Raw genomic sequence first — 72,089 nt, forward strand, 5'->3', positions numbered from 1 at the left:
GAAGACATAATGTTAGTACATACACATGCCTGGTCCAAACGGAGCAATGGTAATGAATGTCTGCCTTTTCTTGTAAAGGGCCTATATAATGTGGGGTCATCCCAGAAGACCGACACCCACGAGTCATACAGCCCACGAGTTCGACATTGAAAACAGGTCCATCAGTCATACAGCTCACGAGTCATACAGCCCATGAGTTCGACACTAGGCAAATAAAGCCCATGAGACCGACACTAAGTGAAAACAGCCCACGAGTTCGACAGATACAACACGGAGCGTAATGTGTCGGTCTCGTGGGCCTTGTTGGCTTAGTGTCGAACTGATGGGCTGTGTGACTCTTGGGCTGTATGACTCGTGGGTGTCGGTCTCGTGACGTGCACCCATATATGTACCTGCACAGGGCCATAACTTGCCACATGGTAGAACATGTTGATATCTAATCTTCATTCCTCTATCATTAATCTTCTCTCAACAGCTGTTGTAACACTATATTCTTAAGTTATTTAAAAACCATAGCAAGCGGTAGATGCCTTTCTACCACATACCGACTCTCAAGCAGGACGGGACTGAAGCATTCCAAACCGGAAAGTAAGTTGACCAACCAGGTAGTCCCACACACTGCAGTGTCGCGCTGCCATTGATAACATAACCTTCTACACAGGTGAGAATTAACCTGGACCCAAAGTTGGTTTCACTCGAGTCCCAATGACCATGATACACATGATCAGGATTATCACAAGACCCAAGTACACCTGTAAAACAAACAAAGATTGGGTATTTCGCTTATTAGTTGAAAGTGCTCATGTTAAGTCTGTTCAGGAGTTGTTTGCTTTTTCATAGAATCACACTAACTGTCATCATGTAAGAGTCACACATATTTATGTCAGGGTTTCAAGAAATTTGACTATAGAGGAAATAACACTAAAAAGGAATCTGCCCTGAATATAGGTCGTTTGTGTGAGGGATTTGCATACGACTGACTGCCGTAAAAGGGTTGACAATTACCGATTGTAACAGTCTCTAACCCAGTCACCAATCATATTTTCTAAACAAAAACTCATTGTAATTGCAGTTAACCGTTACATTATATATTGCTCGTCTAAAAACTAGGTCTTTGAAATGAGGGGATTTATTATGTATGAATATGACGTCTCAATAGATATAATCAAGTCTCTCGATGCACTCTCTATTCCTGAACATTAGCCTCATTATGTACATTAGTTCTACTCAAACTTCTAACAACTGGCTCAGCCTTTTCCTTTGTTTCTTTCTTTTGGTAAAGAACTGAAATACCACGAAATCGAAGTAACTATAAGAATCTAAAAAAAGAAATTGCAATGCAATAAGTGTATCAAATTGAAACAGCGAAATTGCAGTATTTCATTTTCTCCTACTAACATTAAAGGGCTCCTTTATCAATCTTTATGTATGTCACAATAGATGATATCATTTCTGAGCAACGACTGCACGGAAAAGAGCAACGTATTTTCCACATGTAAATATTTGTTTGTCTTCCGGGTTATTTGTTTTACTTTCAAATTAAGCAAAGTACAACTGGTGGCGTATGCTAAATATTGATTTTTTTTTTTATAGCCAAGTTGAGTCTTAGTAAAATCGATGTGGGTTTTTCAATGATAACCGGTATATCTATTTGACACCACGTGTAGAGGGGGGGGGGGGGGGAGTGGGAGCGTATATTCGGTACTGAAACTTTCATGCCTAGAAACTGCAAAACAAACATTTTTTTTTTTATAGATCAGTCAAATTATATGTTTGATCATTGCTCAGAAGGAGTTTGACATTCGATGTATGTTATATATATTATGTCTAGAACATGGGCGTATATCCCGGGGGATGGGGGGATGAATCCCCCCCCCCCCCCTCCCCCCCCCCAAAAAAAAAAAAAAAAAAAATGGAGGAGGGGCGATGACCTGTACAATCATCCCCCCCCCCCCCCGAAATTTGAGGGGGAAAAATTGGAGGAAGCGTAAATGTGATCGTATCAATTTTGGCATATTACATGACGTTCGTACGCCCGTCTCCAGACAGGTAAGAGAGCTGAACAGTATTATATCTTGTAGGATAATGTATACATAATTTTCTCAAGCGCTCGCTCACTTCGCTCGCTCGCGAAGACAGTAATACCGACATAAGGTATGGCCCAGACGTTGACAACGTGAAATAGTATAGGGCTAGAAAAATACATATAGAAAAAATACAATACCTACAGGAAGATAATACCGGTACGTTATTACATACACTCTTAGAAAAAAAGGTTCTTTTGAGCACCATTAAATGATTCTCATCACTGTCACAATAGCGACACCCTTTTTGGTGCTCGTGAGAACCTTTTTTAAATGGTGCTTGTCGGCACCTTTTGCAAAAGGTGCCCATTAGAACCTTTTTCCCGATGAAATGGTGCTCGTGGGTACCATTTGAAAGGTGCCCATGGGCACCTTTTTGACTAAAGATGGGCACCTTTTTGACTCTTTTCAAAAGGTGCTCATGAGAACCATTTCATTGGAAAAGGTTCTAATGGGCACCAATGTTAAAAGGTGCTGACAGGCACCATTTAAAAAGGTTCTCACAGGCTCCAAAAAAGGTGTCGCTATTGTGACAGTGCTGAGAACCATTTAATGGTGCTCAAAAGAACCTTTTTTTTTTTTCTTAGAATGTAGTATGTGAATTGATGTCTGTGTATTTTCTGTGTGTTTCACACGCAGTGCTGGTAAGTTGCTTCACTGGCACCATTCTTAAAGGTACATTTGTACATATCTGCATTGAAAATGTGCATCACAAACTCATTTGAAATGAAATGAATTGAACTGAATTTCATCTCATCAGTCAAACATTCGTACAAAACCTACATATTAGCAATACATAAGCATGTCATACATTATCGTTGACACTGGGGAAAAAAAAGCAAGGATAACACACCCATGCACACACAGTTTCACAAGCATGAATACAAACGTGTACATGAAGAGTTTGTTCGCAAAAACCGATAAGTCCATATTTGCCAAATGGAGATATTTGCGATCAAAGGTCAAGAAAAATAAAGAGAATAATAAGAAAATTTTTGCTTCTTTTGACCATAACTTCAAAAATGTACCTTTATATGCAGTGACCAATATATCATTTAAATGGTACATGTATTATTTTGTACTTTATGACAGAGACCGTTCTTCAAAATCTTCAAAAATGGACTTATCGGATTTGGCAAACAAACTTTCACATGTACAAGAAATTCACCAATATTTTTTCATGAAATATCACTCAATAACTGAAAACCATAGAAATTTGCTCTTTCACAAATTCACAGAAATAGTGTATTTATTCACCTTAATTTTTACAATCTAAAGGTGAGGTTTGTATACTCATGTTATAATCTGTCAAATATTCTTAACAAAATATTTTCATTTGTTCACTAATTTTTTTTTCCCACAATATGTGTCATTTGTGTACCAAGCAGTTCTTGAAACACCATCACACATCTCTGTACAGATGATATGAAATAGCAAGAGGTGCATCAGGCTTTTGAAATACATAACAAAATTTCTAATTCTCTGTGAAATAATTCCTGCATGGATGAGATACAGTAATTGTGTCAGTCTTAAGATAGGCAGAAGTCAAGTACGTTACTTAAGTAGTATGAGGAACTTTTTCCACATATTTGCGAGTTTGTTTGGTGTTGTTGTTGTTGGGTTTTTTTTTTTGTTTCTTTTAAAGCATATTTGTCCTAAAAGCAACTACAAAGGGCAGGAGAACAATTTCATTAAACAGGACCTTTGGTATTGTCACAGAAAACATACATTATATTGCTGGTATGATACGTGGGAGAGGATAAGCTTTACACTTCTCGACTTCACTTCACATTTATAACGTCGAGTACTTTAATTAACTTATCTTTGTTTGTATACGAGTGCCTTTTTTTTGTTCTGCAATTTGAAAGCACCATAGATACATCTATACGACTGCAAATACAAGAAGAGTATCAATTCGGGTTAATCATGACCTCTGACAATTTACAGCATGTCCTACGAAAAAAAAAAAACACACACACAGACACACACACAAAAGAACACATTGTTTTATAATGTGAAGGACAATAAGAATCCCAAGGGGAAAAGAGCTAGGATACCACACCCACATAGTTTCACAAGCATGAATGAACAAATTCCTCAACCATGATCTAAAATATATAACATTGGGAATCAATAGAAATTTACACTTTTTTAAAAGCAGAGCCATAAATTCATTAGAGTAAACTATATACAATGCAGGCCGAAAGCTGAGGTTTGAATTTGCTGTCCTATAACCTGCCTATGACAATAATATGTTGTTAGCAATTTGGCAATCAGTCTTTTAAACACCACCACCACGTACATGTACATGTACATTTTGTATTCCTGCAAAAACAATATAAACTGGTGACAAGAGGTGCATCAGTGCTTTGAAATAAATTACATAATATTCAATTCTCTACACAATACGTTATTCCTGCGTGGATATAAATGCAATAAGTTTTACCAGTCTAGGTACAAACTTTAAAAGTGTGCAGAAATCGACCACACAGTGACTGGAGAAGTATAAAGAGCATTTTCCATTTGTGCTTTTAAAGTTTAAAGCTATGAATGACTCCACTTTTCAGATTGGCATCCGGTCTGATTTCATTACGTCTACCCCCTCCCCTCCCCCCCCCCCCCCCCCAAATACAGTTGATTCAAAGTTGTTAAATGCGAATTATAGTGAAACATTATCACTGGTACATTGTAAGTTGCAAATACGGTATTGGGATCATAACAAAATATATATGTGACCCTCCATCACATAAACCAACAAAAAGTCGCCAGACATGAATTTTTGGTTGACGGCAGATTCTGAAAGAGCAGCTATAAAATACACTATAGAAGTCAATGCAAACGGACTTTCCTACCCTATCTACATATTTCTAAAAGGTTTTCTCTGGCAGCATCAGTGTTTTCTCTTTAACTCAGCTCATTCTTGGCTAGCGTAGGTTTCTGGTCGATGCTGTCAACGGGCTATCCGGGCTAAAATTGTCATTCTGATCGATGTATTCGTTTGGGCACCCAGCTCATTCTTGACTAGCCCAGGGTTCTGTCTGATGCTGTCGACGGGCTATCACGGGCTGTCATTCTGATCGATGTATTGTCTTAGCCACACAGCTCATTCTCGACTAGCCCACCGGTTCTGGCTGATGCTGTGGATGGGCTATCCCGGGCTCTTATTCTGATCGATGAATTCTTGTGGCCGCCCAGCTCATTCTTGGCTAGTGTTAAGCCTACGGTTCTGGCCGATGTCATGGATGTTGTCAACGGTCTGTCACGGGCTGTCTCTCTGATCAATGTAGAGTCTACCTTGTTCCCTAACCGCACCAGCGACCCAAACACGTCCGTACTGGTTATCGTCCCGGCCGGAGTTACTTGTTCCCTGGTTTCTGTGCATGTTGGTGTGTCCGTGCACTTCCCTGACACGTGAATTGAAAGATACAATAGACCTACACCGTGTTAATAAAACAAAGTCATTGCTATAATTCGATAAACAGAACACAGCATTACATGACGTGACTCCTTAAGAACAAGCCTGAAAACATACTGAAGAGATTTTGACCTAGGCCTACTGGGCTGTAGACAGACCTCTAGTATTGGCTCCGAACGTTAACACTAACAACAGTTATATAGAACAAATTTCCTTATTGCATGTACCGGTATAGGCCTTACCCCGGGCCGCTCGGCTCCTTATTATACACAGTTATATCTTTGCGTTCGGCGTTCGGGTTGTGTTTCGGAGTCGACTCTACTTTTAATAGGCATAAACGTTATACATGCAGGCCTAACTAAGTAACTTAGCCCGGCCCAGTCGCTATAAAAACGTACAGCCATGCTCCGCATAAACACGGCGTCTGTTCGGGCTGGCGGACTGTTCAGACCATTGCTATGCCAAATTTCTAATTGTAAAGTGTTAACGTTAGGCCTAACATGTTATTGTTAGATCTTCATCAACTGTACCTGGTAAACATTACACAAGATAACAGCTTCGATCAAATTAGATCTAACACTAGGATCTAACCGTTATCTCCACAGGTTAATCACTGAGCCTGACTGAAAACGAAAACTGAGTGATGAATCTAACTTGATTTTGTACCAACGAATGTCATCTAAAAATGAGATGAAACCACATTAAAACTAAAAAATCTTACCTATTCTCCTAAATTGTGATCACTGCCATGGCGAAAATGGAATTGACAGTGACACGTTTCCAGTCCACTTTGACAAAATAATGTCTAACGTTACCGGGTGCCGTTCGTTATGGGTGCCTGTGATGCATATATACTGTACGTATTATAATGTGTGTCCACTCTAGCCGTCTACTGCTGGTTGACTGCATGCATTGCATTGGCACTCTGCCCGCAGCGTGGTGGTAGGTTTGCATAGCTAGCTAGGCAGGCGCTAGGCAGGCAGCACAGGGCTACATAGCCGCGGCGCGCGATGGTTACAGATTCCCATGCGGTGGTGCAACAGTGCAGTACATGTACTAGTATGTGTGCGTTTACGCGTACGCATATCTGATCGAGCGCTAAATTGGATGGTGGCAGCTGTCAGTTGGCACGCAGCCAAGAGAAGTCATTAGTCTACGATAGAAACAATATGTACTTTTTATTATCACAGCAGTAGAAGCAAATACAATATTTTTGTACCAATACCACATTTTTGGTGATTCTTACATCTGGCATTCGAATATACAGCAAGGGGAAAAATGAAAGTGGACCTAAAGAAATTGTTTGACTTGCAGGAGTACCACAAATAACACTCGGGGACTGGGTCGCATACTAGCAAAATGGTGACGAACGGAACCATTTCGATTGGGAACCATTTATAGGTGCTCATCGGAACCATTTTGCGAGAACCATCTGATGAGAACCATTTTGGAGCCGACGAGAACCATTTGAGAACCTTTTTTTCTTAGAGTGTACAAAGCAATGGAGATCCATATTACCATTTACTGAATATATTTGGACATTCTTAAAGGAGGGGGGGGGGGAGGGTCAAAATCACCTGTCAGTCAAGAAGAAAGAAAATAAAAAGATAAGAGAAACAACAACAATAATTTTTCATTCTTTTAAGGTCTGATTTTCCGCCAAAAGTTGGCTGACAAGCAAAAAAAAAAAAAAACCCACAAAAACATAAACAAACAAACAAACAAAAACAAGAACAAAAAGTCTTCATATTTTTGCTGCCACTTCCCTCATACTTTATATTACATGCAAAATAGTGGTATATTTGATCCCTTTTAAGTGTGTGTGTGTGGGGGGGGGGCGCCATGCTTCTTCCCCCCCCCCCCCATCCGCTGGTTTAAAAAAAAAGAAAAGAAAACAAACAAACAAACAAACAAAATGGTAATTCAAGGGTGAGCAAACTGCTTTTGAAATCGACATGAAAGGGTGATCAAGAAATAAGATATTTTTCTAAGATTTCTTTTAACCATAATTAAAGAGGTATATAGTGTGAAACATTGTTCAAAAACCCCGGAGCCGACAAAATACTGTAATTCAGCGTGATTCCTGGTTGGCATTCTGAATATAAGCAGGATGTGCGCAGTGTACTCAAAACATCCGAACGGCAAAAAGAGTCGCTGCAATGTTGCGCAATGTGATGTAGAATGTACACCTTTGTACCCTAGGCTTCGTTATATCAAAATACATCATTAATGATTTTGCAGTGTTGCTCTACATACTAGTCTATATTAAAATGCCTTGCATTGCCAATGATAAGACTTGACCTGGGATATTTCCAAACTTTTTACTGTATAGTAAACACACAATGGCACACAAACACAAACAATGATATTAGGGAATGTTCTAATGTGCAGATTTTGGATATCCTTCCCCCATTTGGTCACTTCGACGCCCCCTCGCTGGTCATACCTCCCCAAATCATGAACATAAACCGACATCCTTGACTACCAGTGGCGGCTCCCCCCCCCCCCCCCTCTTAATATCTAAAGCGAAAAAATATAGCTACAACAGGCAGTTTTTGGACTGGGGAATGTCAAAATTTTCAAGCTCGCTCGCTCCGCTCAATCGCATTTAATCGCTATGCCATTCTCCTGATGTTGCTGCAAGTAATTGCCAGCAGTTGCGCCCGGTGCGCCCCCCTTATTCCAAAGTATAGCAACAAACGGCAGTTTTTAGACTGGAAAATGTCAAAATTTTCAACCTCGCTCGCTCCGCCCGCTCGCAAATCGTTATGCTATTATCCTGTCACTGCCAGTAATTGACAGCAGTTGCGCCCGGTGCACCCCCTCCCCTTAATTTCCAAAGACAAAAAAGTATAGCTACAAACGGCAGTTTTGGGACTTTAAAATGTCAAAATTTTCAATGTTAACTCGCTCGCTCGCATATAATAGTTATGTCATTCTCCTGATGTTGCTGCCAGTAATTGCCAGCAGTTGCCTCCGGTGCGCCCCACCCCCCCCCCCTTAAGCGAAAAAGAATATATATAGCTACACAAACGGCAGTTTTTGGACTGTAAATTGTCAAAATTTTCAAGCTCGCTCGCTTCGGCCCCTCGAATATAATCGTTATGCCATTCTCCTGAAAATAGTCTAGTGGGATTTGGGGAAAATATGACTGTTAGAGGCATTTTTTAGTAAAAGTTGGGAACCGGTCTATTTTTGCATAATTCAGGTAGGCCTACGCTGAATCCAAAATTCCGGTTCCCAAGCGGAATTTTGAGTCTAAGAGCATCTAATTTGCATAAACAAAATGGCGGCCAATTCATTGCTTTTTAAGGTGTTTCGATGATCTAATTTTCATAAAATCTCCCTACACATGCAGAAATAGTAATAATTTCAGAAATTAAGGTGCAAAGACAATAGCTAGGTCGTCAATTGTTCATAACTTTCACTTATATATGCAAATTAAGAAGTGAAATATGCAAATTAGGAGTGGCTGCTGATACAGCAATGCATTACCGCATATTATATGCACATGTATAGTACCAACGTGTTCACTTCTGTTTTTAATCATTTTAACAAGTTATCGGGCAAATAAAAAGTATTTGACGTCACCAGAGTCGAATCAAAATTAATCAGTTCAGTATCAAAGTATCAAAATAAAAATGCATCTCATTTACATAATAAAAAAATAAAAAAACAGCTATTAGAAATACCCTAATAATCTAATTTGCATAATGTATCATTATACAAACAGTTGTCCATTTCTATGGATATATTACCTAAAACAAAGTCTTGCTATCAAAATGTACCTTGGCGTACTGAAATACAGCTAAGTCATCGGGCAAACAAGTTGCACATTATGATGTCGTCAGAGTCCGAAGTAAGTCAAGTACTGGAATCAATCGACAAAGAAGAACTGAATGACACTAAAAGGAAATATGTTTGCAAATTGATATTCAAGAGGCCGTAGACCAGGCAGGTTTCGAGATTCTACAACGCACTGACGCAATATATGAATATGTTTCATAACAGTTATAACATCAAGACCTGTTAATGATTCCTGTTGTTATTCCTAATGTTATCTCATTTGCATAATCAATTATGCAAGTATTCACCCATTTTCTATGCATATTTACCACCAAAGCAAGGTCCTTTTGTTTATGCAAATTAGATGGTCAAGATTGGTGAATTTCGCTTGGGAACCGGATTTTCCGGATTCAGCATACTCAAATTAGGTAAAAGAGACCGGTTTCCAACTTTTACTAAAAAATGCCTCTAACACCATTTTTAGAGAGCCCTTATTCAGAAATCCCACTAGACTAAAATGCTGCCAGTAATTACCTGTAATATGCGCCCGGTGCGCCCCCCCCCCCCTAATTTTTCAAAGCTAAAAGATATAGCTACAATTGGCAGTTTTTGAACAGGAAAATGTCAAAATTTTCAAACTCGCTCGCATTTAATCGTTATGCCATTCTCCTGATGTTGCTGCCAGTAATTGCCAGCAGTTGCGCCCGGTGCGTCCCCCGCCCCCCCCCCCCTTCATTTCAAAAGCGAAAACAAATAAAGCTAAAACGGCAGTTTAGGGATTGTAAAATGTCAAAATTTTCAAGCTCGCTCGCTTCACTCGCTCGCATTTAATCGTTACTTCATTTGCTGATGTTTTTGCCAGTAATTGCCAGCAGTTGCGCCCGGTGCGCCCCCTTAATTTCCAAAGCGAAAAAATATAGCTACAAACGGCAATTTGGGGACTGTAAAATGTCCAAATTTTCAAGCTCGCTCGCCCAACTCGCTCGCATTTAATTGTTATGCAATTCTCCTGATGATGCTGCCAGTAATTTGTCGTTTCACATCGTCATTCCATAATCCATAAGGAAAACTTACAATAGGCGTTTTCACATCAGCCCGATGTTTCAAAATAGCGCGCTATTTTTCTGACTTGTGACATTAAAAAATATCTCGAGCTTGGATTTTTATCGGGCTGATGTGAAAACGCCTATTGTTGCTCAATGACTGCACTGTGGAATGCATCACATTCCGTTCTGTATTGCAGTCCCCATTAATTTGCAGACTGACAGCACACGCAGGTAAGCGCGCACACACATACACACGCACGCACGCACAAGTATACACACCTCAAAATTACTTTTCCACGAGGTGCCCCCCCCCCCCCCCCCCCAATGTCTTGACCAACGTTACGCCACTTGCTTCACCCGTCCGGTTATGGACTTGTAATCTTGGTGATGGTGACTATCGTCGATCATCCCACCACTCCTCAGCACGGATTTACGCCGTTGGTATAGAAGTATGTAAATGTGCCGAAAGTCGAAACTCTTTTGCTTTCACACAGTATACATTGTCTTTTGTTTGTTTGTGTGTGTGTTTTTTGTTTGTTTGTTTGTTTGTCTGTTTGAATATTTTCATCTACTTTAATCCGGGACAGCCATTAAATTTCAGATACAATTTTTCAAAGAATGTTTATTTCTGGTTGATGTCTTTGACATCATATCTACGGAAGTTAAGCAAGATAATACTATTACATTGGAACAATTACTCTCTGGCGAATGTGCAAATATCAAAACCAGGAAGACAAACAACTGAAAACTGTTGTAATTCATGACTTGGTTCACCTCGGCATTTCAGTCTGACAATCTGTTTCGATGGACACCTAGTCGTTGCAGGTGAACAGTCCATTACACGGTGAAACGAATTACCTGAAATGATATTTTGGGAACCATTCATTACGACCTATAAAAGAGATCCTGATTCATCATAAGTTTTTAAAATTATGAAGGAATACGACTTAGGAAGATGAGTCCTCTTATTGACCTCTTCAGAGTAACCCGCTTACAGCCTTGACAAACCGGGCAGATTTACATGAGATTAAACATGAGTTAAGAGCCTATTCCTGAAACTAACAATGTGCCGTGATCTCACTCACTGACTTTATACCTAGTTAATTTGTTTCAATAGTCATGTTTGAATAGGACAAATTCATTGAGTTCTTTTTTTTTTCCATTGAATTCTTGGGGCAGTGAGAAGTGAAAATAGTATTGTGTCTTTATGGACACGATGTTTTAAATTTTCCTATGCATAAAAAAAATGTTTAAAAAAATCTTGACTATGATGACTTCATTCCGAAACACACAGTAAGATACATGTTGTAACGGAATGCTGTTTCAAAAGCAAAAACAAATGATAGAAGAAGTAGATGGTCTTACTGGGCCTCTATAATAGTAGAGAAGCTAGCATCTCAGTGTAAGTGACATTTTAACATTCCAGTTCCAATATTGCATACGTACATAATAATGTATCACTAGTTTTTCTTAAAATAGGCATCCAAACTACGGCAATCACCTTCTGATGGACATGATAGCCGTTGATTGTTGTTCCTCTTTGCTTTAATGAGCACAGTTTGAGCCGAATACTCTTCTGCCGCTGGGAAGCCAAGTTCTCTGCAGACCAGTTCAGCAGCTTTCTCGGTAAATCCATCATAACAGACATATCTGTCTGGTTTGAGGACGACTAAGCCTTCCAGTGGAGAGGGTCCGTCAACAAGCTTCACAGGGGGCATTTCTCGAAAACAATTTGACAATGTTTCACTCACAAGTTATGTTTCCTGATAATTAACAATTAAATTAATCCTCCAAATGTATACTACAATTATGGAAATAGATGAATAATACTGTTGTTGAGTCGAGACAGAAACTTAAACGTTAAATGGAAATCAAATCTATCAAAACTAGAAAAGCACTCTGAGAGCGCAGACCTCCGCCAAGCAGCTACTTTCCACTGTGATCTTGCTCTTCCATAGAAATGGGTGATTTTCATCCAAGGAAAAATCGCCTGATTTCCCACTATAGAAGCCTTTGTTTTGAGTTTCTTCAGTTTGTCTCCCTCTACAAATGAAAATTTGTTAAGATCGCAACTGCTGATCTGTAAATCAACAAACATGTCGGGAAAAAGGAACCAGTGGGACTCGAACCTGTCATCTACTGCTTTCCGGGCAGCGACACTACCACCAGGCTGTCCCTAGTTGCCGGTAGTGACACGATGAACATGTAGGCCTGCAGACGATAGCCCAAAAGTGGTTTAAAAAAGGCTAAACTGGCAACTATCGTATAATAAGCAAATTTTAACTTTTTAAAAAGTATACATCCTGACAATATCCCACACGAAATTTACCCAAAAGAATCTAATCGGAACATGCTCAAATGACGTCATCAAAATGGCTTCTTAAGAACTGCAATTTTGCTAGAGTAATTGTCACTTCGACATCTCTAATAATGAAAATGGAATATTTCGGAAAGGAAGTGATTCTAGCTACAGTAATGCTATTTCTCATGTACCTCAGGTCATCAGTCATCAAGTTTGCTCATTTTCAGTTGAGCTGGTGAGTTGTACGCATACCAATAGCGTTTCTATAGCAACCTTACACTGACGTAGTAGAAATAAACAGAAATTTTCATAATAATTTTCATAATTTTCATATGATTTGTTAAAATATAATAAGAATGTCTAAATATATGTTTTTTGATGTGTCTTGTTGGTTTCAGCGAAGTGCCAAACCAATTTCCGTCTTAATCATGTGTTAATAGGGGGGAAATATAGTCATTGCCATTGTAACGCTTTCATAAAAAACCCTAAATGATAAAATGTAATTCTTTCTACGCAAATAGTTATGAATTAAGCTTAATAACTTTCAAATAAATAGGTGCCCAGTAAAAGTATCCAGTCACTAGATGACTCAAATCATTGTAAGGGTAACCATGGTCACCAAATGAAATTGTTTCCATTGCAACGAGAAAGAGCTTCGGAAACAGGTTTAGGCAATGGAATAGGGGTGCAATTTGAACATGATCTGTCAAGTGTCATTTTGCTTGTGTATTCTATTTATTAAAATATACTAATATGGATGTCGCACTTGAGGTAAAGAACTATGTGACAATCTGTATTGATTACTCAGTACATTGCATTTCTTGGAAACAAACTTGCCCTTGCTATAAGGCACGACAGCATGTACGTTTGAAACACATGTATTCGCGTTATAAGATAATATATGTTTTTTATATTGCCAAGAGGATTACAAAGGGCATTTTGGGGGCACACGGCACCGGGTCGCCCTTCAATAAGCACCCTCTTTATCATGTAGATCTTGTAAGGTAAATCTTCTTCTATCATTTCGATGACTTTTCATAGATGTAAGAGTGTATTTGCTGCATTGCCGGACCTACTTGTAAAACCATTTACGTTAGAACAACTGAATTGCGTTGCTAATATCCATATTTTGTAATAAAGGCCGTGAGCGTAGGCGTAAATTTAGACACCTCCCCAAAGATTACCTTTGAATGTTCACCTTTTTGACAATGTAGTTTTGTAGAGCAATGCTTCCTCTAGTAATTGGTAGCATTTTTTTTTGGATACAAAAATGCCTTTGCTATACGGCACGATGGAATTTCGAAAACAGGTACGTTTGGAACAGATATATATTTGCGTTATATGATATTATAATGTTTTCTATATTGCGGTGAGGGTGGAGTATTTTTCACACATCCCACAGGGTTGCCGTTTAATGCGCACCCTCTTCACTGTATAGATCTTGTAAAGTTAAAGGGGAAGGCTAGTAACTGATCAGTTGGAATCAGTGCGAATGCTGGGGGATGATTGTTGAAATTCTTGTGGGATTCATTTAAGAGTACATTATATATCTATTGTTGTGTGAAAATTATTAGCTTCAGAACGGTCTCATATTCAAGTAATGTGCAGCTTGATGCCCCGTCACTGACCAGGCATGCTAACCTGCAAACATTAAACTGCACATAACTTGAATATGAGACCATTCTGAAGCAAATAATTTTCACACAACAATAGATATATAATGTACTCTTGAATGAATCCCATACGGATTGGAACAATCATCTCCAAGCATTTCCACACTGATTCCAACTGATCAGTTACTAGCCTTCCCCTTTAAGTCTCTTCTATCATTTCCATAATTTACCATCGATGAAAATTGTATTTGCTGTATTACCGGGACTACTTTTACAACCATTCATGCTAGAACAACGGTATTTGCGTTGCTAATATGTGTTCTGTAACAAGAGGGCGTGAGCTTTGGTGTGAAAATGGACACTTCCCAAGGGATTAATTTTGAATGTTCACCCTTTTGATAATATAGTTATTGTAGAGCAATGTCTCCTCCATTAATAAGATGTATTTCTTTGACACAAAAGTGCCTTTGCTATACGGCACGATGGCATTTTAAAGACATACATGTTTGGAACATATACATATTCGCATTATATGATTTTATATGTCTTATATTATTGCCGTGGGGGTGGAATATTTTTTGGCACATACCACAGGGTTGCCATTTTATGTGCACCCTCTTCACTGTATAAATCTTGCAAAGTTAAACCTCTTCTATCATTTCCATGACTTTTCATTGTTAAAAAGTGTATTTGCTATATTGCCGGAACTACTTTAAAACCATCCACGCTAGAACAACGGTGTTTGCGTTGCTAATATCTATATTTTGTCTTAAGGGGGCTTGAGCGTAGGTGTACCTTTGGACAATTCCCATGGGGTTGTCTTTTAATGTTCACCCTCTGGACGATATGGATACTGTAGAGCAATGTCTCCTCTATTAACTACAACGTATTTTTGAAAACAAAAGTGCCCTTGATGTTCGGCACTATCGAAGTTTGAAAACATGTACGTTTGGAACATAATTATAGTGTATTCGCGTTAATAATATTCAATGTTTTCTAAATTGCCATGAGGGTGGTGTACTTTGGGGGCACATCCCACAGGATTGGCATTTAATGTGCATCCTCCCACTAAATAGATATTTTGAAGCAACGCGTCTCCTATCATTTCCACAACATTCATTGATATAAAAGTGTGTAGCTGTATTGCTGGAACTACTTCTAAAACCATGCACGAAAGAACGTCGGTATTTGCGTTCATAGTATCGGTGTGATGAAATTGCGGGTCTGGATCGGCGGGTGTAACTTTTGAATGTTCCCCCTTTTGACAATGTAGTTAATGTAGAGCATTTTTATTTTTGTAATTATATTGCATTTCTTGCAAACAAAAGGGTAATTGCTGTACAACTGTAACGATCGGGACAATGGGAAGTCATGGAAAATTGAAACAGATTTGTGCTATGTGCTAGTGCATGTTTCTTATATTGCCCTGGGGTTAGATGATTTTGAACACATCCCACTCGGTTGCCGTTGAATGTGCACCCCTTTGATTATAAATGATGATTGTAAAGCAGTGTCTTTACCATTTAAAAATCATGAAAAGTAAAGTGTCTTTATTTACCACTCGGCAAAACGACTTTACATGCATGTACAAGTGAGTTTGCTTTGGCATATAATGCATGTTTTGTTAATCTGTTTTGGGACCACGACGGTCAGGGTAGGTGTAATCTGGGCACTTCCCAAGGGCTTGACACAATAGATATTGTAAAGCAACGTCTCCTGTATCACCTTAATTGCATTTTACGAAAATAAAAGCGTATGTGCTACACAGGCGGAAGAGCTTTTCAGACGTATGTAACCATGGAACATTTTTCGCGGTTGTATACTGCATGTTTTTCATCGCCTTTAGGATGCATGGAGTTACTTTGAGCACCTCCCACAAGGTGGTCTCTGCAAGTGAACCCTTTGGTTTCTATTGTAGATCAATGTTGTTATTTTATCTCTTCCCCGGCAATTTTTATTAAAAAAAAAAAGTGTCTTGATATGGCAGGAATCCAATTCAATACAATTCAATTTAATCTTTATTTCATTTTTCGACAAGAACAGATAGACATCAATTTCTTTGTAACAGAAAATGAGGTGCGTAAAACTATGTCGAATGAAAAGAATTTACAATGATTATAGCACCATACGATAATTATACATAAGCATAAAACTCAAGTGATAGTTATAAAACTCGAGGAACGACTTTTTTTTTTTTAAAGACATGCACTTTTGGAACGACTGTAATTGCGTTGATATCTGCGTTACAAAGGGTCATGTATAGAGGCAATTAATGTGGGCACTTCCCATATAGTAAGCTCCCTTCGAATGATAATCACTTTAACTATGTCAGTGTAAGTCAAAATTGCAGAGCAATATATCGTCTGTTGACTCCATTGAATTTCATTAAATAAAAGTTTCTTTGCTAGAGGACCAGAAGGACCCCCCCCCCCCCCCATAGAACATAACTATGTATTTGCGTTGGTACATGATTATTGCATGTCTTAGACTGCCTTTGGGTGGGGTAATTTTGGCACCCTCCACGCGGTTGTCTTCGTATATGAACCATTTTTACCTTATAGATATTGTAGAACAAAAATTCTTCTATAACTTCCACTGAATTTTAATGGAAATGAAAAGAAAAGGACGTTATTTTTTTTCCGCTTCAAACATCTGTATTCACGCGTGTATAATTATGTTTTGTACCGGGCCGTGAGGGTATAGGGATGAATTCGGGTACCTCCCTACGAGTCGCTTTGACTGTGCACCACTTTTTTAAAGATAATTATACACATTGTAGAAAAATGTCTCTGTCAGTGTCAATTCTATTTCATGGAAATGAAAGAGTCTTTGCTAGACGGCCAAACGACTTAAAGATAAAATTTTGTACGCTTAGAACAACGGAAATCGCGTTGGTTGATGGATGTTGTGTAAAATGGTCGTGGGGATAATTATGATCGACTGGGGTGACTTTGGGCTCTACCCACAGGGTTTCCTTTGACTGTGCCATCTTCAATATCTCAAAACCCTCAAGGATGCAAGAGATGAATCATCAAGATTCGAGCAAACCACGCTCCAAACAGAGTTCATTCATTACAAAATTAGACAAATTATAGATGTTGACACTTGTTTCATTTCGTACTTTGATTCTACGTAATTAATGGATAAGCTGTCATTATCTGTCTGATAACAAACTCTAATTTTATGATATTATTCACGCTAGTTTACTAAGGCTGTAAAATTTGTTTTTGGTGAAGAGAAACTGAAATATCATATTTGAACACTCTTGATGTGCTCATATCGGGCACTTTGAGGCATTAGAATATTCCGTTGGCTCGGAACCCTTTGCATATCATGCAAGAGGCCCAGATTATATACGTGGAAATGTTTGCATCGCATTAACTCACATTGCAAACACAGGTTTCAACATTTTTGGTGTTCCAATCTGAAACCTAGAAGCATTGTTTTCATGGAAACACTGTATTTTTATCATTTTGGAGCTAATTTGCATACTATGCAAATGAGGACCAGGTTATGTACATGGAAATGTTTGCATCGCACTAACTGACATCGTAAACATAGATTTCAACACTTTCGATGTTCCAGTCTCAATCCTAGAAGCATTGTTTTCATGGAATCACTGTATTTTTATCATTAGGCCTATGGGAGCTAATTTGCGTATTATGCAAATGAGGCCCAGACTATGTACATGGTGAATGTTTGCATCGCACTAACTGACATTGTAAACATAGATTTCAACACTCTCGGTGTTCCAATCTAAAACGTAGAAGTATAGTTTTCATGGAAACACTTTATTTTTATCATAATGGGAGCTAATTTGCATATCATAGAAATTTAGCCACTTTGCCCCACTGGATTTCTTTGGACTTTGAGTATGGTGTTTAGGAGCCCATAACAAGTGGCACTGCTGTGGAATTTCCTACTGCAATTAGTAGTGGGTGAAACCCTAGACTGGACTAATGTGATCTATGACAAAATGTGTATCCAGTTTCTGTTAACAGTGCTTCATTTAAGTACAGTATTTGTTATAGTAGTCCATCGAGTATAATGAGCTTGCTTTGGTATCGTACAGAAGTCCATGCAAGACCCGTTTCACCACTGGCATTGATTTCAGTGAGATCAGTGTCAATTAGTGTTTTCAGTTTCTTAGCAAGTCCTCATGACTGAAACATATCAATCAGAAAAGTGAGATAGCCAGACTGAAACCAGTGAAGTGAAACTGAAACCAATGAGAAGTTTGGTGAAACACCCTACAGGACTGCAAGAAAGGAACAGCCATGAACTAACCATTTCTATTGGGAGTGGAGGCTGAGGTGGAGGAGGGTCTCATTTTATGAGAAATTGACTTAATCTACCCATGTTCTATGCCTAATCGGCTTGAACGAAATGTCAGCTTGTCTTATGATTGTGCCAAATGCAAAACGAAATACAACAAAAAATCCAGCTACTGAGATGGAATATACATAATACACTACTAGTAATGAAAATTGTGATATCTGGACAGCTGTGTTATAGTGGCTACAGGCAAGTTTGAGTGTAACCATGGTATAGCTATGGTCTCTCACAGGTTAGGTCTCAACTCCAGTCAATTAAATTTACATACTTATATAAATTCAAAATGGTGTTTATCGTTGAGAGGGTGTTGCCTTTTTTGTTTGAAAAAAAAATTGTTTTCGGCATAAAGTTGCCATAGAAATGACTTAATTTGTGCTCAGATTTTTTGAAAAAGAGGTCACAAATGGGCCCAATTTTGCTTGAAGAAAGGCAGGAAATAAGAAATACATACACTGGCAACTTGTCTCATGATTAATGTCAGTTGTATAATGAACACTTGAGATATTCTAAAATTATCATTCATTTTTCTGGTTTGGGGGTGGCCATGTTGATGACGTCATTTGGGCATGTTCCGACGCAGAAATTCTAGGTAAATTTTACTGGTAAGTTTGTTAAGACATATACTTTCAAAAAATTACAAAATTTGTTTGTTATACGATAGTTGCCAGTTGACCCCCAAATTCAGCCTCAATCCACTGGCCTATGGAACAAATACCAAAGCTCCGAGATTCCGACATTGTTATGTTAAGTAGTCCAGGGCGGACAGGGCATAAGATAAATGCAAGAAAGATATTATTCAGAGGGGTGAAGGCTCAGGTTTGAGTGTCATCTACTAAGCGGTAGATGACAGGTTCGAGTCCCACTGGTTCCTTTTTTCCGACTTTTTGAATTATATTGCACACGGACAAACTAACTAACAAACCAACGGTAACGAAAAACATAACCTCCTCCTTTGGAGGTAACAATGGAATCACCATCCTCGGTGTGACATACAGAAAACTCTCTCTCTCTCTCTCTCTCTCTCTCTCTCTCTCACACACACACACACTCACACACATACACATACACATAAATGTTGCATTTTTAGCTGTTATATGTGCTTTTGGTCAACAGAGGCAAAGTATGATCTTTAGGCATTATCTGAGTGTAAACCCTTTTTCCGATTTCTATTTTCATTTCTTTTCGAAGTTTTGAATCCAACTCCTCTTTGTGCTTAATAGTCTTTTAATGTGATTTTGTCAATGTTATAACCACACATTATGTTAAATTTTAGAATATATGCCTGAAATTTTTCATTCAGTTTATTTTTTCTTCTTCCCCAAAACTTAATATCAGAAATCTTCAAAAGGTCTTGAGTACACTTGGCTGGCTGCCAGATAAAAAGTAAGGTAAAAGAATCGAAAGCAAAGCATATACATATTGTATACTTGAAACCGGTTACATAAGTTCATTTGTCGGTAAAAAAAAAGTATTGTTTATATACTGTGTACAACCCATGCAATCAACCCAAGAACTGAAATATTCTGATTTACAAAATTAATATATGCCGTAATTTAAAACAGGACAGACATCACATAACAAACAAGACAAAAACTACAAACAGAGTGAAATGCATTTTGGACAATGACAGTGCACAACGGCAACAAAATACGTAGAAAGGAATCCTAACGAGGATAAACAAGAAAGTGGCTCGAAATAACTTAAAATTCAATGCAGCTGTTAGCTTGTACTGATGAGATGAATAATGCATTTCATTTTCTGGATAACATGATATTATTTGAATCCGTAATGGATCAGTTAGAAACACTCCTTCGGTAGAAGACAAAAAGAAAAAAATATATAAATTACACTTAGAGGGATACAGTATAATTCTCTATTTTGCAATCCACAAAAATCAAAATTTACGACCTTTCTGCATTAATGTATCTTGAGGAAATAAAGTCCTTAACAGAGGTAAATTAAAATTACTGCACTGCCTACGAACCTCCTTAGGAAATGATTCGTTTCTTGGAAACGCCGATGAAAGATATAGGTGGGAATGTGTTATTACTGTCGCTAAACATGTATATCTCAAACTGAACAAATACAAACATTTAATTACCAGAATTCTTTGTTAAGCGACTATCAACTGTATCTAGAAGAAATTTTCAATGGAAAATATACTTCCTAGGAAGAGGGAGAAGTGTTATGATTTTAGGGGCTACAGCAGCCCTTCTCACCCAACCTCTCATGTGAGAATGGCGATCCTCGAAATGGACACGGACACCTGATAGTCCCAATTCCATCATATACTTGTTATTGTATGTCAAAATATTCAATTTCTCTCCTTTTCACAACGAAATATATTTCATTACTAGCTTGGCGCTGTCGAAAATTAAAAAAAGACAAAAACAAAAAGAAACAACCTGGAAAGTTGGTAACCAGACAAAACGTTGAGCTATACTTCCCCTTTGTAATACAGAAGCATATCACGTTGAGTCCGATTCAAACACCCCCAACGTTTTCCTATCTTTCGTTAAAGTAATGCCAATATGGCACAAGCTATAGAAAATAAATCCGCATGTACAATTTCCTGACACTGTCGAGTGACAGAAACGAAACACATTGAGAAACCAGTCACCCTCGGGTAACTAGTAAAACTGCTATAATAATGTACCTTCAAAGATATTTTCCAGTTGATAAGCGGTAAAGGAAAAGAAAATGATATAGAGATCATTGCATCCAACAAGGGTTGCAACAAAGATCATTCGTAACGGCCACATGTGCACGAAATCTCTGACATTTTCATCTCTATTAAAACGTTTTTACATCTGATATTATTACTTGTGTTATTTTTTTTACTTGACCTAAACATTACATGTATGGATTCTGCAGTTCCTTTTTCCCTTTCATATCACTGATATGATATAAGTCTTGGATCTATTTTAAATTTTACTATTCTGTCAATTTGCTTTGGAATTCGCTCATCGGAATGTGTGTATAGATATCTTGAAACAATTTCCTGATATGTTCGAAACATCGTTGTCGAACACACCCAGCACCAGTCTTCGATTCTTAACACTCATAGACAAGGCATAATTCAATAAATAGGGATAATTTGGCGTCCGCATGGGTATGTAATCATGTTGTTTCAGGTACAATGTCAGTTAGTCCATTTTTTTTTTCTGTTCATATTTCCATTTCTTTCTGTAGTTTTGTATTTGGCAATGTTTCATAATTTTTTTTTTTTAAATTTAAGTATTTGATGTTTGCTTTGTGTGCGGTTCGATTCTTTTCGTTATATGATGAATGATTTCTTATCAAGTGGCCTTAAAAATACGCACTCAGAGGACTGAGATGTAACTTAAAACCAGTCGGTTGTAGCAATGATTCGTCAAACCATTAGTGAATAGAATGCGGTATATCGACTTAATTTAATAATCTTTTTTTACAGCAGTACGCATAATGTTAGTGGCCGATAATCATTGAAATGTGAAGTGAGGCCATGCAAAATGAAAACTTTACATGCATGCATTGAAAAAGACCAGAAAATCATCGACGAAATAATTATTTCTTAAGAGAGAAAAAAAAATTACAGTGCTTCCATGATAGTCCTTTCTTTCTACCAGTGATTAAAATTTAATATCAAATTTCAAGTCTTAATTCAAAGTTCTTCTTGTGGATTTCTTTTTTCTCTCGCTGTCGTATTTCATGTATGATGCATGAAATACATTATCTTACAGATTAATAGTAATTAGGCTGCAACCATGTATGCCTATCCATCAGGACTGATGAACAATTGGGTTACTTAATAGAGTCGAAATTGCATTATCGTAAACTGCTGTGACTTCCCTTTAAGCTTATTTGATTAAGCAAAATCAAACGCGAAATATTCAGTATTTTTCCTCCAGCTTTTTAGCACTATTCTAAATATCGTAAGCATTTGCACAAAACTCGAGAGTCTTTCCTTTACCTGAATCTGAACAACACTCTTGCGAAAAATGAGGACTTATGAATTACATGAGTATAAACAAATATCAGTGTTTGGTCGAAAAAACTTTCTTTTTCAGAATAGATTAACAAAGCTGCATACTTACGACGAAAATCGATATTCATCATCATGCATATCATGAACACTTACCTTCGTTACACTCTACCCTCATCTTAAAGTTCACTGGGTAGATATATATGCCAAATCCAAAGCTGAATCTGATGGGTCAGTGATATCACCGGAAAACTCTGGTTGTAATTAAGAATCATAACCAGAGACGATTTGTTAGCTATTTTATCGAACATATGAACTCCCATATCTTTGTTGTTGATAGATTTTATGCCAATAAGAATTCGCCGTCCATGAGGTGCCTGTATATTCCAAGTATCACGGCTGGCAGCGCAGCTGGCGTCGCACGATACCTGGAGTTCTTGTGCCCTCCCTGAGCAGCTGAGAGTAATATCTACGGGATAAAGTGATTAGGACGATATATTTTGCAATCAAGCGCTAAAACATGTGAGCGCGATGATAGTTTGATGAGATTGATAGAGAGGAAGTCCGAATTGTGGAGATCGTGTTTCAATTCAATTCATGTTTATTCACTTCAGCAACGTAATTTGCCACGGAGAGAAAATGATAAGTCTATGTTGCATGATTTCTTACAATGTATTCATCATTAATTATTTTAGAGTCCTAATATTCAGAAACCCCCTCTATACGTACCATTTCTAATCAACAACATTTAAGCTAGCAATTCGTACATCTTAATTGACCAACTCAGCTGATTGTAATACCAATCATTGTAGGACCTATATGGAAATCCCGATGAGGTTTTTATGATTTTTTTTTGATAGATTATCCCCTTGTATGAAGATGCACTTATGCAAAGAGCTTGAAATGAATCCATAGAGCGATATACTTGATAAAAATAAAGATACTCACTTTTTGTATGGCCTTCGGACAGTGAGAAAAAGGGGGGAAAGAGAATGAAACCAGCAAAGAGCCAAAGTATGAGATCCATTTTTTCTCAACTCGATAGCGATATTGCGAGTACTCCACATTCGATAATTATACCTGAATATCATTACAGACGCAGATTCTGCTATAGGTATCCGTACTCATCACTGACAACTGGAATAAGCGTCAAGTAAAGGTGTTAGCCAGACTTGCAGTGCGTTGTGATTATGGTTAAAAAAGACTCCGTCGTCCACTCCAAGACGATTAAAAGTGTTGGCTGTAGAGGCTACACTTATTGACATCGTAAAGGAATAATGCCCGAGTGGTTGTAGTAAGACTGAGCAACCCTGCCATCGCCCCCACTCCCCCCCCCCCTCTCTCTCTCTCTCTCTCTCTCTCTCTCTCTGGTGGTGTGTTTGTGTGTGTCTCTCTATGTAGTGTGTGTGTGTGCGTGTGTGTGCATGTAGACAATTTATAACGTTTGTAACTTGTGGTGCAGAATTTCATTGTGTGATCTCTCTCACCCGAAAGGAAGCGAAACAGAGGGACGTAACGTAACCACTGCGGAGATCAGGAAAAAAATTATTTGATTTGTATGAATAAGATGTGCAGTAGTCCATGTACACCTCGTGTAGTTTTCATCATTATGTTTAATTACTTTCATATATAAATAGTGTGCTTACCAATAATTTCATGTGTTTATAGTATCCCAGTAGTGCAACTGATCCGCAAGAGTGATTAATATCATTACCTCTTTATTCTTGTCACTCTAATCATGTAGATTCACTTTTGAATAATACAAGTAATATTATCATCAAAGAGAGCGCACTGCTCAGAGCCGCTAAGGGTGAAGGGACTATGAAATACCGCTTTAGTTGGGACTTCTAAAAGGGGTGGGGAAATCGGAATGAGAAATTGGAGTGGTTCATGAACAGGAACCAATATGTTTTTTTTTTGAATGTTTGTAACTCAAAAATGTTAGATATTCAATGTGGGGTCTTACAGGGAAGTTTATTACGTCCGCTTTTGTTTGTTATTCATATAAATGATTTTTGTAGATCATCGGATGTTCTTTCTTTCTCTTTCTTTGCGGTTGACTTAAACTTGGGTTTTTTTCGCACAATAATCATCTTACTCATTGAAATCACAATGGATAAAAGCAAATAAATCATCTTTCCAAAAAAAAAAAAAAAATCAAAATATGTGCTTTTTAGCAACTCTAGACACCACCGGTGGATATTGTTTTTGATGGGACTCCACTGCAAAATGTTTCCGATATTAAATTTCTTTGAATAACAGTTGATAATAAACTTTCATGGATGTTTCATATTGATTGTTTATGTAAAACTATTTCATGAAATATTGGAATAATTAACAAGATTAAATTTCATTTTCCTTTGTCGCCCCTGTTTACATTATTCATCCCTCATAAGTATTGTCTTACTTAAAGTATGGTATTCTTGCGTGGGGAAATATATATCAAACACTATCAAACAAATTACTTCTATTACATAAGAAGCAACTCCGTTTATGTCACACTGAATTTTTGTCTCATGCTGACCCGTTAATTTTTGAAAACAAAATATTGAAATTTAAAGATTGGTACTTGTTTAGTTTAGGACAATTTACGTATAATCATGATAAAAAACAATCTACCAAACATATTTGAAATAATGTTTCTAAGAATTCAATCCGTTCACAATTATCCAACAAGGCGATCAACTGAATTCCATTTGCCATTTTTCAGAACTTTTTTGGCTCAGAACACCTTCATCTACGATGGGCCAAAGTATTGGAACTCACTTCCTAACGATATATCAACATCAAAAACTTTTAATTCTTTTAAGAATAAATTGAAATTATTTTTATTGAAATTTTATAATATACAACCAAATTAGTCCTGTTTCATTATCAGACCTCAATCAAGTGATCATTTCTATAGGCATTAGTCAATTACATTTATATCATTTTTTTTTAATCAGAGAAAAATATTCTGTCCAACGTAAGTCCTCAGATGTTACTGTTATTGAACCGTATATCATTGTGTCTATTCTCTCCTTTTTTTTCTTTTTTTTTTTTGATGTCCACCCTTCTGCATTCCTACCGGTATTTGTATCCAATTCGCAATATCAATCCAGGGTGTGCCTAATCATTACTCTTACATCATGGAATCTGACACAGATGAGGTGGGATTTTAACAAATTTTTGAATGATCACTGCGCCGCAACCCCGCCGCAGTGATATACAGACAGCAACTGCCAGCGTGCATGTCATGCAGCTGACTCTGTGCAGAATTTCACGCGACGTGCGTGTATGGAACTTGGAAGTGGAATCTAGTCCTACCCCTAGCTAATTGCAATATGTCAGTAGCACTTAAGGCAAACAAGATAAGTTTTATTCAATCTCCACTTTTTTTAAATCGATGCTTGCATGCAGTGCAGTGCTTGGTCTATGGGCCTATAGTTAGTTACGGAGCTGTTCGGGGGATTTGATCTCGCGGTGCTGTTCGGGTATAGCTGACAACTGTAGACACAGCCCAGGCCTACCCGGGCTGCAGTCATTAGTTTTAGACAGTGTTATATTCCCGACTGTGCGATTGCTCTTGAGTCTTGTTCAGATTGGGTGCAGTTTTCTTCCTAATTAAAACAATCCCAAGTCCCAAGACGTGTCAAATTGTTGGCGCTTCTTTCTCGCCTCGCGCACTGCACTAAATTTGTTCCCTGGCCTACACCTAGTATTATTGTATTAAAGCCACACGCGTGCGTCATCTTTACCATCAAGCTACATGTGTGTGGTTGCATCCATTGCCCTAATAGTGGCTGGCTGCGGCACAATTACCTTTAAAAAAAAAAAATTGTAAAAAAATGTTGTCTCATATTTGTCAGTGGAGTCCAACAAACTATAGTGTTTCTGATCATATATTTTAAAAAGAATACATAGATCACTTTGGTTGGAAAGGTGGAATCAAGTGTTCAAACCTCCACTCTTGGAGCTCTTGGAGCTTAGACCACATTCTTTAAAATTTACATACAGTTCTGAGCATATTTTGTGATCAGTTTATTGCTGTTCCTTGCATGGAGAATTAGCAGATCGTAAGTCTTTGACCACTCGCTAAGCACCCCAGGTTATCTTTACTTTAAGAATACAAAGAAAAGACATCATAGTGATTTTGGTAACTTTCCACTTTCTTCATGTATGTCTCTGGAATACCTTGAATCTGTTTTATGTTGTGTTTGCACTTAAATACAATGTAGCACGTATAATGCGCAACCCGAAAATGTTCCACCAATGCGCACAGACAATGTGACTCTCAACAGTGCTCAACAACATGAATATGTGCACACACTCAAACACATACACACACACACATATATATATACATGTATATATATATATATATATATATATATATATATACATGTATATATATATACACGTGTCTGTGTTATTCTAATCATATGTATATGGGTCAGAATTTTGAACGATGTACAATTGAGCCAAAACAAGGCAAAATTTAAAAAGTAGGAAATTCTCCAAATTATTCATCTTACCTGAAAGAGTATAACTCAAGCTTTAATATGAACCCAATTATACTAGGATTTTCCCAGAGGAACAAGTTTTTATTCACCGCTGAAGTTTACCATGTCCAGAGCAGCGAACGTCCGTGAGGAATAGTACAGCACAGACACTTGAATACCATTTAACATAGTTTGCAAAGATCTGATTCAGTTCAAAATCCTAACAAAATATCTTAAGGGACATGTGTACGTGCTTGCAGAATATTAAGCTTGTACTCTTAACCTGTACGTAATGGTAGACAACTGATGATTTAACTAAATTCGTCGTTTCTGTTGAAATATTGCTCTTCCGCTAAACACTTTCTCCACTTTACGCGCATTTTACAGAAACTCAATATTTTGACCTCTTATTTCACTATCCCATACTTCAATCCCCACTCCCAAATAATAACATACCTTTTTAAGATGTATCTGATCTATGCAGTCTCTATAACCCAACGAACATAGCATAGTTTTCATCACGGAGGTTCGCATGTAGCTCACGGACGTTCGGAACAAACAAGATGCAGCTCTCTTGAGTTGGAAACGCATTCTACACACAACAAACAGCAATTTCATGTCGAGAACAAACTCCTCTGCAAAATCCTGAACAGATATTACCAATTCTTTATTATATAAGCTTGTTTATCTTCTCATACTGAGGAATAAAAGGAAACAATTTTTTCCATCTCTCGTAAATGAACGTACAAACGTACGTGTAATCTCAGTGACGTAGTCCATCCTTGAGAACGAATATATATCAAAATTTCGTTATCATGAAGTAAAGATTCAGGTCCTAAATTTGTTATCTAAAGTCTACAATGCAAAATTTGCTTATAACGAACATGGTCACAGCTAAAATTATGACAAATAATTAACAGAGAAAGACAACAGGAATGTGCTGCGTTATAGAAATACGAAGTTTAGCTGGGGAGGGCAAACGAATACGTTGGGAAGAAATCCCTCTATGTTTGCTCCTTGTGTTACACACAGTTACCGAGGAGAGTTTGTATTATTATATTAGTCAGAAATGATAATAGGTTCGATACTGCGAAGTTTCTTCATAACAAGACACAATAAGTCCATATTACTTGGATGTTTGTGACTTCGATATTATACAATATGGTTTGTTATAACAAACATTTTGTAGCGCGTCATTTCGGAGGCTCGTTATTCATACAGTTTGTCAATACGAAAATTGATAGAGTTCGTATAATTATGAAGCTTTTTTATTCGGTAAATGATAGGAATCTCCGAAGGTTAATCGAAAGGTTTATTAATGGGAACATGAAAAATCATGTTCGCTTATCCAAATGTGGAGAAACAAGCAACTAAAATCCTCCAAATTTCAAAACCTCATAATAACCGTTTTCACCTAAACGAATATCAGGCCCTTTCCACTTTTAGAAGAACGGACCTAAAATAATGATCCTTAATATTTATTTTTCGGACTAACAAACTTTCGGAATAAGAACATCTTTAATAACAAACCTCCTTAATTAACTACAAACTTTTTTTTTTTATTTTCGGAATAACAAACCTTTGGACATCGGAGTAACGAATCTTAGGAAGAGCGAACGTATCAAAGTGCAACCTTAAACCTATTCTTAATCATTACTTTTTTTAACATGTGTTTTCAAAGTAAGCACAAAAGCACAAACAAAATGACGATCTCTCTGTCTCTTAAATGTAAAATGAAAAAAAAAATCTTGGAAAGAATTACAAATGAACATTGCTTTTCATTGATGAGTATAAAACAACACCATGTGATGATAAGCGGAGGATTTGTTTGTTTTCATCAGACAATGTTCGCTTGTGACGGTATTTCGATGAATAAAAAAACATAAACAAACAAACAAAAACTTCTCCAGAGGAATTTGGTACAACGGGAGTGCACTGGCAATTCTTTTCTCTGTGTGTTGGAGCTCGATCCCTTCTCTGTTTCTCAGTCATTTTTATTCAATTGCTTCCACGTCCTTTTGAAACTTTTCCATTTTTTATTCAACACATGCCCATTACAGACTTCTGCCGTCATTATCCTGCATGTGATCACGTAGCACTTTTTGGATTTGTTTTGGTTTGTTTTGTTTTGTTTCTGTTTTCTGTTTGGTCGCAGCATGTCCAGGCTATTGAGGGAATGAGAGAAAAATCGTCATGAAGAGAAAAATAAGAATGAATTAAGGCATTTAATATCATGACAATTACAGCGAACGTCCGTTATGGAGGCCAAAACTGGATGTGTTCTGTTTGAGACGGCAGCTACCATACTCAAAAGATAAACACTTGGCGCACCTGTCACTAAAAAGTGGCACTGGTCCTCTTTCTCCTACTATGTAATCCATGGACTTATTCTACCAACGAACATCCGTGACTAAAACGTTTTCCTGTTGTTATTACAAGTAAATTGAGTGCTGAACATTATTCACTTTTGGGTATGAGCGGCTCGGTGATTTGGTAATATTTTCAACTAACATTAACTTTATGTGCAGTGATATATTTGTAATTATCAGCAATTTCCTTTCTCGGACAGAACGTCCGTGAGCGAAACTTTTAGAACCTGTAACAGTACAAATTGTCTCCAGGTCCTCATTAGAAAGAAATTTAAATGCACAGAAATTACAGATTACGCAAAATTCCATTTACCTATAACTTTGTTTTCAGTGTTTAGCTGTTTTTTGTATAATTAGAGGGAAAACAAGCGTAAAATTGTGAGTAAATTTTCAACTGTTTCTTCATCATGATCACATAACGCCTTAAAAATTCTGAAACTACTGCCCTAAACTCATTGTTTCCTTTGTAAAACTTTATTTGTGGCTATTGGAGCTAAAAGTTTTAAAGAATACAGGACACTTTCGGGACAAGTTATCCCTATCGAAGGGATTGCATACGTCACGGACGTTCTCTGGAATTGTCACGGACGTTCGTTCTACTGATAGGGTCATGTTCCCGGACGGATAACTAATCGGCAGAGAGTACCTAGCCTTCCTAACTCTTTCAAAAATTTGAAAAGGTATTGTCAATGCAAATTATAAGAAATTTGACATCCTTACAACATATGTATTGCTCAGAGGGGGATCAGGAGGTGAATTTTCAAAGAAAATATTAATTATTTGTTTGGTTTTCGGTGAATTGCATGGTCCAAAAACTGCGGACAAGCCTCAGTCCGCTCCAAAAATAACATACAGCTCCTCGGCTAGAGAGCCAAAGGTAAGATGCACCTTCGTCATCAAAGCAAGATGGTGTCCCACTCGAAAACGTTTTAATCATCACGGACGTTCTTTTTTTCTCGGAGGTTCGTCTAAAAATATAATTTCGGTTCCTATTTGACAAAGGATGGACAGAAACTCAAAACAAACATATTATCGTGTGGCTAGATCTTAGTTGATTACGACTCAGAACAATATCACCAAAAGCGTTTAATGGGATACGATCTATATTAGAAAACAGCGGAAGCACGTCCGTGACGAAAACTGAGTATGATTTTGCATAAAAGAATATTACGTCCCATGTACAGCCAGCAGACGTACACTTTTTGCAGGATATGTTCATTAGGTGGAACACCAAATTTTCGTATACATTACAGTTGGGACAACAAAGTAGAATTTGCAGCAGCGATAGAAATAAAAGCACCACGGACGTTCGTCTGTTTAGGACTTTGATATTTCAATTGTTCTCTGTGATTTTATACGTGCTCATAAAGTTCTTATAATTTTGTGGTTCATACTCATGATGTGTCAGATCCAGAACATGGTCAGATATTAGATGCCACGTACCATTAAAAATGCACATCATTAGTTTGAAAAACAAAAATTATTGTGAAAATAGCGTTTTTACCGTATTTTTACGCTTTAAGTCCTTGTCAAATGAAAAATATCAGGCAAAAGTTAACCAAACCATATATTTCCTGAAAGGAAATTTACCAATCTTTGAGATGACATGAAAAAATCTGGTTTCTTAGATCATCCTGGCGTGTTCTAAGGGAAAGAATGTCATAAGGTGCGAAAATTGGCAATTGTACATCGTTCAAAATTCTCACCCATATATGAATATATATATATATATATATATATATATATATATATATATGTGTGTGTGTGTGTGTGTGTGTGTGTGTGTGTGTGTGTGACCGTGCATCACAAAACAAAACACACCCAAGTACCCATTTATGTTTGCTTTTGTGATTAATTTAAACACCTTGATCCTACCACAAAAGTTTTTAAAAAGCTTCTGATCAGATATCACTGCAAAGTGTGGCAACGAATACACAAAGAAAGCAATATCAGTCACAATCACTAGCAGGAAAAAAAAGTGATTTAAAATACACTCTTGACGGCTACACAGTACAACTCACACTCCTTTCGTGAATATTATATTATGTGCAGAAATGAATTCTATAACGCATGCTATTAACGCTCTTACTACGATGATCGGGAATGAGGCATTACGATCTCTGCCGCTGTAGCTACGCTGTCAGTGCGATGTTCGCGATGTTATCCGATCGATGCACGCTGTATCTACGCTCTGAACGATCTATACGATCTTATCACGCTGCCACCCCGTTCAGAGAGCTGAAAAGTGCCCGATGTGCCCCGATGTACCCCGATTCGACTGTCGATCTGCAGTCAGTCAACTTATTAGCATGCAGAACCGAAGAATTATACTGTGGACCTCGAAGAGGCTCCTCAACTCACGGTTCTTTTGCAGCAATGCATTGTTATAAACAAAGACGTGCTGATTTTTCCAAGGCTTTTTCTTGATGTCCTTGCTTTTATAGTCCGTCTTCCTCCAGTTGTAGATGATGTCATATTCTTCAAAATTCTGCTATATCCTCTCCCTCCTCTTTAAGCATCACGTGCAGTCTCTCTTTCTTCGCCTTTTAGATAGCTGCTTTGCTGCTTTCTTCTCTTCTTTTTCTTCATCTCTTTCTTGAGCTCCTTCTTCTTCTTCATGTTCTGCCCTGACAGGTGCAGCGACAATGCCCTCCTCCTCCTCAACAGTTTCCTCTCGATCTTCTTCTGGCAGACATTTTTGTGTAAGTTTTCGTTCCGTTCTTGTGCCGATGTTACTACGCTCAGAAAGACCTTGTTACGCTCATTCCGCTGCGTTTACGCCGTCACTACGCTCTCCCCGCTGCGTTTACGCTGTCACTACGCTCTCCCCGCTTGCCGTACGATTAAAAATAGGTCAATTTTGATCGGGGAGATCGGGAAGAAATTTTGAACAGGTTCAAAATTTCTTCCCGATCTGAAAAAATGCCCGCTCCAACCCCGACCTCCACACGCTGGTGCTACGATGCTTCCGATCCCCGTACGCTTTTGCCGCTCTCTCCCGATCTGCTAGATCGGGACAGATCGGGGGACAGATCGGGGTCCAGATCGTGATAGTGGAACAGGGGCTTCAACCTGATATCTTGGTAACATCCATTATGTGACATTCTTAGCTTCTAGTACACATAAATCACATCGTAGTCGAGTGAAGATTAATGAAGTTTGTGGAATGTAACAACAAAGTAAAATTCCTCCGAAAATAAAGTTTCTTTAGTAGCATCTAAACATTTGTTGACATTTTTAGGAAACATAACAAGAATTTCACATTGTTCTGTTTGGAATAGGAGAATACAACTTGTCATTGCGACAACCTCTGTCTGTATAATCACTTGTTACCAAGGATGTCAAACTATATAGTACTTGAATATCACTTGTGGTTCATATTATACATAATACAGTATTGATGACCAAAGCACAAGAGTCCTCGGTGCCTATTACGTAGACAGAGTACATATCCTACCCTCTCTACAACACCTGACACAAAGTTTGCAAATACCTGGCGATCAAATTTAAAGGTGGCGGGGAAACTCGTTACCAATCAGAAATTGTCTTGCCAAGAATAGACAATCAAAATATGGTTGAATGAAGTGATATGTCATACAGCCCTATACGTCCTGAACAGATATTTCAACAAAATTAAACAAATGTATTGGATTTGCCAAAAGTCTTCTATTACAATTACTGGGCGAAAATCTGATTGCGCACCCCAAATGCGTAAAAGTATCCTCATACTCGGTAATGGGTAGTTTGTCAATGGATGTTTACAACAGACACTACATCAGAGTTGGAAGGACAATCATCTGGACTGGTCTGGTTAAAGTGACACATATTGGCTAACATATTTCTATACATATCTATTTATGGATGATAATATGTTTTACATTTTTTGACAATGTCTCAATCACAGGTATAAAGATTGCATTTTCCTTGTTGTGTAACACTAATACTTGCAATATAATTGACCTCGTCTGAGGACTTTGCTGCTGAAGAACCCTATACGTTGAAAAAGGGCCAACTATATTTTCTTTCGGAGAAAACAGTATAAGCTGCGAAGCCCGACCGATGGATGACAGAGCACGGCGTCTCTTTGTGGTCTACCATCTTCTGAGTCTTGATTGACCTCGCTTTGTTTGCATGTTCTCGCCCTCTGAACAGATACCTCGAGCTTGGGCAAATTCGTCAGAGTTGCATGTCTTGGCAAAATATTTCGCGTAGCAGTGCCATGTTCATATCAGACGTATTAACATGTCTGCCGTGAGCGCTGGAGATGTTGGATTTCTCATCCTGTCAGTGCCTGTCTGTGAGTGCCAACACCGTCAATCCTAATGTCACAATGTAGCGAAATGACAGAATTCTCTTCGTCTTTCCGCTGGGTTTGGCGGTGGGTTTGGCTGTCAACCGTGTGGTCTTTATTATTTTGTTAGTTCACCCCGGTACTTTTGCTTTTACCGGGTAAACAAACCAATGCGTGGGTTAGGCTATGAGTTAAGGGTTTTTCTAACAACTCAGTGGAAGGCAATCTCACTCTACGATGACTGCATTGCAAAAGGCTCTATAGCTTTATTATATCACACATAAACTACATCAAATACCAGTGACAAAGGAAGGCTTGCATTGGAAATAGACTGCCAATGATGGCGCTATTTCCATATCCTGGTAGAGTATTCATGTTCCCGATTACAGTCGCTTTGTTCCAGCGGTGTTTCCTGCAGGCTAAGATATTCGTGAGTAAGAGAAGCTGCCTCTATTCCAGCATGGTGACAGGGAATTTTGTCTACCTCCGCAATGTCATGGTACATGTGGTATGGTTTCTCCTGATGAGTCGACGGAGTTCCAAGTTTGGAATGGTCAGTCAAAGGGCCACTCACTGTGGTCGAGTATTCATGTTCCCGATTACAGTCGCTTTGTTCCTGTGGTGTTTCCTGCAGGCTAAGATATTCGTGAGTAAGAGAAGTTGCCTCAACTCCAGCACGGCGACAGGGCATTTTGTCTACCTCCGCAATGTCTTGGTAGACGTGATCTGGGTTCTCCTGTTGAGCGGAAAGAATTCCAAGTTTGGATTTGTCAGTCAAAGGGCAACTCAGTGTGCTGAAGTCACCTCTGGCAGGGTTCGATGAGAAACCACGATTGGTCTCCGTCGGATGTTGCAGCTGCCTTTCATTTGAGAGGTCATTTCGCAGGTTTGAAGCTTGTGAATGTCTGTGCCTCCTGATGTAGGCAAAGAGAAGAAGTAAATGAAAATAAATCGAAGAAACCCCAAGATTTTATCTTGTATTTTTCCAGCAAAGACTTCCCATATCAAAAACCGTTTGACATGTTCGTATCCGGAAAATACAAAGTTTCCAATGACATTTTTGATTGTTTGTCTATTGAACAGTATTTTTTTTTTAAGTGAGAGTTTGAAATGAGACAGAAAAGATTCATTGGAATGCCAATCACACGTATGGGCCCTACACATCAGTATTAGCAGAAAGAAAAAGTTTTCGGTTATATCGAAAACGCAAGCGCAATATTTATGATATTATGAAGAAGGGGAAGAAAAGTGAATATTTACCGATACGCATTCCATTCCAAGGAAATCGGAACCGTCTCTCGAAGTCCTCCCCATCCACTTATACATTAACAAATGTTTGTCTGGGTTTTTCATTGCTTTTTGTTCTGGTTGCTTCTGACTCACCTTTTTCGTAACTGGTTACCGTAAGCAGTATTATGAAGAGTGTGAAAATGACAAGAAGAGAAGCTCCAAGGATGTATACAATTACTTTTGTCTGATGAGCATTATCATCTGAAAGATTAATATGTCACATATGTATAAACTTCAGAATAAGAAAATAAAATCAGGAAACGATTAAATTAAAACACTTAATAAAGTACAGTTTTTTTCTCTGTTTATTCAGAAAATATGGTATCAGAAGCCATTGTGCCGATGAAAAGCTGATTGATAGATTCTGTCAGACTGTCAGAGGGATGACTTTTAAGTTATTTTTTAAACAAGTTCTTTTTTAACTTGAGGGATGACTTCAAACTTCAAACTTGTTTTAACTCTCAGATTCAAATTATACTGTGCTCAAGTAGTTCGTTCAATCACTCTGTATTCGATTTATGTATGAAAAAGACACTCAGAAATCAAATCAAATCAAAAGATATGTCTCTTCTTCTATCCGTGCAACCTACATATCCATTTTCATTTTGTACTCTCACACTCAACGCTTAGAGGCTTGTTTGCTTGTCCAAATGACAATGCCATATTATCATTGTTGCTATAAGTGCTGTAAAACTTCATGCCACTATATTATTTGACGTGAGGGAATTCCAAATAATTCTCGAGAAAAAAAGAAAGGTACTATGCAACAGCAAATCTATCTTGAGATGTAAGAGGAAAATCCCGTTAAAGGACAAGTCCACCTTCATAATACATAAGGATTGAGAGAATGCAGCAATATTAGGAGAACACATCAGTGAAAGTTTGAGGAAAATTGGACAATCCGTTCAAAAGTTACGAATATTCTAAGTATCTGCGCAGTCACTGCTGGAAGAGAAGACTACTACAATGTATGATGTCACTTGCGTACAGCTATATAAGGAAAATAAAAAGAGAATTTCACAAAAGTCTACTTTTTGAATAAAGTGCACATTTCTTCGACTTGCTACTGACGTATGTTAAGGGTAATATTATTCCCCCTGCCTTCTGAAAGAGAGAAGTCGAGTGTCCTTTTGTTATGCGAGAAAAATGGAAATATGTTGAATTTTCTTTATTCTTTCTTTATATCGTTGTACTCATGTGACATCACAAGCTATAGTAGTCTTTTCATCCAGCCGTGACTGAGCAGAAACTTCAAAAATTCGTAACTTTCTAACGGATTGTTCGATTTTGCTCAGACTCTCACTGATGTATTCTACTAATATTGCTGCATCCACTCAACCCACATGTCTATGAAGGTGAACTTGTCCTTTAAGTATAATGTGATGGTAATGCCTGGCGGATTTCTAGAAGCCGTGGAGAAAACTTACTTCACGTATCAAAAAAGATACTCACAATGTTACATCTTATTACATAATTATGAATACCTGTTTCAAATCATACAACGGACATCGAATACGACATTTCCTTTGTATCTGCATAGATCTTACGAAATTCAGACTGTCAAGTAATAAAAGATGTTATCCACTCTCAACCTAAATCAAGTTTCCATTCCCCTAGTGCCAACCTTTTCATCAGCCGAAGGTTGTTTTTTTTTTCTTAGAGTCTGCACAACCAAAACATGAGGTAAGATAGCTTTTCACAACATACCGACTCCCAAGCAGGACGGGACTGAAGCATTCCAAATAGGGAAGTAGGTTGACCAACCAGGTAGTCCCACACACTGCAATGTCGCGCTGCCATTGATGACGTATACCTCGTCACAGGTAAGAGTTAACTTGGACCCTATGCTCGTTATACTGGAGTCCCAATAACTATAAGGCACGTGACCAAGATTATTACAAGACCCAAGTGAACCTGTAAAACAAACAAAAAGTGGATATTTTTGTTATTCGATGAAAGAGCTCACGTTACGTTTGTTCAGGAATTGTTTTCTTTTCCATGGAATCACACTTCCTGTCATCATAAAGAGTAAGACATATTTACGTCGGGGTTTCACAAAATTTGACGATGTGGTGGGGGGGGGGGGGAACAAAAAGGAATCTGCCATGAATATAGGTCGTTTGTCTGATGGATTTGCAAACGACCGATTACCGCAAAAGGGTATAATTGACAATCATCAATTGTGATGGTCTCTAACCATGTCACCAATCATTTATTTTTAAACAAAAACTCATTGAAATTGCAGTTAACCGTTTCATTACATTCCTCGTCTGAAAAGTAGCTCTATGATATGAGGCAATTTATTATGTATGAATATTGTGTCTCAATGAAATATAGTCGAGTCTCTCGATGCACTCTATTCCTGAACATTAGCCTCATTACATACGTTATTTCTTCTCAAACTTCTACTAACGGACTCAGCCTTTCCTTTCTTTTTTGCTTTTGGAAAAGGACTGAAACATCCACAAAATTGAATATTTGTAATATCAAAATCTCAAAAAAAAACCATTCGTAATGCAATTAGTTGATCAAATTGACATACCTAAATTGCAGAGGTTGATGTTCTACTAATAACATTTTATCTAGATTAAAAGGGTTCCTTTGAATATATTATATATGTCATAATAGCTGTTATTTCTGAGTAATGACTACACGCATGTATTTTCCAAAATGTAAATGTTCATTTACTTTAAATTGATTCTGGGAAAGCCATTAAACTTCGGGGCTATTTCTTTCCAAGACTGTTTATTTCTGGTTGATGTTTTGCCATCATGTCTATGGTAGTTAAGCGAGATGATACTATTACATAGAAACAATGGCACTGTGCAAATAATGTGCACATATCAAAACCAGGAAGACAAACACACGTTAACCGAAAACTGTTGTAATTCACATCTTGGCTCACCTCGGCATTTCAGTCTGACAATCTGTTTCAATGGACACCTAGTCGTTGCAGGTGAACAGTCCATTACACGTTGAAACAAATTACCTGAAAAGGATATTTTGAGAACCATTAATTACGACCTTTAAAAAAAAATCCTGATTCATTATAATTCTATAACATGAAGGAATTCGACTAAAGAAGGTGAATTCTTATACTGACCTCTTAAGAGGAAAGGTGGTGAGTTGGCTCAGTCTGCCTCCGACCCAAGCGACTCGGGTTCGAACCGAGTCTTGACTCGTATATGATGTGTGTAATTATATCGTCCCCTCTAGCAGGAGGAAAAACACTCTGTCCCTCGGATAGGACATATGTATCACCCCTAAATGTAATATCAACGCTAAATGTAATATCGACCCTAAATGTTGCTTAGATTTGTTTTTTGTTGTTTACCCAGGTAAAAATCACACAGTCTTAGTAGTGTCTTTGTTTGCTGCAAAGTTAATAGGTCCATGTGACATAGTCTTAAATCTATTACCTTCATCATACAATCACACAAGCATTTTGTATTCCAATCTTCATGCAGTGTTCGTGATTGTTTACAGTATTGTTGAAAAAGAAAAAAATGGGCAAAAATTCTTTGCAAGACTTTGAGCGAGGTCTGAACAAAATGTTTGTGTGATTGTATGATAACAGGTAATAGATTTTAAAAAAAAATACTACTACAGTGCACTCCCGTTATAACGAACACGGTTATAACGAAATTTCGTTATAACGAAGTAAATCTTCTGGTCCCAAAATTATCACCATTAAAGTCTACGGTAAAAAATTCGCTTATAACGAACACGGTTATAACGAAATTTCCGTTATAACGAAGTCTTTTCCGAGCGCCACAGACAAAGAAAAACAAAAGAAATGTGCTCCGTTAGAACGAAATGCTAATTGCTTTCGAAAACACCTAGCGGAACAAGCATTAAGCGTCTCTGCATGGGTGAACGCTTCACACCACTGTGTGTTCGCTCTTTGTGTCACGCACAGTTTCTGAGAGGAACTTGAGTTTATTATTGTGATACAGTTATCCCATCATATTTCACATAGCTTTCCAGTGTATGATGAGTATTCAGTAAACAGAATATGATATACATGTTGTATATACGTGGTGTCCTTGTTTTCGTTATATATTGTATTTGTTCGGTTATAACGAAATTTCGTTATAACGAAAGAAAACTGCCGGTCCCGAGCAGTTCGTGATAACGGTAGTGCACTGTATCTCACATTTGCAATTATTGCTGCTCTTGAATGCTATAGAAGGTTGCGTCATATCCCCTACCCCCTGAACTTTTGCCCGATATTCTGCGTTGGTTACACGTATCACATTTAGGGTCGTCATTACATTAAGCGTTAAAATGTATTACATCTAATAGGGGTTGACATGAATTATATTTAGGATTGTTATTACATTCAGCGTTAAGATGTATATAGGGTCGATATTACATTTAGCGTTAAGATGTATTACATTTAGGATCGATATTACATTTAGGGTTGAAATGTATTACATTTAGGGTTTTTATTCCATTTAGGGTTATGGCGTATTACATTTAGGGTCGTTACTACATTTAGCGTTAAGATGTATTTCATTTAAGGTCGATATTACATTAAGGGTCGATATTACATTTAGGGTTAAAAAGTATTACATTTAGAGTCGATATTACATTTAGGGTTGTTATTACATATAGGGTTAAGGTGTATTACATTTCGGGTTATAAGTATTACATAAAGGGTCGATATTACATTTAGGGTTGTTATTACGTATAGGGTTAAGGTGTATTAAATTTAGGGTCGTTCTTACATTTAGACTTAAGATGTATTACATTTAAGTCGATATTACATTTAGGGTTAAGCTGTATTATAGTTAGGGTCGATATTACATTTAGGGTTCAAAAGTATTACATTTAGGGTCGATATTACATTTAGGGTTGTTATTACATTTAGGGTTGACACGTGTTACATTTATGGTTGTCTCCGGTTATCACATTTAGGGTTAAAATGTATTACATTTAGGGTTGACTCGATTATCACATTTAGCGTTAAAATGAGTTACATTTAGGGTTGTTATTACATATGGTTTAAGGTGTATTACATACACTATGGTTGATGTTACATTTAGCGTTGATATTATATCTAGTGCATGGTTATACAACACAAAATGGAGGCGCGTGTGTGATAGAGTCACAACCAATACACGTAAAAGATCCCGCTTCATTCATTCATCGCAAAGAGCAGGGTTTTAACCCGGCAAAGTTGTCTCTCCTCACATCCAACTGGACCCCATGGAAGACCAGATAGCAGAATATGGGCTATCCAGCCATCTTCTCAGATGGAAAGTGAACAAACCCCAACAAACAAACAAGCCCGTTTCCAGCCTTGCCAAACAGGGCAGATTCAACGCTATTTTAACTAAAATAAGATGGAAACATGAAGTGTTAAAGACCTCTTCCCGAAACTACCAATCTGCCGTGATCTCACTCACTGACTTTATATCTAGTAATTATGTTTCAAAGTCCATCTTTGAATAAAACGAATACGTTGGGTTCTTCTCCTTGAATTCTCGGGGCAGTGAGAAGTGAAATTAGCATTGTAGCTTTATGGGCATGATATCTTAAATTCTTCTACACATAAGAAATCTTGATTATGATGACTTCATTCCGAGGCACGTAACAAGATACATGATATGACGGCATGCTGTTACCAAAAAAAAAAAAAAAGAATAATAATGATAATAAATGGACATCCACACTACGGCAGTCACCTTTTGGACATGACAGCCGCTGATAACTGTTCCTCTTTGCTGTAGTGGACAAAGTCTGAGCCAAATACTCTTCTGCCGCTGGGAAGCCTAGCTCTCTGCAGACCAGTTCAGCAGATTCGTTGGTAAATCCGTCATAGCAGACATAGCTGCCTGGTTCGATGAACACTAAGCCTTCAAATGGAGAGGGTCTGTCAACTAGCTTCACAGGTGGTGTTCCTAAAACAAATAGAAATGTTTCCCTTCTAATTTGCGTTTCCTAATGATTAACAGTCACATGGAATCTTGATAATTATGTGTATTGCCTTTACGGTAGTTGATTGATAATAATGAAAAAATGTCAATTTGACAAGCAATTTCATCAAAAAATGGAAAGATATTCCTCCGTGTTGCACACACAATACTGTCACACAAACACACACACATGCACACAAAGTTGAATCTTTAGCTGTCATATGTACTATAAGTCAACAGGGTCAAAGTATATTTTTAGGCATTATATGATTATTACCCCTTTCTATTTTATTCAATTTATTTTACATTTCCATTTTCATTTTTATTTCTTTTTCGAAATTTTGAAACTGAGATTTGTGTATATCATACAACATTATCTTTTCCCCAATATTATCATGATATATTATGTTGGATCAAAAATTAGGCCTGAATATTTTAATATTTTTCTTGGTTCTAATAATAAAAGAAAATTACAAAATATTTTGAGCAGACTTGGCAGGCCGTCAGATGAAAATTAGAGGTAAACGAATCGAAATCATGTATACATTGTTCAGAGTTCAGAGAAGGAAAAGTCATGTTTGTATCGTATCTACTATGAACAACTCATACCATCGACGCAATACTTAGACTTTCTTATTTACAAAATATGAATATGAAGTAATTAGAAAGAGGACACACAACAAATGACAGGAAAAACCTAACCAATAAAGTGAAATGCATGTTAGACAGTGACAGGACATAATTGTAAAGCTGCATACACACAGATAATAAGGAATCGGAACAAAGATGAACATGAAATTGGTTCGAAATAGTTGGTGAATCAATGCAGCTGTATGGTTTCCTGATAAGATAAAGAATGTACTTCTTTTCCTTGTTTCACATTATTTGAATTCGTTATGGGCCAGTTACAAACACTCCTTTGGTAGAAGACAAAGAGAAAAGGGTAACATTACATCGATTATACTGTTCAAAATTTTTATATTGGTTGTTTCTATCTCTCACTCATATTTTAGAGCTATTTTGAGGTGGTAATGCTGCGCGTTTTTGTTCCATCTGCAAATTCCTTTAACCAGTTAAAATGTGATTGATTATGAATGATTGGTGCGACTTTATCAAAGAATATCAAACAGCGTGATATACTCTCGAAACATGAATGGAAAATCAGTGTAAATCACAACGTTATTGTACCTGTAAACATCAACTTTTCATGAACATTTGACAACGATCAAAGTAAAAAAAAATGGTCTAAATTTATTTAATAGTCTAACCTTTGGATCTAAAGTATGTATATTTGTTTATTGGATTGCTGGATATTCTTTACAAAATCCAATACTTAAAGATGGGACTTTAAAAGAAAAAAAATAAATCTAGATTGTACATCAGTGTTCAAGTCATCGGTATTTAAAACACTCAATCATCATAAGTCCGCAATTCCTTACTGTGACAAATATGGTAATTCAATAGAAAGGATTTGGGGGTCCGTATAGGTATGCAGTATTGTCATTTAAGATATAATCTCAATTACCATTTTTCTAATGACGTTTCCATTTTTTCTTTGAAGATTTGAATTAGGTTATGTTTTATACATAGTTGGTATTTGAATTTTTCTTGTGAGTCTGCGGTTCATTTCTTTCTTCTCATTGTCATTATAGAATTTGATTTCTTAATGAGGGAGGTCCTTACGCATCCACTCTGAGCATGAAGATGTAAATGGAAACCAGTCGAAGAGGGTACTTAACAAAGTCAATCTGACATTACATTTAATGTCAGATTATATTTAATGTCTGCGAACTTTCGACTTTGCAAAATCAAATTCGAAATATTAAGTACATGTATTTTTACTCTAGCTTTTCAGCATTTTTAAAAACATTCTACGCATTTGCACAAGACTCGACAGTCTTTTTCTTTAATACCTGTACCTGAGCATCATATTTTAAGAAGAATAAGGGTGCTTCATATTCTGCAATAACCTTGCCTTAGAATTTCCATTTTAATTTCTTTTCTTTAAAAAAAAATCCTGTTCTATCGGAAAAAAAAAAATCCAAAATAGATTTTAATAGGAAATGTATTCAGTCGAAGAAAAAAATCATCATTGTGATTATATCGTGAAAACCTCACCCTCATCTCGAATATCACTGGATAGATATATATGCCATATGTAAAGCTGAAACTGATGGGTTAACCGGGAAACTCTGGCTATAATTAAAAATCAGAGTCAGAAACTCTGTGTCAGCTATTTTATCGAACATATGAAGTCCCATCTCTTTGTTGTTGATAGAATTCATTTCAGTGAGAATTCGCCTTCCATGAGGTGCCTGTATATCCCATGTATCACGGCGGTTTGCAACGCAGCTTTCGTCACACAATACCTCAAGTTCTAGTGGCCTCCCCGACCAACTGAGAGCAATATCTGTAGGGCAACATGATAAGGAAGCAATATTTTGCGATCTGTTGTTAAAACATGTGAGAATGATGAGAGTGTGATGAGACAGTCAGTGGAGGAATCGTGTACGTCATGCTATGCAGTTTAGTAACGTAATTTTCCAAGGAAAGACAATTATTATTCTATATTGCTTTATTCGTACAGTGTATTCATCATTTATTTTAGAGTCCTGATATTCAGAAATCACCTCTATACGTACCGTTCTAATCGACACCTTTAAACTGGCAATAAATGCATCTTACTTGACCACTTCAGATGATTGTGATACTAAGTATTGCCGATGCCTATTTATGGAAATCCCGATATAAAATCTTTTGGTTTAGGATGGATTCTCCCCTTTTGTGAACATGCACTCATGCAAAGAGCTTAAAATGAATTCGTAGACCACTATAATTGAAAACAATCAAGATGCTCACTTTTTCTATTGCCTTCGGACTGTGAGGAAATTGCGGGAAAGAGGATGAAAGCAGCAAAGAACCAAAGTATGAGATCCATTATATCTCAACGCGATCGCGATATTATAAGTACTCCATACTTCGATAACTACAAGTGAGTATCAAAAACTCATATTCCGCTAGATATCCGTATTCATCACTGACAACTGGAATAAACGTCAAGTAAAGGTGTTGGCCAAATCTGCATCACGTTGTGATTAAGGTTCAAAAAGGATTTTTTAGTCCACTCCAAGACGATTAAAAGTGTTAGTAGCTGTGAAGGCTACACCTGATGACATCGTGAAGGAACAATGCCGGAGTGGTCGTGGCAAGACTAAGCAACTCTATCATTTCCTTTCTCTCTCTCCATCTCTCTCTCTCTCTCTCTCTCTCTCTCTCTCTCTCTCTCTTTGTGGTGGTGTGTTTGTGTGTGTCTCTCTATGTAGTGTGTTCGCGTGTGTGTGTCCGTGTGTGTATCTGTGTGTGTGTGTGTGTGTGTGACTGTGTCTGTACATGTAGATAATTTGTAACGACTGTAAAATTCGTGCTGCAGAATTTCATTCCGTGATCTCTCTCTCTCTCTCTCTCTCTCACTCTCTTCAATGTTCAAGACACCATGTAGTATTCATCGTTATGTTTAAGTACTTTCGTATCTACTATAGTTGCTAACCAACAACTTCATGTGTCTATAGTATCCCAGTAATGCAAGTGATCCTCAAGAGAGATAAATATTATCACCTCTTTGTCCTTATGGCTCTTATCATATAGATTCAGTTTTGAATAGTAATACATTACATTTTTGAATGGTAATACATTACAACAGAGAGGGAAAACATACTGCTCAGGGCGGCTGATGGTAAAGGAACTGCAGAATATCTCTTCAGGGGGTCTTCAAAAAGGGGTGGGTGGAATCGAAAAGAGAAATTAAACACACATGAATTCCAGAAGGTTACGTGACGAATTCCGTGGCGGGGGGGGGGGGGGGGTGAGTTGAAGAGACCTATGATCCATGCTCCCCCTCCCCCAGTCCAGCCCTAGCAGCTTACATTAAAACAAACAAGAGAGATCTGTATGCACACAGTAAGATCCAGACTTGATAAACACGTATAAGCTTTCTCATGATACAGTAACCAATGAGTTTGTTCCATAGTTACCACTTGCATGTGTTGGCAGATTGCAAAGAATGCACCGAGCTCCAAAAAAAAAATGATAATCATGTCAACCTCGACTCTGAAATTTAGACAGAACTATGAGAAGAAAGAAAACCAGTGATAAGTATCACTTACTAACTAAACCCACGTACATTACATACTTCAGAAGAGCTTTAATGAAGCGTTTTGATATACATTACAAAACAATTTCTGGGTTTGAAGTTTAGGGGGGGGGGGGAACGAAATATTGGCATTTGGATTTCTGTATTGAATTAGCAGACTTGCAGGTCTAGCCAAGCCTCTGATTTTGTTGATTTTTGTCATTTCCTTTAACAATTTGCAACCTTGCAAGAACTTCGAGTAATTCCAGTGGTTTTATAATTTTGAAATTAAACCTTCATAATCCTACGTGGACGTATCCAAATATACCTACGATGGGCTAGAATTAACTAATCAAAGTTTTTTAATCATTACGCATCATAACCCTAGCATCAAAGAGTGTGACAGAAGTGTTTTTCATTACGATGTTCAATTCCCTGTTTAAATGATTCGATGATGTATTGATTACAAGGTTGAAGACATCACTAAATACTTTAAAATTGATTCGTTGGTCAACGACACGAGAGATGCAGGAAACCGAACGATTTCTCCCTTCTCAGTGTGTTCGGGATGCATCATGACAACCCCAGCGACACAACATACAAAATACGGAATTAAAGGACAAGTTCACCTTCATAGACATGTGGAGTGAGTGAATGCAGCAATATTAGTTGAACACATCAATGGGAATTTTTGAAGTTTCTGCTCAGTCACGGCTGGATGAGAAGACTACCATGGCTTGTGATGTCATAGAAGCATTCTTTTTTTTATATAAAGAAAGTATGAAGAAAATTCAAGATATTCTCACTTTTGTCACATAATAAGAGAAAAAAAGAACACTTGCATTCTCTCTTTCAGAAGTCAGGGGTTTACAACTAACATAAGCCAGTAACAAGTCGAAGAAATGTGCACTTTATTCAAAAAGCCATGTGTTGTGAAATTCCGTTTTTATTTTTCTAATATCATTGTAAGAATGTGACATCATACACTGTAGAGGTCTTCTCCTCAAGCAGTGATTGCACAAATATTTTTAAAAATCATAACTTTTGAACGGATTGTCGGATTTTCCCCAAACTTTCACTGATGTGTTCTACTAATATTGTTGCCTTCACTCAATCCACATGTATATGAAGGTGAACTTGTCCTTACAGCTTTTTGAATGTAACATCAAAAATTGAAAGGAAACCCTGGAATTTCTCGGCCCCCATGAGGATCTGAATTTCAGTTATCATTTCATAATTATGTATGTGTATGAATGTGTATGTGGTGTGTGTGTCATCAGCATATTGCTTGTCCCAATGTTAGCTAAATAATGCTATTCTAATTGTACTATGTTTAGTCGAGTTTTTCGGAGGAATAGATATATATCGAATGGTAACGACCACCGTATACTTCACACTATCGTGACTATATGACTAATGCAACAGTACTACTCAAGAAAATTTTAAATAGATTGTTTCATTTACGCAAACATGCAACAATGCACATAATTTATTTCGTTTATTAAGTTTATAATAGGCCTCTGCTTTTCGACAGTATTTAATGCACATTTCATAAAGTTTTATTTTTCACCAAAACAAAGGACTGAATGAAACTTCGAGGAAAGAATCACTACTTGAAAAAGTAGGGACTTGAATAAAAAGAAAAGCAAAATCATGATACATGTAAAACAAGATGTTACATATAAAAAATGTGCATGCGTACGTTAATTGAACGACTCACGTTGTAATCGAGGTTCAGTTCGAGATGAGGAATTTAAGGTCATTACAAATGGTCATTTTCATCGTCAAGATAGACGCTAAGAAAGATTCACGCGATTGAATAGACGAAATGACTATAGGGTGAGATGTATGTTTACATATATGAGAAAGGTTTAGTATTGAAGTATTCAATACAAAACATTTAAGAGCCTGTCATTGAATATGTTTTTTTTTCTGTTGAATGTATTAAGTTAAACTCGAAAGGGCTTCATGATTTTTGTGATATTCTGATTCAAAATGTTTAAGGCATATTTCATCTAAAACTCTGAAAGGAGTACTTAGAATTAAAAGAAAAATTCGTACCCTATGATATCTAATGTGCTAAAATCATTTTTGCAATATGATTTCATTTCCCAAAGCAGATGATCGAATGAATTTGTTTTAAGAGAAAAATACAAAAATGTTTTCATATTTCATATTGCAACATTGTTAGGGCAACTACAAAAAAAAAAGTCATATTGATACATTATAGTATAATACTTATACAAAAGAAATCTTTACGTATGTGCACCAGTTCGGGTTATTGGGACCATTCAGATCCTTTCTTCTGTTCGTTTTCGCATTCTGTCCGCGAGTGCAAACACCGTCAGTCCTAATGTCTAGTCAGAATGTAGCAAAATAACAGAACTCTCTTCCGTCCTTTCGCTGTGTTATGCGGCAACGTTTGGCGTCCTGTCAACCGTGTGGTGTCTATCCGGATTTTGTTAGTTCACCCCGGTGCTTTTGTTCCACCGGGTAAACAACCCTGTGCGTGAAGGGTTATTCTAACAACTCAATGACAGGCAATATCACCCCATGATGACTGCATTGCAAAAGGCTCTACAGCTTTAATATATCACACATTTAAATTACATCATGCATTAGTGAAAAGAGAAGGCTTGCATTGGCAAAAGACTGCCAAGGATGGCGCTATTTCCATATCCTGGTAGCGTATTTGTGTTCCTCAGTACAGTCGTTTTGTCCTGGTGGTGTTTCCTGCAGGCTAAGATATTCGTGAGTAAGAGAAGTTGCCTCTACTCCAGCACGTTGACAGGGCATCTTGTCTCCCTCCGCAATGTCTTGATAGATGTGATGTGGGTTGTCCTGTTGAGCCGAGAGAGTTCCAAGTTTGGATTGGTCAGTCAAAGGGCCACTCACTATGCCAGAGTCGGCACTGGTAGGGTTCAATGAGACACCACGATCGGTCTCCATCAGACGCTGCTGTCGCCCGTCATTCGAGTGGTCATTTAACTGGTTTGAAGCTTGTGAATGTCTGTGCCTCCTGATATAAACAAAGAGAAGAAGTAAATGAAAAAAAAAGGTTTTTTTTTAATTTTTTTTCCTGCAAATATATCTCACATTAAACACAGTTTTTCATGTTTGTATTTGAAGTAATACACGGTCTCTAGATATATTTTCTCTCGTTTGTCTGTTGAACAGTTACGTTTTTGAATGACAGTTTGAAATGAGCCAGTAAACAATAATGCCTGTTACACGTATGGGACCGACGCATATACACAGAAAGAAAATGTTTTCGTAAACATTGAAAACCCGTTGAACTCAATATTTATGATAATTCGGATACTAAACGATACATATATCAGTGCAATGAAATTCGAATCCTCTCCCAAACTCCACCCCTTCCAAAATACATGAACAAGTGTTTGTCGGGTTTTTTCCCTTCCTTTTTGTTCTGGTTGCTTCTGACTCACCTTTTCCGTAACTGGTTACGCCAAGCATTATACAGTATAACGAATGCAAAAATGACAGGAAGAGGGATTCCGAAGATGTATACAATTCCTTAGGTCTGATGAGCATTATCACCTGAAAGATAAATACGTCACACAGGTATAAACTTCAGGAAATAAAAATCAGGAAACGATTAACTTGAAACACTTAATATAGTACAGCTTTTCTCTGTTTATTCAGAAGAAATGGTATCAGAAGCTATGGTGCTGGTGAAAAGCTGATTGATATGTTCTATTAGAGGCCTTTTCTATTATCCGTGCAACCTAACATATCCATCTTCATTTTGTACTCTGGCACTCAACGCTCAGAGGCTTGTTTCTTTGTCAGGTAGCAATGCCATATCATCATCAATGTTATAACTACTGTATAACGTCTTGCAACTCGTGTTATTATGATAATACTAGAGAAACACATGCAATTAAGAGCTGAAAATGATGGAAGGAAACATAACATAGCAGCCTAAATTATTTGTTGACGTTAAGAAATTTCGAATAATTCTCTAAATGTACTATTCAACCAGTCAATAGCAAATACTGAGATGTAAGAGGCAAATCCCATTAAACTTAATGAGGTGGTAATGTCTGACGGATTTCGAGAAGCCGTGGAGAAATCCCATTTCGCGTATGACAAAGATAATCATAAAGTTATATCTTATTACATAATCATGAATACCTGTTTTAAATAATACAATGGACATCGACTTTTCTTTGTATTTGCAATAGGTCTTACAAAATTCAAACTGTCAAGTAAAAAAGATGTCATCCACTCTCCACCTAAACCAGTATCCCATTCCTCTAGTCTCAACCTTCTCTTCAGCCGAAGTTGCTCAAAAGCAGTTGTGTTTGGGGGCTTTTTTGAAGTCTGTACACCATGACATGAGGTAAGATGCCTTTTCACAACGTACCGACTCTCAGGCAGGAAGGGACTGAAGCATTCCAAACGGGGAAGTATGTTGACCAACCAGGTAGTCCCACACACTGTAGTGTCGCGCTGCCATTGATGACGTAACCTTCTACACATTTGAGAGTTAACCTGGATCCAAAGTTCGTTATACTGGAATCCCAATAACCATAAGGCACGTGACTGGGATTATCGCAAGATCCAAGTGAAACTAGGGGGGAAATGACACAACAGAAAAAACAAACAAACATGAATATCAATGAATGATCTCAAAGCAAGACATTTATTAGGGTTTGACGATCGAAACAGAAAAACCCGACAAATCATCTATTATGATAGACTGCTCATCTGGTGCATTAGCGAATGATCGATAACTAGTTTCCATATTGACAATAATGCGCTGTATTAGTCTGAATCACTCACCTATGAGATGACAATAAGACTAATAAGCGTTATGCATTTTCAAAAAAGAAAATCAGATGTATACATTCCTTATGTATAGCTTGTGTCTGCATTAAATGAAACAGAATCTATTGATTCACTCTTCCTCTTTATTCACTGACCATTAGCCTCCTCATCCAAGTTTAAATTCTACGCGAGTATCTAATGGATGCCTCAGTCTTTCCCTATTGATCTGTTTCTATATTCCACCTAAGAACTTAAGCATCAAAATGAAAATACATATCCAAACTAATATCATATATTCAGAACGCATGAAGTGAAATAAATCAGGTAATGACCGTTAATCCGTAGGTTCGCCAATCCGAAAATGAAATAAGGTTTATGGCTCCAAAGGTTCGTGTGTTTACTTCCGAAACACACAACTTCCATTCATGTTTTCCATTTTCAAATCTTTCCCCGTGTCTATGGAAGCCGGAATGTTTAAACCCTAACATTATGTAGTACTTAGTATTCACGTCATTATCACTCCCATGTCAAAATTCCTATTAGAGCAACTGCTATAGTGTGCAGCATGTGGTTTTTATACTTGTTCTCATTTTATCACACACATAAATACATGTGAGAAGAATCTTCTGTGCCCGAGTATTAACAGTCATTCTCTTTTGTTTATCCTTACTTTTGGTCTTAATTGTACCCGTGCTCCTCATCCTGTTCCCCTCACTAGGCTTTTGTTGGGACCTACACTCAACAAGCTTTGCTTTTTAGTAGGTTCCATCGTATTTCTCTTTGCATCTTACTTTGATTGAAAATGACACATCGACCGTTATGTATTATTTTTGTATTCCTATTTCTTCATGTATATATCCAAGCTGGACATTCTGTACTATTATATTTGGTTATATACCAGATATTTTCCATCGAGAAATACGAAAATAAAATTGAAATTGAAAATTGAAATTGAACTTCCCCAAACCTGGAGGTTTGTAAATCCGAAAATGAAATAAGGTTCGTTAATGCGAAAAATGAAATAAATATCGCTATTTCAAAAATGTATAATCTGTGGGGAAGAACGGGTCAACCTGATGATGTAAACAGAAGAAGGGGAAGGGTGGAATACAGAGAGCATTTCTCTTCTTATTAACCGTCATGTTCTATTTTAATGATATTTTATTGTACATCCAAACTTGATATTTTGTATCGTTTTGTTTGACATGCGATGAATTTTTCATTAACGAAGTAGGAAAATAAACTGAATTTGAAATTGAATACAATTATCATTCAGAAATTTACAAATTCTGAAGTGAGTGTTGTCTGTTAGTGTTCTAAAACTCCCAAAGGTTTCGGTTTCCGTACAGTATGGCATAATATGACATATGATATTTTGTTGGGATATCAAATTGCCGATACCCTTGATTTCACTTACACTTCGGGACAATATTTTTTAAGACCGTATGTTTCTGGTTGGTGAGGTTGTCATTGGTTCTTTGTAGATTTTTGTTCTTACAGATTAAAGTAGGATGATACTATCAAACGCGCCCATGTATCTCAATATCAACAAAAAGTCACACACCCTGATTTTACGTGAGGAGTCAACAGAGGTGAAACGGGTCAGCCTAGTCAATCTTAAGTCTTTCATATTTTCTGAAAAAGCAATTCTTCTTCTACATTGTTCAAAAGTTTGGAATCATAAAACGAATGGGAAATTGTATTTTTAACAGTCTTTTCTAAAACACTTTTTTGTACAATATGCATTTAGGTATGCCTTTCATAGGCCCCTTTTCATTTCTCATAAACCCTGTCCACACTCTTTACATTCAACTCTTGATAACTTTTGAAAGAATGACGCCACTACTTTGAAAGTTGGTACTAGTCATGAATTTAATGTGTTGATAGAGCATGCTCAATTTCGGCTTAATTTTATATTTCTCCATTGTTGTTGCTATTAAAGGAGTTTCATATCCTGTTCTTTTTTTGTCCCATTCATATTACACAGCACCGCTTGCTAGATTAAGTGCTTGAATTGACTCTACACTTCAGAGCCTCTTTTCTTAGTACAAACTCTTCCAGAGTGTGTGCTTTCTTTCCAATATTAAGATAGATTAAGAGAGTACACTAGAATTGAGTTATGTATCATTTTAAAGTTTAAAGTCTGCTCTTTCAGAATCTGCCCTTAAGTAATTGATATCCATATCTGGCGACTTTTTGTTGGTTTTGTGATGCAGGGTCATTTATAGTCACGGAAACCATGCACTTTGTCTAACTTAAAGATATCAAAATCTGGTATCACATTCAACCGAAAACTCATCGTTCACGCTTGGTCTCACCGCGGCATTTCACTCTGGCAGTCTTTTTCAACGAACACTTAGTCGTTCCATGTGAGCAATCCATTAAACGCTGTACCGAACCACCTGTTAAATGATATTATCAGAATCATTTATCACGCCATGAAACAATTGAATGGTACGATTACCAAATTATCAACAAAATCGACTGGAAAGACGTGAGAAAAGAAAGCAAAAAAAAAATCAAGATCGCCGAACTTTACCCCTTCTCAACATTGCTTAACCGAACAGATTTAATGGGGGTGGTTTACGAAAAAAAACAAACTTTATTTTTTGATGGAAACATGCAGTTTAAAGGCCTTTTCTTAATTCTCCTACACACAGAAGACATCCGGGTTATGACATGACAAGATATGACGGCATATTGTCACGCAACACTGACATAGCTGGTCTCACTGGGCCTCAAACCAGGAAAGTCTTGTTTTTAAAGAGGGCATGCACCCAAAAAACAAATGAAGTTTAAGAGAAAGTGAAAGATATTCCCTACAGAACGATACAAAAATGACAAAAATCGGATACGAAATAAGGAAGATATGACATTTTTAAATGTCACATTTTTTCGGAAACCATTCTTCAACAGTCCTCATGAAAATTCAAATCAGCAAATTACAATGTCATGCTCTTACAATTTCCTAATAATTTCAAATACAAAAATAACAAAATCCCATATTCCAGCTGTACGAATATAAAACCTGCCTTAAAACCGCCCAAAATAAAATTCAACAAATGTTAAACGGTGATATATCTTGGTATGGGAAAATACTTGTACTTGTATCATATTGTATTTTTCGAATTCCATATATAACATCCACGAAAAATTATGAGGGTGTGACATCATCAATTCGCTTATTTGAATATACAAAAGGACTGGTCAAGAAATGTTTTCCCCAAAAAAGATGAAGTTTCAAAATGCCATATCTTCCTTATATCTCATCAGATTGTTGTAATTTTTGTATCATTCTGCAGGGAATTTTTTCCCCTCCATTTTGAAGTTTATTCATTTTGGGGGTCGGATTTCCTGCTTAAGGTATTCAAGCAAACCCTCCTTTCCGTTTCAGCGTCAATTATACTTTATGCATTTCAGCTTCAAAATGTTATACGTCTACACTGGTGCAATAATCATGCAGTTGACATTCACAATACTGCAGCCACCTTCTGGACATGAAGACCGGTGACAAATGTTCCTCTTTGCTGTATTGGGCAAAGTTTGAGACGAATACTCTTCTGCCGCTGGGAAGCCAAGCTCTCTGCAGACCAATTCAGCAGCTTTGGGGGTAAATCCATCATGGCAGACATATCCGTCTTGTTTCAGGACCACTAAGCCTTCAAGGGGAGAGGGCCCGTCAACCAGCTTCACAGGCGGTATTCCTCGAAGAAAAAAAAAATAAATGAGTAACGATCGAAAGGTAAGTTGTGTTTATTGGTGATTTCCGATCGAATAACATTTTGTCATGAATATTACATCTATTGAAATTCATAAATATATTCTTGGTCAGTCGAGATAAAAGGGGAACAAAAAATAATTACATCTGCCTGCCTGGTTTTTAATAGTTTTTCTTCGTCAAAATAATGACAATATATTTCTTTATGGTACGTGGCATGCACCTTTACAAAGTATTGCACACACACAAATGGGTCTGAAATATGCATATTGGTCAAAAGCGTCCAATTTTGCTTGAGTAATAATCCAAGGAATTGAATCTTTTCCATTTATTTCTTTATTTCTCTTCTAAAGTTATGAATCATGCAATATATGTATTGTGCATAGAGGATATTTGATTTAATGTGTGGTTCATATCTATAGTTAGGGTTGTTTTCTTACCTTTATACCAACGTGCATGAAAATGGCAACGGAAACCTTGCAAACACCTTGAAAACGTAGTGAAACAGTCTGCAGTGATAGTAATTCTTCGAAATAACGGTAAATAGAGTGCGCTAAATTATCTTGTGTACTTTCGTGATGATCAAATAATCACTTTACAGTACTTAACGTAACGTTGAATAATTTCTTACAATTTCGCGTACAATAAGAAGTGTCTCGATGCACTTATTAGTTTATGATTCTTCTTTTTTATGCCTCAAATGTATCTTTCCAAGCAGGTTGGACAGTCTGAGTCTTTTGTTAATTGTATATAAACATTAAATTGTAATCATTTGCATGCCATTATAAAACGGCTTCCCTTCATATTTCACCTAAAATTTTCCACAACTTTTTCTAGCTAATTTGTGTTTGTTGCGATAGGTCAAATATCAAACAGATAGGACAAAAAAACATGAGAAAAAGGCAGCTCATTGCAGTCTATTCTTTCTACAAACGAGTGCAAGTTGATATCTGATTTTATTTTGCAACTGTAGAACTGCGATAATGAATTAAACACATTATTTAAAAGTCGTGTAACTAGTCCGCTACGCTGTGTCCATCTGGATTGGGAAATATCAAGGGTTTCCAAGTCGATATGCACATCATATCCGTGGGACACTGCGGTGACTTGGGTACCTTTACTTTGATCGAGCAAACTTAAACACAAAGTATTAAGTATTTTTGTTCAGCTTTTCAACACTGCTTCACATCTTTCATAAATTGGCACAAAGTGCAACAGCATTTCATAGCTGAATTTTAGCATCACCGCTTAGGAAGAATGACAATGGATCACGTTTTCGTATTTAACCCTATTAAGCCCAAGCTATTTTGACCCCTCGCAGGCCCAAGAGGGGGCACATTGTGCCCCCCCCCCCCCCATATAACTTTTTTATTATTTGATGTATCATCGTCATATTTGGCACATGGGTAGAGTAACTCATACTCTACATGACCGTACATTTGAATTTTCTCAAGGTCACTCATGGAGGGCGCTATTTTCCAAAATATAAAGAAATACATAGGAAATATGCTAAAAACATGATTTTTCTGTATAATTTCTTTATCCCCATTATATATTTCTTATTATAGACCAATCATTTTCATATTTGTCACAAATGATAAGGAAGTGGAATCTTATGATTTGTTACAGTTGAAATTTCTCAAGGTCACCACATGCTGCCGCTATTCATGTCAACATAATAATACATTATGAGACCTGAGATGAAATGTTTCGGATGGGTACATGTATAGTTATGACACTTCATATTTGCATAATAGTGAAATTTCAAGATTGCAAATTGATAATATGATAAACAAATGATATTAGAGGCATAACTTGGGTGAGGGAATCAAAATAACACAAAATAGAAGGGCAATCTTTAGAAAATATTATTTTTATCAATTATCTCTATTATATCTATTGTTTTATGCCTTTGTCTCATAAAAAACCAAAGGAAATAATAAGAAAAACTTTCCAGGACCAAAATTACTTCAAATCTTGCTCCTTCAACAAATTTCAGCCGAGAAACACCCATTTCATCCACTGTAATGCTGTTAAATAAAATGGGAACAGAAAAAAAAATGCAAAATCTGACTGACATGGTTGTCAGTTTATGGTTACCATGGCAACCAGCAACATCAAATATAGCTAAATTATATATCAAAATGTTTGCAATAAGATCTTAGGAAAAGTCACCAAATTTGGTTGAAATTGGATGAAGGGCGAATGAGTGGCAAATGAAAATCTGGTAGGGGGCACAATGTGCCCCCCTTGGGCTTTATAGGGTTGATAGTCTAAACTTCCCTTAGGATTTATGTACATTTCGGTTGCTTCAACATTTAGTCCTTTCATTAAAAATCAATTTTTAAAAATATGTTCATTTTAAATAAAGAACAAGTATATTCGTATGAAGAATGATTAAACATCATGTTTATCATGTAAACGTAATAAACACTTACCCTCATAACACTTTACACTCATCTTGAAGTTCACTGGATAGATATATATACCATATCGAAAGCTGAATCTCATGGGTCAGTGATAAAACAGGGGAACTCTGGTTATAATTGAAAATCACTGTTAGAAGCGATTTGTCTGCTATTTCTTCCAACATGTAGAATCCCATCACTTTGTTGTTGAAAGACTTTATTTCAGTCAGAATTCGCCGTCCACGAGGTGCCTTTATAACCCAAGTATCACCGTTGTTAACACAGCTTTCGTCACAAGATACCTCGTGCTCTAATTGCCTCTCCGAACAGCTGAGAGTAAAATCTATGGCAGATAAGATAACAAGGAAGAGTTATTTAACAATTCATTGCGTAAACTCGTGAATCTGTCAGGAGATGACAATAAAAACAATTATTTAAGGAATATTGGAAGTCGTTTAGATCCGCGACGACGATTTCTAAATAAGGAAACTCAAAATTCCCTGTCCCACTATTTGATATAGTGTATTCATTAATTGCTTAAAGATTCTTTGCCACAAATGAACTGTTTACATAATATTTCTAATAAAAACATCTTAAACTGACAATTGATACTTAATTTTCCAAATTACCTAGCACTTTTGATGCGCATTGATACCTATAGGCCTACATGTTAAGCGAAGTTAATGTCAATGGAAGCAAGGGACTCATGCGCTAACGAAAACACTATAGATACTTAGATACTTACACTTTGTATTGCTTTTAGACAATGAGAAACTGGGATGAAAGAGGATGAAACCAGCAAAGAACCATATTGAGAGAGCCATTTTTCTCAGCTCGATAGCGATATTATCAATTCTTCACATCCGATGATTACGCGTATTGAAGCTTCAGTCTCAATGCAGAATATCCCTCGGGATCCATTGTAGAACACTAGACAAATTTCAAATAAAGTTGCACGCCATTGAGGTTTTGCAGTGAACTCTTTTGTACTCTCCAGCAAGATTAACGGTTCATGTGAGGACGCTACATCTGTTGATGTCGTCAAGGATAACGTTCGAGTGTATGTGGTAAGACTGAGTACCTCTGCTACACCCTGTGCGTGTGTGTTTGTGTTCATGCAGATAATATGTAACGTGCTCAAACTGACAATTATACAGCGGAATTACATTGTGTGATCTTACCCGATATCTCCGAGGCACCTAAAAGAAACAGGAGGACCTGCCGTAACCACTGGGTAAAGAGCAATCAATCATTCGATTGGTATGAATAAAACGTCAAGTTTTCTCAGTGACTTTTATCATCACATTATGTTTGAAAAATCACTTTCGTATCTGCTGCCACAGTCATTCAAGCACTTCATCGGTTCATGTATCCTTGTGATCCACAAGTGTGATAAATATCACCACCTTGTGACTCTAGTCATTGTTTGATTGAGTTTTATTACAATCACAGTATAGGGATGGCAGGCTTGTGGTTGCTGTCCGACTTGGAGGTATGGTGTGAAAGCCTTATGCCCGCACCCCTCTACCCCCTCTCCAAGCTATCTTTACACATTCGCCTACATGATATAATTACAATAATGCCAAAATCTACATGAAGGCAAACTGTCAAGATCTGATAATAGGAGCATAGGAATATTCCATGTTTTTACTCAGCTTTCGAGATATGCCGTCATTTGGCACTAAAAACTGTCGTGTCAAGTGGCTAATAGTTGGCGCAATTCTGACGAGAGTTCGATAAGATACTCTATGCACATGGATATCAAAGTTATTGTGTATTTTCTCATATTGCCAAGTCACTTTACTTAAATACTGACAACGCCAGTACTCACAAACTATCATTAGAAATTTCGCTTTAAAATGGAGATGGAATCAAGGGGGAAGACAAACTGATGACTGTATTAAATGAAAATCAATAGCGTGACATGCATTTTTATTAAACCATTTTACATTTTTATATCAATTATAAAGATACTTTTTTTTTTTGGCTTCAGAGTTAAACGAGAGGAAAAATGAAATACAGATAATTAAATATTGGAGGAATATACGATTTTAATTGCCAGTCAAGCCTCGCTTTATTTGCCGATCCCTTGGTTTCTGTATAGTTTGCAACCTTGCAAGAAAATGGATTTGATTTTATTCTTATCTGTGTGAAAACTGGTGATTCGTATTAAAAAGAAAAGCACTTACGTGACATGATTTTTAGAACCATTTCATTTTTTATATCAATTACAAACAGACTTGTTGGCTGTTAAGTAAAACAAGAAGAAAATAAAATATTTGAAATAAGGTATTTGAAGTAAGATCAGATTTCAATGTCCAGTCAAGCCTCACTCTATTTGCAGATTACTTGGTTTCTATAATTTGTAACCTTGCAAGAAGTAAAACTTCATTACATGCTACGCTCGTTACGAACGTAGCATGTAATGAAGTTTGAGATTCACTAAAATTGACTGTCGACAAACACACACAAAAAAAATAATCCTTAAACAGACCGCTTGTCCGATGAATTTTTGGTCGACAGAATATTACATGATTGACACACTAAAAGGAATATTTTGTTTGTTATTCAATGAGCGTGGTATAGATTTAGCTGAATTCTAAAAGGTGATTATCTTGTGATGATGTGGCTTCGTAGACATCAAATCAATTAGACCGGGGGTAGAATAAAGTAATTTTGAGTTTTGATTCACCACATTCAGATTGCCACTTCTGAGAGAAATGGGTTGATTAATAGATAGATGATATTACTTGTTGATTAATTGTTGATTCATTGTAAGATTAAATAAAATATGAAGAAATCTTTTTTTTTGGCCTGTTTAGTTTGTATGATGGCCAACCACAGGGTCGCAACACACAAAACACAATATTAAAAGCCTTTAGGACTTTCACGTTCTTATGAATTATAATCACGATAATAAAGTGTAAGTGCTTGGAATTTCGCGACCCATTATCTGCCCGGTTGCTGTAATCACTTGACCACTTGTGTGTCAGCATATTGGTGTATAGAGCAACTGAGTCTTAAAGCCTGTTTTTCAATTCATGATATTTACTTGAGTGTGAAATGTGGTTGAGAGTTTTTCTACAATTAATATACTCATTATGAGGTATACAAAATAAATTTATTTCACCTTACAGTGATTGCCGTGTTGTCTACTGGCACAGAACTGTTCTTGGAAATATGTTCACGAAAACGAAGATACAATACATCATACATCTATTATTCTGATATCATGCTCATACTCTGTGAGTATTCTCTTCTGTAATACAAATCATACATATGTATGCATATATATATGTATATATATATGTATATATGTATACATATATATATATATATGTATATATATATATATATATATATATATATATTAATGCCATTTTGTGTTTTTTATCACATATACAGATATATACACACATGTATGTATATATATTTCTTTTACTATATCATCTAATAAACACAATTTTCCAAACTGATGGTTTCATGTGTATGTGTTCAAATTACCACCAACCAATACTTTCAGAGTGACTAACAGATTAAATGAAATACTGTAAATTGTCCCTGCAGGGAGTATGATATTACATGCACTAAGAGAGATTGCAAATTACAAGCCCTACTTTTTCAGAAGTCCCTTACATTTCGAAGTTTGTTTTTTTCGTATTGTCATGACAGTTACAGAATACACTTGCTTTTCCGTTCACAGTATTTCCTTTTTTACAATGTTTTTGGCATTATTATGAATGAATATGTGAATGTTTCAATGCAAGTAATTGATTCATATAAACATTAAAGAAAAAATGAAAGTTGTATATGACTGTATCTTTATGTATATTATATATATAGATGTATGTATGTATACAGTTGTAACTAAAAAAACGAGCTAAATCCATCCTTGTTAAATTGACATATTTATGATAAAAGCTCCTAACAACATAGAAAATACTAAGAAAATACAGGATTTTTCCAATCATAACATCTAAAATGTTCCAGGTTGTGTTACAAGGGACGTTTAATGGTAATTTTTGCTCTGTTGGATGATGTACTTACTCTGAAATTCTTTAAAAAATGGCGCTTAGACCATTTTGCAATAAAAGTCTTCTTATTATATATATATATATATATATATATATATATATATATACTGTATATACAATGTATATACATATATATATATATATATATATATATGCAGCTATATAGATATACAGATATATTAAAAAAACATGTATTAATGCTGAAGTTTCATGTATTGGGTCCATAAGGAAAAAACTGGTTCTGTAATTTTGGCCAATAAAGTATAAGTGTATTTTGACTGATTTTTTTTTTTTTTTGCATCCCATGCCTTCTCCAAAAGTTTTGACAGAACGTTTTGGTGGCTCTGAAATACACATCATTCGACTTTTTATGACGTATTTTTGTTCAAGTTTGTCAGAAGTTCAAAAGGTTGAAAGATAAAGTTGTAAATCTCGAAAGGGGGTTTATCGTTCCTTTGGAAACACTTGGAAAACAATGATAAAAAATATTCAAACATACTCTCTTTTAAACTAATAGAGAATGTGTCATCACTAAGTGGAATAAGTTGTTATAACCAGTGCGCTGAAAGAATCTACACAAGTATACTTTAACTCGTGAAGAGCAAGTAATCCTTTAATATGTTTTCCTAAAATGACAAAGAAATTCTTTGTGTGTAGTACTAAAATGCCAAACATATCTCTCTTCTCTCTCTTTGTTGAATGCACATAATGCCACCATTGATTTTTTTACAGATTTGTTCATATATCACTGTACATAGATAATTCGCAACTTTTTGAACCCTTCTTTGGTAGGATAATGGAAAAGAAACTCAGAATATCATCTTGTATAAGGTATGTCCCGACGCCAAATAAACTGTATGAATGAGTTACACAATCAGATGTTATCAACGTGCAATTCATGTTTTCCCTTACTTTTTCAACATTTCTCAAACTTTTGACAAACGTGCAAAGACATATGTGATTCCTTAAAATCTACGAGATGTGCGTGAGTGCTGTATGTTACATGCAGCTGTCAAAGGTACATTTAAGTCACCAAGATTTTCTGCACTCTTTTCATGTCAATCTAATCCATTACTTGTACATTAAATGCTTAAAGATAATAAAAAGTTTTGGTACCTCAAAAGTTTCCCTGAATTTCCTTGTCTTGGTTTGTGTTTCACGTTAAGTACGTTGTCTGTGAGAATTACTCGCCCCAAAGTGTTCTCATGTCAAGTAATCATGCAATAATGGTTTCGTACCAGAGCCGTCGCCGTACGGCGTCGATAAATATTGTACGAAACCACTGACTGCGACCAGCAGCGTGCAGCCCATTGTACGCATAGCTAACTGCGACCAGCAGCCCCATACGCATAGCGTAATGGGGCTTCGCATTGTAGCAATCAGGATCATGACAGAATTAGTATCGCGGGTAAATGGTAACTTAAAATCCAAAAAAAAAAAAATTCGATTTGAAGACTTACCAATTAAGTTGAAGTATTGAAAACAGGCTTCGAACAACGTTTGGTTCTGCCAATAGTCCCTTTCTTTTCGAATTGATGACTGAATGTGACTCGGTCGAGAGGACCTTGGGAGAGCTACTACACTGACTACTACGGCCAGCGCATGCGCACACAAACATCTTATCCGTTGATGGATTTGAAATTTGTGCGCATGTGATGTGTTCGCATGCACTGGCTGTAGTATTCAGTGTATGGTAGCTCTCCCAAGGTCCTCTCGACCGAGTCACATTCAGTCATCGATTCGAACAGAAAGGGACTATAGGCAGAACCAAACGTTGCCCGAAGCCTGTTTTCAATACTTCACCTTAATTGGTAAGTCTTCAAGTTGAAGAATTTTTGGGATTTTAAGTTGACATTTATCCTGCGATACTAAATCTGTCATGATCCTGAATGCTACAATGCGAAGCCCGATTACGCTATGCGTATGGGACTGCTGGTCGCTATGCGTATGGGGCTGCTGGTCGCAGTTAATTGCATGATTACTAAGACATGAGAGCACTTTGGGGCAAGTAAGTCTCACAGTGTTAGATATATGAAAGGTACTTTAACCTGAAACACAAGCTAAGACAAGGAAATTCAAGGAAACTTTTGAGGTACCAAAACTTTTTATTACCTTTAACTGTGCAGATTATGAATAGATTCCAAATTGTAGTCACGAGCAACAAAAAAAAAAAAAAATCATAATTACGTTTAGGGGAAAACTCTGAATATCCGTCAATGTTATAATGATATATTATTTCACTCAGCTAAAGATTACCCATCTTTGGAATGATAAAATGAAGAAGGACAGCTTCATAGCGAATATGATTTTCATTCGTTGCGGCTATGCTTAATCATCACCAGCGATTTGTATTGTATGGTATCATTAATGATAACCAGACCACTACCGTTTTCGATGATTTTTACCCAGGAACGGGAATTTTACCTCTCCACAACACAAAAGAAATAAACTCAATTCACCAAAAAGCCGAGGGTTAAAATTGCTGACGAAAAACATAACTGCGTTGTCCAAAATGTACTGACATATTTGACGAATTGGCATGGGTAGTTAGTCACTGAATGCATACAATATGCGTTTCTTTTAAAGTTAAAGCAATAATTAACGGGACAGACAAGTGCAACATAAATTCATACTTTTGTATGATGTATAATCATTTATGTATGATTTGTTTCTTTAGATCCACAAATAAGTGATAAATTACATTGTCTTCGTTTTGTCAACCTTCGCATACAGTGGTGCTTTGCAGGTATCAGTCTTATTATCAGGTTCCACTTGATAATAAAATGCCTCCCCATCAGAGGACATTGCTGTTGTGGAACCTACGTTGAAAGAGGGTCCAGCATCTTTTCCTTCAGGGGAGGCCGTACGCTGAGAAGCCCGACTTGCAGGTGACAGAGCAGGGTTCTCTCTTTGTGATCCGTCATCATCAGATTCGTGATTGACTTGTTCGTCCTCGCTCTCTGCGCGGATATCAAATTCTCTAGCCTGGGTAAATCCACCAGAGTTGCATGGCTTTGCATATTCCCTGACCAGTGCCTTGCTCACATCAGACGTGTCAGCAAGTTTGCCTGGCTGGGGATCTACTTTGCGAATGTGCACATCTTGTGTGTGAGCGCAAACGCCGTCAGACTTAATGCCGAAGTTTAGAGAATTATAGTAACTATCATCAAACAAGCACGCTCTTCCGCTGGGTTTGGCGGCACCGTCCGTCATCCTGCGGTCTTTATCCTTGTACTCACAGTCCTGATGATAGTCGCTTCGATTTGTTGATGTTTCTTGTAGGCTATGGTATTCATGACGAGGCGTAATAGAAGTTGTTTCAACACCAATAGGTTGACAGGGCATCTTGTCTTCCTCCACGATGTCTTGGTAAACATGATATGGGTTCTCCGGGTGAATTGACAGACTTCCAATTCCGTTGCCCTGATGGTCAGGAAAAGGGTCACTCACTGTGCCAGAGTCAGCATGAGCGGAGTTCAATGAGACACCACGATCGGTCTCCCTCGGATGCTGCGGATGCTGCAGCTGCCCGTCATTCGAGTGGTCATTTGGCTGATTTGAAGCTCCTTGAGGTATCTGCCTACTGCTATTATATAGACAATTTGGGGAAGGAAGTTGGTATTGAATGATCAATTAACATCTAAATTGAAGTTTAATTAACATGGAAATTGAATAAATTCAGTTAAACAAACAAACAAACGAACGCTTTGTCTCATAATTTTTTTCCACCAAAGGTATCACACGTTTCAAATGTCGTTTGAATTTGGACAAGAATAACAATTCTTAATTACATTTCCCTCGCTTGTATGTTGAAAAATTGATTTTCCTCTACACAAATCTAGGGGAACAAAAATAAATTTACAATTACATTGAAACGTTTGACGCAATATTAACGCAAATGTATTGCAATTACAAAAGAGGAATATTGGCAATTCTTTAAAGGCATGGTTTACCATTTGCAGATGAAGCAAAAACGCAGTATTAGTGATTTGAAATAATTCTGGAATGTGAGTTAGGAATAGAAACAACCACTGTAAGAATTTGAATCCGTATATCGATGTTAAGTGCTCTGAAATACACAAAATGTGAACAATAGTTATAATAAAATGTTTCTAGATCAAACCGTCTACAGTTACTGTTTGTTGAGAAAACCACTTATATCTCTTTTTATTTTGGGTTTATTGCGGTATATACGGTATACGGTAGGATGTTTTGTGATACACCAGACCAACACACATGCACCAAAAGTGATATCTTGATCATTTTTTACATCACTGCTCCCAAAAGTAAACAGGACATTTAATATCTGACGACAAGCACAACCCTCTCGAAAAACTCCTCTCCAACTTTAGATACAAAAAAAGGTGTTTATTGTTGCGCTTACGTATGTTTTTTTTTTTTTTACTTTATGATTTTTTTCGGGTTTTTTTACTTACCTTTTTTGTAACTGCTTCCACAAAGCAATGGAAAGTATTGCGAGTATCATGATCACACAAATAAGAGCTCCCACGGTGTATGCAGTTGCTTTTGTCTGATCTTCATCACCTGAAAGAGAAATTCACCATACATTTATCACATTCAGGAATTAATATAAGACAATCAACTTGAAACCATTGACAAAACTTGAAGGACAGCTTGCATATTATTTGTTGGTTCGATATAAAGGTATCAAAATTTTGAACAGACAAGATACCTTCTTGTATCATATCGTCTCTCTCAAATTCGACTCTCGAGCAAGACGGGACTGAAGCATTCCAAACCGGGAAGTAGGTTGACCAACCAGGTAGTCCCACACACTGTAGTGTCGAGCTGCCATTGATGACGTAACCTTTGTCGCAGGTTAGAGTTAATTTAGAACCAAAGTTCGTTATACTGGAGTCCCAACGACCATTAGGCATCTGACCCGGGTGATCACATGACCCCAGTGAATCTTTTTAAAAAAAGCAATTAGAGGGAAAAAACAGAATTTGCTTCAGTAGTTTTCTTTTAAGTTACAAATAATTTTGAGTTATACCAAAGTTAGACATATATTTAAAATTCACTGAAATTGAATGTCGGACAGCGACCCCCCCCCCCCAAAAAAAAAAAAATCCTCTACATAGACCATTCATCCTATAAATTGTTGGTCGACAGAATATTACATGATCGACACATCAAAAGGAATATCCTGTTTGTAATCCAGTGAGCGTGATATTAATTTAGAATTTTGAAAGTTGATTCTCTTGTTTGTTTTTTTCTCTTGCTTTTTGAGATTCACTAAATATGACTGTCGACAAACACAAAACAAAAATTCTATCCTTTAAATAGATCGCTTGTCCGATGAATTGTTGTCTTTCTCATGTTTGACACGCAAAGGAATATCTTGTTTGTAATTCAATGAGCGTGACATTGATTTAGCATAATTTTAAAGTTGATTCTCTTGCTTTGACTTGCTTTGAGTATCTTATATTCTGGCAAGTTCAGTTTGAGACTATCATGTGCATGTATATCAAAATCTATATATTTTTTTTGTCATCTCTGAGAATTTCACTGCTCATATCAATTTGACGATAACTTCACGAGGAAAAAAAAGAGGAATATGATTATTTCTCAGAACTAAACGTGTATAAACTAAACGTGCGAAGATTGCCTACGACCTCCGAAAGCAGAAAGGAGTCTCCACAAAAATACTACTCGCGGGAACCAAGGTTGTACTAAAATGGAAAGAAAAAGCTGCTACAGACTGGAATCTATACCATGAGTAATATCCTTTCACTTTTTGTTTTTCTTCTTCATCCATGTATTTAGTAGACCTAAATAAACTCTGCTACTACTGAAACCAGTTTCCTAATCTAATACGTGACAGTGTAATGGCAATTGTTTTATATTATTGGCTAGTCGAATAAAATGTAATCAAAGGTGATGATACATTTGTCATATTTACAGGAGCGAAAAGGGAAAAGAGCCGAATTACATTTTCTTACTGATATAGGCATCATATTTACTCATTTTGATGTTCTACCGACACATGTATCAATTCCTGTCGGAGAAGTAGACCAACTGCCATGTTGATTAGAAGCAGGGTTTTATAGCTGGTTTGGCGGCTGAGCTGCGACTCAGTGTATTGTGTGTGGGTCAGGAGGCTGTCCCCCGGGTAACATACGCAACGATTCACAAAAGCTTAATTATTTTACCCCTATCCTTGAGTGTGTTCATTTCCTCTTTTGCTTCTCTCATAGAGGAAAGACTGTTATAACATCTTCAAGATATTTTGTTCCTTTTTTTTGGGGGGGGGAGGGGCAGACAACATTATATCGTAAGCTGGTACGTAAAACCAATGCTATGTTCTCCTTTTTTACTGTCACTATAAACACCAGCAAGATATGTACTAAATTCACTAAATGTTATCTGTTTATAAGAGTATGTCTTTCTTTAAAGGTTATTCTGGCATATGATTCAGATAAATGCATTATTTTTGTTATCAACAGGAGGATCATAAAACTACATTATGTATTTTTATAATATAGACAGTTATACTGCTGCCTGGTTGTTGTTTTTTTCTCTCTCTCTCCACAACTTTCTCAGATGTGTTCTGATTTATAATGGTTGATTGGGGGGAACGCCAGAATGGAGTGCATCTTTCTTTTAAATATACATACTGTATATTTTTTCATGAATTCTGAAGTACTCACTCCATGCTTTACTACAAACTTACGGTATAATACAAAAGGACCCTTTTTGAGGGGTTTTGGTATATTCATTTTCTATGATGCAGTGTACTTTACTTAATGAACCTTATCTTTAACTACACCAACTCAATTTTAAACTCAGTTCATGGACCTGTCTGCAATTATTGTAAATTGTATCAGGGAGGGGAGGGTGGGTTGGCAGTCGATATCTCATGACTCTAAGAAATGTATAGTTTGACATTTTTTGTCACCTTATTATCACTTGTGATGACAGTGATGTGCTCTAAGATAGAGCCAGTGTTGTACATGCTTATTTTTCTTTTGTTTGTTTTTGCGTTTTTGTCTAAATGTTACATTTTCGTATTCATTAGCAATGCCAAGTGTGCATGTCTGCTCTTAGGGAAGGTCACATGTTCGCAATTCTTAATTGAACCTACAGAAATGTTATTCGCACCAGTTGAATCTATGTATCCACTGTATCCGTTGTATACATTGTTTCACGCGTTATCCAATCGAGTGACACATTCCATTCGTGTTTGCAGAACCCCAGTACTTTTTATTCGCTCACTCGCTATTTGCACTTCCGAATTCCATGCGTTGATGCTGGTGTATTTTTCCCCGTTCTTACGTAAACATGTTTTCCCAATGTCGGCAATAGCTACTCAGGTGCATACATGTCCCCAGGACAAATATTATACCGTGTCTTTTACCACCATGTATCTTGGTCAATGGCAATATGTCATGTTTAGTATTCCTGCTCATTTTGTCACATTTCTCAACGAAAATACTGTGGAAAATAGGATGATTTGCATAGAGTTTTATCCCAATGAATATGAATGATACTCTTGCAGATGTTCAGTTATCGGAAGGTGGAAGTTCCGTAACCACTACAAATAATGAGAACGATGATAATTTTGCTTCTAAAATGTTCTTAACTACAGAATCTGATGAATTAAAACTAGATTTTGATCTAAATGACATTTCAGCATATATGTTTTCTGCAAATTACTGCTCAGAAAAAGATCTCATTTCATCATCCCATTCTGACCCAAATCAACTTTTCATTTCTCATTTTAATATAAGGAGTTTAAACCAACATTTTGATCAATTTCTTCTATTCATTGATGAACTACGATTTACTCATGGTGTCATCGGCCTCAGTGAAACATGGTTACAGGAGAAGTCACCTTCCTCCTTGTTTCACATTGATCAATTTAAACTTATAACAAACAATAGATTATGTAAGAAAGGAGGTGGAGTTGGTTTTTATGTCACAGAAAATTTAAACCATCGGTTATTAGAGGAGTTCAGTTTTATGACAGAATTTTTTGAAAGTATTTTCATCGAGATAAAAGTACCAAATAAAGGAAATGTAATTGTCGGGGAAATTTACAGGCCACCAAATTCGAATTTAACTGAGTTCGTTGAATTACTCGATGGCATTTTGTTGAACCAGTATTTCAGAAATAAATCATGTTTTCTTATGGGTGATTTTAATTTAAATCTTTTAAACTACGATAACCATAATTGTCAAGAATTTCTCAATCAAATGCACTGTTAGAAAAAAATCAACAAGGTTGTTTAAAATTTTAAACAACCACAAGTTAACCGGTGAATCGCTCAACTGTTGTTTAAAAATTAAACAACACGTAGTTGTTTAAAAGTTTAACCCTTTGTTGTTTAAAAATTCTAAACAACTGTTGTTTAAAAGAAATTTAAACAACTGGGTTGTTTAAAAAAGTTGTTTAAAAATTTGAACAACTGTTGTTTAAAAGTCATTTTATACAACTGGGTTGTTTAAAAAAAGTTGTTTAAAAGTCTAAACAACTGTTGTTTAAATGTTATTTTATACAACTGAGTTGTTTAAAAAGAGTTGTTTAAAACTCTAAACAACTGTTGTTTAAAAGTCATTTTACACAACCGGGTTGTTTAAAAGTAATTTTATACAACTGGGTTGTTTAAAGCAAATATTAAATATTCATGTTTAGAATTTAAACAGTTCTTAATCCCATATTACTGTACAACTCACTTGTATATAAGCACAATAACACAAATGTTTATTTTTTTGGCCAATTATATATTTCAGCACATTTTTACTGTCTATATCACTGACAGCGTATCATTAGAAAACCTTCAATCGGTCAATCTGTCCATCGATGTGCAAACTTATTACAAATAACAAATTGAGCCAATCAATAATTGTCTCATCCATTTTCAGAATATATACAGAGTAACAATTCTTCTTATACAGTTAACCTTTGATAAGTCGAAGTTCTCGAGAACCGAGAAAAATGTGTCGACTTGCGCAGATTTAGTAAAAATATGCAGTTTGACTGCAGAGGAAAAATCACGAGCTTTTGTTATGCTTGAGTCAAGTGATTTCCCAGCTGAATTGACCTCGACTCATCTAAAGCTTAATGTATTGTCAAATGTACATTTTGATTCCACTTATATACAAATGGGGCGCTTAATGCCGTAAAAATCACATTTCACAATATTTCAACTAAACTGCAATGGCAAATTGAATTTGAAACTTGCAATAATTAAAGAATTAATTATTATGCATAACATGGATGTGTTCAGCTTGAGATTATCTATACCTGTGCCACACTGAATATTTTGTTGCTTCATTTCTCATATTGTGTGGGTGCATGGGGACCATCAGTTGCCCTCAGATGGGTCCAAAAGGGCTAACTGAATGAACAGTACACAGAGAATGTAATTTTTCAGAATGCTTTTACAGTCCAATGCACACCTTACAGACACATTATCCAGTTTTATAGTGATCATACCCTGACAAGACAAGATAAATCTTGAATGAGTCTTATTTCCTGGAATAATTATCTGATTTTCTTAGAACCACTGACTTTGTTCTTGAAGTGTTTGTCACTATTACATGCACTTGGAAATCTCATAAGCGAAGCATAAGGGAATGGCCCTCAAAGGATTTGCTTTTCTGTCCCAATACTGTACTTTGTTGCCCCACTATTCAAAAGAAAACATTACTGAAGGTATTGCACTACACATCTTCTCTATTAACTAGATCATTTTTAACAATGTTCAATTTGATGTAACAACATTTTGAATCATTTCAGTTGCAATGCTTTTGGGGAACATCTGCAATAGTAAGTCAGGGGTTATTGGATAATATTTCCTTGACAGTACAGTGATGACTGTAAATATACTGCAGATGGAGAAACCATTCACATTAAGAAATAAGTTTTATCTCTTGTGAAAATTCTACTCCATACCTATATTCAGCATATCTGAACAGACCAAATAACATATACAGTACATTGTAATTATAATGAAACTTACTGTTTACTGGTGTAATCTGAGAAGTCATACCTGCTACCAACACATACAGTTTGTTTTTTTTTAATCATAACTGGGATGTGCCAAGTACAGCACATCTGTCCAGCAAAGATCATCTCTTTCACTCCTGTGATAGAGATGGCAGTAATGAAGATTACTCTATATACAATGAAATAAATTCATAATGGAAATATACATTCTACGAAACAGTTCATCTTGAATTTTATGAAGGCCACATTCAGTACAGAGTGTCACCTCCATTATGCTCAACAGATATGAGGTTTTAATTTCACAATTGCTATATTTCTGAAAATTGACTGTCATGCTTCAGTATAAACCTGTGAAGATCTTGCCCAATATTTCATTAAGTCACTACTATGCAAAATACCCTTTTTAATTCATTTCTAGCCCATCTTTATCACAAGTTTTCAAGGGCCAACATTACCCACTAATAGAACAATCTTCTCATGACCTTTGATCTTTCCATGTGACATGTATCCATTACTTATTGAGTTAAAAACAAATAAAACATAGATACCAAACCTTTGCTTTGACGAATGACCTAAAAGTCAACTTTGTCAATTAAACTTCAGATGACCATGAAAATCTCATTCTACGCATCCAATCTTCCTGATTTGAAGAGTTCAGGTATGTCCTGATCTCTCTCACAGAATTGGACGTCACTTTACCAGGCATTTTGTACACAACTGTCTCCAAGAACTGCCAGGCAGCAAAACATTGAGCCTGGTACTCTACATCTAGGACATAATGCACTTTGAATGCACAGTCCACAGCCTTTGTCAAAGTTGGAAACAAGAATCCTTGTCTCTCTACAATAGGGAGTTTTCGCAAGCACAACGCGGCCAGGAGTTAAGCGTGTCGTGTGCGAAATTTGCTTCTGCACATGATCAAATCCGAGGAACGTCCCGTCCGGGGGAAAACGAGTACGGTACTTGGCCATAATAGCGTTCGGTCGGTCCCGATGCTGGGCAGGAGTGAGCCAGCCAGTCAGCCAACCAATCAGCGATCTTGTCCCCATGCCTCCGTCCTGTACAGGAAAGCGAAACTGCATAGATATGGGGACGGGAGTCAGAGTACGGGGACTGTCACAAGTGATCGCTTCCTCGTATTCTCGGTCTTCGCATCGTGTAGCGAAAACTTCCTAATGACAAAGGTTTGCAGTGGCTTCTTCCAGGATCCTCGCATCAGCAAGATGAAGGGCTGTGGTCTCTGCTTCCTGTCAATTTGTCCAATGTAGAAAGCCAGGTCTGTGCCCTCCTGTAAAATGAAATGGAAGTGGAAAAGAAACATGCATATATACGTCTCGATAAAATCTTGAAATAATCTACGCAGAAGTGTTGGGTTGAGGCATTGGTATAATGAAGTCCATCAGAACAGATATATTTCCCACACCTCTCCAATGTTCAAGGTAGAGTTCATAATAAAGTGCCTGGCCAAATTCTGCAACATTTCATTTGCAAACATATACCCTAAATTGGGTATTTTATGCAATTATAACATCCATGCATTACATTTTCTATTCTTGCAAGGGCTAACCATGACCTGGCTGAATGAATTTTCAACTGTGTGGCCTATGGGAACTTCTGAAAGGCAATTAATTTTATTGCTGGCAAGCCCAGGCAAAAAGTATTATCAGACAAAAACTACTTCTGAATTGCATTTCATTATTGTGGGTAAGTTACTCTTTCCAATACTAGTAGTATAACAATTTTGTCCTCTTACATTGTAGGAACATTAAGGAGTATACGAGGTCTTTTTTTCTTTTTGGTAGGGGGGGGGGACACCCTGTATCACATTGGATGTATATGAGTGGTATGTGATATATTTCCAGCATCTTGCTGAATATAATGATACCATAGGTCAAGTGCAATATTTGTTGATGAATGGAATATTCCTTATTGGCGACATTTGGGACCAATTTTGCATTTCATGCGAATTTTTTCCCCTTTTTATCAAAATGAAAAAGACATATTGATATTGGACAAGTGTGTGATTGAGCAGTCAGGTACAAAATAAAGTAAATACAGTGGACTCCCGTTATAACGAAGTCCTCAGGACCAGCAGTTTCCTTTCGTTATATCGGAATTTCGTTATAACCGAACAAA

The sequence above is a fragment of the Diadema antillarum genome, unplaced genomic scaffold (assembly GCF_040938485.1).
Source record: "Diadema antillarum isolate AM-2024a unplaced genomic scaffold, OU_Dant_1.0 seq00000401_RagTag, whole genome shotgun sequence".
NCBI lineage: Eukaryota > Metazoa > Echinodermata > Echinoidea > Diadematoida > Diadematidae > Diadema > Diadema antillarum.